The 69,979-nt window shown below is 49.0% G+C and overlaps 2 protein-coding genes and 1 long non-coding RNA gene across 4 annotated transcripts; 1 reads left to right on the top strand and 2 right to left on the bottom strand.

Annotated features, from left to right (window-relative positions):
* Positions 1-29,624: 29,624 nt before the first annotated feature.
* Positions 29,625-31,189, bottom strand: LOC129041230 (uncharacterized). The gene is made up of 3 exons (XR_008503822.2): positions 31,044-31,189; positions 30,241-30,538; positions 29,625-29,747 (listed from the first exon to the last, which is right to left on the bottom strand). It is a non-coding gene; the product is annotated as an uncharacterized LOC129041230 (long non-coding RNA).
* A 13,019-nt stretch (positions 31,190-44,208) lies between these two features.
* MFSD2A (MFSD2 lysolipid transporter A, lysophospholipid) lies at positions 44,209-60,373 on the top strand. 2 transcript variants are annotated; one of them, XM_054496630.2, is made up of 14 exons: positions 44,209-45,118; positions 46,812-46,946; positions 48,424-48,548; positions 55,643-55,766; positions 55,903-55,981; positions 56,289-56,446; positions 57,021-57,111; positions 57,231-57,352; positions 57,506-57,589; positions 58,048-58,131; positions 58,225-58,337; positions 58,753-58,896; positions 58,988-59,164; positions 59,924-60,373. In XM_054496630.2, the coding sequence occupies exons 1-14, from the start codon at positions 45,026-45,028 to the stop codon at positions 59,985-59,987; spliced, it is 1,593 nt and encodes a 530-aa protein (XP_054352605.1). In that variant the 5' UTR covers positions 44,209-45,025; the 3' UTR covers positions 59,988-60,373. The 2 variants fall into 2 exon arrangements, with proteins under 2 accessions (XP_054352605.1, XP_054352613.1); XM_054496638.2 differs by having other exon boundaries at positions 44,850-45,112.
* On the bottom strand, positions 50,361-53,011 carry LOC129012857 (small ribosomal subunit protein uS5-like). Its single transcript, XM_054448986.1, has 2 exons — positions 52,223-53,011; positions 50,361-50,435 (listed from the first exon to the last, which is right to left on the bottom strand). Exons 1-2 carry the CDS (start codon positions 53,009-53,011, stop codon positions 50,361-50,363), a joined length of 864 nt encoding a protein of 287 aa, XP_054304961.1.
* Positions 60,374-69,979: the final 9,606 nt, after the last annotated feature.

Genomic DNA, 69,979 nt, shown 5'->3' with positions numbered 1-69,979 from the left:
AGTTTGGTGTTCTATGGAATTATTGAACCTGAGTGGGTAGTGGGAACCCCCAGATTTGTAGTCATTTGGTCAGAAGTGTGGGTGGCCTGGGAAACCCTGAGCTTCTATTAATAGCTGGTTTCTGAAGTGAGGGAAGTCTTGTGGAGACTGTGCCATTAACTTGTGAAGTTTGGCCTAACTCTGGATAGTGTCAGAATTGCATTGCAGCATCTTTTTGAATTCTTTGCGCTAAGCCTTTTTATTTAATTAATTAATTAATTTATTTATTTATTTTTATTTATTTATTTTTTTTTTTTTGAGATGGAGTCTTGCTCGTCTCCCAGGCTGGAGTGCAGTGGCACAATCTTGGCTCACTGCAAGCTCTGCCACCCGGGTTCACGCCATTCTCCTGCCTCAGCCTCCCGAGTAGCTGGGACTACAGGTGCCCGCCACCACGCCCGGCTAACTTTTTGTATTTTTAGTAGAGATGGGGTTTCACCGTGTTAGCCAGGATGGTCTCGATCTCCTGACCTCGTGATCCGCTCGCCTCAGCCTCCCAAAGTGTTGGGATTACAGGCATGAGCCACTACGCCCTCCTATTTATTTTTTTTTTAATTGAGACGGAGTCCTGCTCTGTCACCCAGGCTGGAGTGCAGTGGCGCAATCTCAGCTCACTGCAACCTCTACGTCTTGGGTTCAAGCAATTCTACCACCTCAGCCTCCCAAGTACCTGGGATTACAGGTGCCCATCATCACGCCTGGCTAATTTTGTTATTTTTAGTAGAGATGGGGTTTCCCCATTTTGGCCAGGCTGGGCTGGAACTCCTGACTTCAAGTGATCTGCCTGGCTTGACCTCCCAAAGTGCTGGGATTACAGGCATGAGCCACCACACCCAGCTGCCCTAAACCTTTTAATCTGGAAACCAATTCACTCTGTAATTATTCCTTTGGGAAATTCTTCCCCTTTATTTTTTCCCTTCTCCCTCTCTGAAACTCCTGTCTTGTCTTGTCTTTTCTCTCATCTCTACCTTTATGTGTTCTGTTCGACTTCCTAGGAGTCAAACTTCTAATCCTTTTTTTTTTTCTAAAATAAAAATAGAGATAGGGTTTCCCTATATTTGCTAGGCTGGTCTCAAACTCCTGAGCTAAGCAATCCACGTGCCTCAGCCTCCCAAAGTGCTGGGATTACAGGTGGATTATAAGTGTGAGCCACCACACCCAGCCAAACGTCCAGTCCTTTTATTCGTGTTCTCAACTTCCAATCCTTTTCTCAACTTAAACATTTTTTGACTGATATTTTTTAATTTTTAAGAGCTCTTTTTCTTGTTGTTCCCTAAATGTTCCCCTTTTGGAGCTTCCTGTTCTTTTTCCATGGACACAATCTTTTTTCCCATTTTCCTCTGAGGCTATTAATAATAGTTTTCATATTTATTATAAATTTTGAAAGTCTTTCCTGCTCCCTGTTTTCTCTGTTTTCTCTGACTTCTCCCTTGCTTACTTTGCTCTGTGTGTTTCATTAGAGGCTTTCTCAAACATCCGATAATCCTTGGTATAGATGTTTATGTATATTACAGAGTAGAGCCAGGCATGGTGGTGTGCATATGTAATCCCTTGGGAGACTGAGGCAGGAGTATTGCTTGAGCCCAGGAGTTCAAGATCAGCTTGGGCAATACAGTGAGACCACATGTTAAAGAAAACAACAAAACAGTGAGGCATTAAAAGCTGATTGAAAGCCCTATATGTGTGTGTGGGGAGGTATTGATTACTGAGCTTCACTAAAGGGTTTTAGGCAGGTACCTAGCAGGAGACTCCTCAACTGTCAGTACCAGTGCATCTTTCTTTTTCTTTTCTTTCTTCTTTTCTTTTCTGGGACAGAGTTTCACTCTTGTCGCCCAGGCTGGAGTGCAATGGTGCAATCTCGGCTCACTGCAACCTCCGCTTCCCAGGTTCAAGCTATTCTCCTGCCTCAGCCTCCCAAGTACCTGGGGATTACAGGCACCTGCCACCATGCCCAGCTAATTTTTTTTTTTTTTTTTGAGATGGAGTCTTGCTCAGTCGCCCAGGCTGGAGTGCAGTGGCACGATCTCGGCTCACTGCAAGCTCTGCCTCCCGGGTTCACGCCATTCTCCTGCCTCAGCCTCCTGAGTAGCTGGGACTACAGGCGCCTGCCACCACGCCCGGCTAATTTTTTTTTTTTTTTTTGTATTTTTAGTAGAGATGGGGTTTCACCATGTTAGCCAGGATGGTCTCGATCTCCTGACCTCGTGATCCACCTGCCTCAGCTTCCCAAAGTGCTTGGATTACAGATGTGAGCCACTGCGCCCAGCTGCAGCTCATTTTTTTTATTTTTAGTAGAGACGGGGTTTCACCATGTTGGCCAGGCTGTTCTCGATCTCCTGACCTCAGGTAATCCACCCACCTCAGCCTCCCAAAGTGCTGGGATTACAGGCATGAGCCACCTTGCCCAGCCTACCTTTCTATTTTCACAACAGAAGCCCTCTAATCTACCAGGGCAAGGTTAGAAACCTGGCTGCCATCCTTCTGGGTACCAAGAGGGGAAAGGAGATGAAGGGATCTATCTTATGGTTCAGCTAATCCCGCCCTGACTTCAGTACAGTCCATCACTCTTGTTCTCAGCTGTGCCTGGTGTTCCCAAATCCACAGCCTCTCAGTTCAACCTGTCTCCCGCCAGGTAGGAAGAGGGCAGTCACCTCATTACAGAAGTTGAGGGAGAAAATTTAGGAGTCTAATTCCTTTTAGTTTCATCCAATCTTCTTCTTTTCAGCCCCATCCTACCATCCTGCCTTTAGAAATATCCAGTGCCTCCAGTTGATGAGCAGTTCTTGGGTTCTGATGCACTCATGGGCTTGCTCCTTGTTGATACTTCTCCTTCTCCCACTCCCACCATAAGCAGTTACAGTTTCTGATTTTTCTGGCCTTTTGCTAAATCAGCCAGCCCTTATCTGTCTGCTTTCAAGCTTCACAAGGTTTGTATATATCTGTCAATTGCTGTTGTCTCCTCCCCCTCATTTTCTTTTTTTAAAAATTGAGGAAAAATTCACATGCCATAAAATTCAACATTTTAACCATTTAAAGTGTGCAATTCAGGCCGGGTGCAGCGGTTCATGCCTGTAATCCCAACACTTTGGGAGGTCAAGGTGGGCAAATTGCTTGAACCCAGGATTTCGAGACTAGCATGGGTAACATGGTGAAACCCTGTTTCTACAAAAAAAGACAAAAATATTAGCTGGCCAGCATGGTGGCTCACACCTATAATAACAGCACTCTGGGTGACCGAGGTGGGCGGATCACCTGAGGTCAGGAGTTTGAGACCAGCCTGGTCAACATGACAAAAACCCATCTCTACTAAAAATACAAAAAATTAGCCAGGCATGGTGGCACGGGCCTGTAATCCCAGCTACTTGGGAGGCTGAGGCATGAGAATCGCTTCAACCTAGAAGGCAGAGGTTGTAGTGAGCCAAGATTGCGCCACTGCCCTCCAGCCTGGGCGACAGATCGAGACTCTGACTCAAAAAAAAAAAAATGTATTAACGGGATGTGGTGTCGTGCGTTGCAGTCCCAGCTGCTCACTCAGGGAGCTGAAGCGGGAGGATTGTTCGAGCCCGGGAGGTTGAGGCTGCAGTAAGCCATGATTGCACCGCTGTACTCCAGCCTGAGCAACAGAGTAAGAACTTGTTGCAAAAAATAAAAAAATAAAAAATAAAGTGTGTGATTCAGTGGTTTCTTTTATTTGCCTAAGATTTGTTATTTTCTTTTTTCTTTTTTTTTTTTTTTTTTGAGATGGAGTCTTGCTCTATTGCCCAGGCTGGAGTTCAGTGGCATGATCTTGGCTCATTGCAACCTCTGCCTCCCGGGTTCAAGCGATTCTTCTGCCTCAGCCTCCAGAGTAGCTGGGATTATAGGTGCACGCCACCACCCCCAGCTAATTTTTTTTTTTTTTTTTTGTATTTTTAGTAGAGATGGGGTTTCACCACGTTGGCCAGGCTGGTCTTGAACTCCTGAGCTCAAGTGGTCTGCCTACCTTGGCCTCCCAAAGTGCTGGGATTACAGGTGTGAGCCACTGAGCCCCGCCTGTTATTCTCGAGCTTATTATTATTATTACTACAGCCATCTTTAATGGGTGTGGAAGTGGTATCTCATTGTGGGTTTTTTTTTTGTTTTTTTTTTTAGACAGGGTCCCACACTATTGTCAAGGCTGGAGTGCAATGACATGATCTCTGCTCACTGCAACCTCTGCCTTCTAGTAGGCTCAAGCAATCCTCCCACCTCCGCCTCCTGAGTAGTTGGGATTATAGGCATGCACCACCAAGGCTGGGTAATTCTGTATTTTACCGATTTATTTTATGTTATTATTATTATTATTATTTGAGATGGAGTTTCGCTCTTGTTGCCCAAGCTGGAGTGCAATGGCGTGATCTTGGCTCACTGCAACCTCTGCCTCCTGGGTTCAAGCAATTCTCTTGCCTCAGCCTCCAGAGTAGCTGGGACTACAGGCGTGTGCCACCACGCCCGGCTAATTTTTGTATTTTTAGTAGAGACGGGGTTTCGCCATGTTAGCTAGGCTTGTCTTGAACTCCTGACCTCAGGTGATCTGCCCACCTTGGTCTCCCAAAATGCTGGGATTATAGGCGTGAGCCACCACACCCAGCCTATTATTATTTTTTGATACGGAATCTCGCTCTGTTGCCCAGGTTGGAGTGCAGTGGCGTGTCTTGGCTCACTGCAACCTCTGCTTCCCAGGTTCAAGCAATTCTCCTGCCTCAGCCTCCTGAGTAGCTGGGATTATGGACACATGCCACCACATCCAGCTAATTTTTGTATTTTTTAGTAGAGACTGGGTTTTGCCATGTTGGCCAGGCTGGCCTAGAACTCATGAACTCAGGTGATCTGCCTGCCTCGGCCTCACAAACTGCTCTGATTACAGGCATGAGCCACTGTGCCCGGTCCTAATTTGTGTATTTTAGTAGAGACAGGGTTTCACCATGTTAGCCAGGCCGGTCTGGAATTCCTGACCTCAAATGATCCGTCCACCTTGGCCTCCCAAAGTGCTAGGATTACAGGAATGAGCTACTGTGCCGGGCCTTCTTGTGGTTTTGAGTTGCATTTCTCTAACAACTAATAATGTTGAGTATCTTTTCATGTGCTTATTGGCTGTTAATATATCTTGTTTGGATAAATATCTATTCAAATCCTTTGTCACCCCCCACTTTTTTTTTTTTTTTTTTTTTTGAGACAGGGTCATATTCTGTCACCTAGGCTGGAGTGCAGTAGCACCATCACAGCTTACTGCAGCCTTGACCTCCTGGGCTCAAGCAATCCTCCCCGTTCAGTTTCCCGAGTAGCGTAGCTGAGACCACAGGCATGTGCCACCATACCTGGCTTGCTTATTTATTTATTTGAGACATTGTCTCGTTCTGTGGCCCACGCTGGACTGCAGTGGCATGATCATGGCTCACTGCAGCCTCTACCTCCTGGGCTTAAGTGATCCTTCTACCTCAGCTTCCTGAGTAGCTGGGACTACAGAGGCCAGCCACCACACCCAGTTAATCTTTTTTTTTTTTTTCGACACACAGTCTCATTCGGTTGCCCAGGCTGGAGTGCACTGGCTCTATCTTGGTTCACTGCAACCTCTGCCTCCTGGGTTCAAGTGATTCTCCTACCTCAGCTTCTTGAGCAGCTGGGATTATAGGTGCATGTCACCATGCCCGGCTAATTTTTGTATTTTTAGTAGATACCTAGATCTTACCATGTTGGCCAAACTGGTCCCCAACTCCTGACCTCAAATGATCTACCTGCCTCAGCCTCCCAAAGTGCTGGGATTACAAGTGTTAGTCATGGCACCTGGCCCCAGCTAATCTTTTGATCTTTTGTAGAAAGGAGGTCTCTCTATGTTGCCCAGGCTGGTCTTGAACTCCTGGCCTCAAAGGATCCTCCTGCCTGGGCCTCCCAAAGTGCTGGTATTATAGGTGTGAGCTACCACACCCAGCCACTTGGCCCATTTTTAACTGAGTTGTCTTTCTGTTGTCGTGTTGTAAGAATTTATTATATAGTCTGGATACTAGACTCTTTATAAAATTTTTAAATTTTATATATTTTTAAGAGCCACTCAGAGCTGTCAGTGGGGATAAAACTGGATACCAGACTTTTTTTTTTTTTTTTTGAGATGGTGTCTTGCTCTGTCACCCAGACTGGAGTGCAATGACGTGATCTCCGCCTCCCAGGTACAAGCGATTCTCCTGCCTCAGCCTCCGGAGTAGCTGGGATTACAGGCACCCACCACCATGCCCGGCTAATTTTTTTTTTGTATTTTTAGTACAGATGGGGTTTCACCGTGTTGGTCAGGCTGGTCTCGAACTCCTGACCTCAGGTGATCCACCCAGCTCAGCCTCCCAAAGTGCTAGGACTACAGGCGTGAGCCACCGCGCCTGGCGTTCCTTTTTGTGTGTGTGTGCTTGTAAATTAAAACAAATTTCTTCTAATCCAGTTGCTATCATTTTAGTGGAATTTCAGGAGTGGAGATAAACACATGTGAACAATCTTCATATTTAGCTAGAAATTTGTTCTTCCATTTATTGATTGATTGATTGAGATAGGGTCTCACTCTGTCACCCAGGCTGGAATGCAGTGGCGCAATCTCGGCTCACTGCAACCTTCACCTCCTGGGCTCAATGGTCCTCCCACCTCAACCTCCGGAGTAGGTGGGACTACAGGCATGCAGAACTACACCCGACTAATTTTGTATTTTTAGTAGAGACAGGGTTTCACCATGTTGGCCAGGCTGATCTTGAATTCCTGGACTCAAGCGATCCGCTTGCCCAGGCTCCCAAAATGCTGGGATTACAGGCGTGAGCCACTGCATCTGGGCTGTTCTTCCTTTTAAACTGCAACAATTCTTTTTTTTTTTTTCTTTCTTTCTTTCTTTCTTTTCTTTCTTTCTTTCTTTCTTTCTTTCTTTCTTTCTTTCTTTCTTTCTTTCTTCCTTTCTTTCTTTCTTCCTTTCTTTCTTTCTTTCCTTTCTTCCTTTCTTCCTCTCTCTCTCTTTCTTTCTTTTCTTTCCTTTGACGGAGTCTTGCTGTCTTGCCAGGCTACAGTTCAGTGGCACGATCTTGGCTCACTGCAATCTCCACCTCCCAGGTTCAAGCGATTCTCCTGCTTCAGCCTCCCAAGTAGCTGGGATCACAGGCACGCGCCGCCACGCCCAGCTAATTTTTGTAGTTTTAGTAATGATGGGATTTCACCTTGTTGGCCAGAATGGTCTCAATCTCCTGACCTTGTGATCCGCCCACCTTGGCTTCCCAAAGTGCTGGGATTACAGGTGTGAACCACTGTGCCCGACCAACAATTCTTATTTTCATTAGGCAGATTCCTGATCCAGGTTGTCTGAGAGGGCTTTCTAGAGGAGGGAAATTTGATCTGATCCATAAGATGTCTAGGATTTTAGTGGAAGTAAGGAGGTGAAGAGGGGAGAGGAGGAGAAAAAAGATTTAGGGAGGGGAGAGGTAGGAAGAGGAAGGGCTCTGGAGCTGGCCCCAGAAGAATTTAACCAGATTTAAAATCTGGTTTCTTATCCCATATCTGTGGCTCTGTTACCTTGGCTTGGGTTTCACTGCAAAACTGTGCTTTCCTTAGAACCCTAAGGAATGTGGTCTTGCTTTAAGTTCAGTGAAAAAGGAGTTCAGGAGACCTTGTGTCTCCCTCTGCAGCCAACCTGGGGAAGGGACCAGGCTTAGAGAGAAAACAGCAGCTTTCAAGAACAGGCCGGGAGCGGTGGCTCACGCCTGTAATCCCAGCACTTTGGGAAGCTGAGACGGGCAGATTACCTGAGGTCAGGAATTCAAGACCAGCCTGGCCAACATGATGAAACCTGTCTCTACTAAAAATACAAAAATTAGCCAGGTGTGGTGGCGGGCGCCTGTAGTCCCAGCTACTCGGGAGGCTGAGGCAGGAGAATTGCTTGAATCTGGGAGGCGGAGGTTGCAGTGAGCCGAGATCATGCCATTGCACTCCAGCCTGGGTGACAAGAACAAAACTCCATCTCAAAAAAATAAAAATAAAAAATAAAGAGAAGTGGGATGAAGGAAAAACTACTCTGAAGCAGTGTCACACTGAGCAGGCTTGTACTGACCCTTAGTTTTCTCATCTGTAGAGAGGTTTTTCCTATCTAAAAGCATGATTGGAGAATTAAATTAAACTGTTTGCAAAGTTTTAGCACAGTGCCTGGCACAGAGGAGAATTCCAAAAATGCCAGTTTTCTTCTCTTCTTCTTTTTGTTTTCTAAATTTTGAGACAGAGTCTCGCTCTGTTGCCAGGCTGGAATGCAGTGGTGCGATCTTGGCTCACTGCAACCTCCGCCTCCCGGGTTCAAGGGATTCTCCTGCCTCAGCCTCCCAAGTACCTGGGACTACAGGCGCACGCAACCACACCCAGCTACTTTTCGTATTTTTAGTAGAGACGGGGTTTCACCATGTTGACCAGGATGGTCTCGATCTCCTGACCTCATGATCTGCCTGCCTCGGCCTCCCAAAGTGCTGGAATTACAGTTGTGAGCCACCGCACCCGGCCTGGACATTTAAGGTAAACAATCTGGGTAAGGTCCCAATCAAGGCCCTGAAAGCCTGGCTAAGGAACTTGTACTAAAGCTGAAAGCATTGGAGAATCATAGGCGGCTTGTGAACGGAAGAGTGACAGATATATCTGTGCTTTGGAAAGATCACTTCTGGGAGAAAAGAGTCCTGGCGTAATGCAGGATGCAGCATCCTGAGCCCCAGATCTGCATCTAACAGACTCCATGATTTCATCTGTGCCCAATACATGAATGGCCTCCATCAGTGTTTCCCCAGTGGGCTATGAATTGTGTGAGAGCTTGATTCCTAACACAAACTGAATCTTCCAGTTTACCTTCTCAGAGATAGAGCTAATTGCAGGGGTCAGGGTGGGGCAGGGTATTCGCCAAAACTGAAGGGCTGATATAGCCAGCCTGAGCTGCCACACAGACGATGAGATGGGATTTCTGGGCAGCTCTGGAGATTGTGATAATGACTAAAGCCCAAGGAGTCTCTCCTGGCACTGCCCCTCACAGGGACATAATACTAACTGACTTGTGCTTGAGGGCAATTGTGAGACTGTTATGTACCCTTTTTAAGGTACTTCTTTTTTTTTTTGAAGTGAAAGCAAATTTATCAAGAAGGCAAAGAAATAAAAGAATGGCTACTCCATAGGCAGAGCAGCCCCCTAAGGCCTTAAGGAGGAGTGATGACAAACTTCCTCAGCACCCTTCTTAAGGTACTGAGCTCTGGGCACAGGTGGAGCAAGATAATCACCTGGAAATAACTATTTTGTCCACTAGAGGGAAACCCAGGCTAGAGAGATGGGGAGGGAAACCCAGGCTAGATGCGTGGGAGCCCTGAGGCTGGAGGAAAAGGAAGGAGCTGATGGCCCCAGGACCCAGTGGACCCAGTGATCTAGATTCAGTGCTGTGCTGGAACTGGCTTGTATCAGCTTGGTGAGAATTGACTGTTGCATTTTCAGGAATCTTGAGAGCTGGTTGGTAAACTTGGTCATTAAATATTAAATTATAGCTGGGCACAGTGGCTCACACCTGTAATCCCAGCAATTTGGGACACCGAGGTGGGAGAATCACTTGAGCCCAGTGCGAGACCATCCTAAGCAACATAGGGAGACCCTTGTCTCTACAAAAAAATCAAAAAATTAGCCAGGCATGGTGGTGTGCACCTCTAGTCCCAGCTACTCAGAAGGCTGAGATGGGAGCATCACTTGATCCTGGAAGGTCCACGCTGCAGTGAGCTATGACTGCACCACTGCACTCCAGCCTGGGAGACAGAGCAAGACCATGTCTCAAATTTAAAAAAGAGAGAAAAAAAAAAAAAAAAAAAAGGCCGGGCACAGTGGCTCACGCCTGTAATCCCAGCACTTTGGGAGGCCAAGGCGGGCGGATCACGAGGTCGGGAGATCAAGACCATCCTGGCTAACACGGTGAAACCCCATCTCTACTAAAAATACAAAAAGTTAGCCGAGTGTGGTAGCAGGCGCCTGTAGTCCCAGCTACTCAGGAGGCTGAGGCAGGAGAATGTTGTGAACCTGGGAGGCGGAGGTTGCAGTGAGCCGAGATCATGCCGCTGCACTCCAGCCTGGGCAACAGAGCGAGACTCTGTCTCAAAAAAATAATAATAATAAAAAATAAAATAAAAATTAAAAAAATAAAAATTATAATGTGTCATGGGATTAGGGCACAAAATTAATAAAGTAAAAATTAAACTATATAAATTTACATTTAAATAAACTATATTGGCTGGGCATGGTGGCTCACACATATAATCTCAGCACTTTGGGAGGTCAAGGTGGGCAGATGACTTGAGCCCAGGAGTTTGAGACCCACCTGGGCAACAGGGTGAAACCCCATCTCTACAAAAAATACAAAAATCAGCTGGGCATAGTGGTGAACGCCTGTAGTCCCAGCTACTCGGGAGGCTGAGGTGGAAGGATCACTTTAGCTTGAGAGATCAAGGCTGCGGTGAGCTGTGATCGTGCCACTGCACTCCAGCCTAATGATGGAATGAGCCCTTGTCTCAAAAATAAATAAATAAAATAAAATAAAAATCAATCCCTAATTATTTTATTATGTTTTACTATTATCTACCTATCGTATCAGTTATGGTGAAAGTACCATGTAGTGGTTTGCTACTGTCCAACTTCAACTTTTATTTTTTGTTTTGTTTTGTTTTGTTTTGAGATGGAGTTTCATTCTTGTTGCCCAGGCTGGAGTGCAATGGCGCGATCTTGGCGCACTGCAACCTGTGCTTCCTGGGTTCAAGCGATTCTCCTGCCTCAGCCTCCCAAGTAGCTGGGATTACAGGTGCCTGCTGCCACACGTGGCTAATTTTGTATTTTTTTAGTAGAGACGAGGTTTCACCATGTTGGCCAGGCTGGTCTCAAACTCCTGAGCTCAAGTGATCCACCCGCCTCGGCCTCCCAAAGTGCTGGGATTATGGGCGTGAGCCACTGTGCCCGGCCCAACTTCAACTTTGGTAGCTTGCAGTTGGTCATGGCAGATTATTTACTTCATGGAAACCCACAAATGCTACAAATCAGGGTTCCCCACCTCCTGCCGCCCACCTTCCAGTTTGTTAAACATTTGCCAGGCCATCGCTGCTTAGGCATCCCCACATCAGGTGTTATGGGGAGGACATGGAATTTTCCAGAGGTCTTCTGACACAGACACACTCAGAGATATCCCTGTGGAGGGAGCACCCCACTTCAGCCTGTAGAAGTTGTTGGGGGCATCATGGGAGCATTGTTTTGTTGTTGCAGGAATGTGGCCTGGAAGTTCCCACCCTGACTCCAGCTTTGAGCAACCATTCCATCCACCTGAAATTGGTCCATACTTAAGTGCTCAGGCATCCCTTTCTGTCTGCCTAGCAACGAAGTAAGTTTTGGGATCATCCAGTGCTAGAACGTGTTCCCCCATCAGAAAGGAAGCTTCATGAAGGGCAGGGAAGCCCCCACCTGGGTTCATATCCTCAGGCCTGGCTCAAGTCCCTGGGCCTAAGTATTGGAGCCGCCACACAGAAAACCCAGGAACAAGCAAGACACTGGAGTTAGGCACATCTAGGCTGCGCCACCCCTAACTGCGTGACCTGAGAAAGGCACCTAAACCAATCTGGTCTTGTCTCCTAACCTGTCAAATAGGGAGATTCTTGCTTATCATGCCTGACCGTGGTGAAGATTAAATAGGATCATCCATGCAAAACTCTCAGCTGGGCGTTTCCGTCACCTAGAAGGTGTTCCATGATGTCAAAGCTACTATTGTTTTCATACTTAGGATGGGGGGGTGCCGAATTCAAACCGGTTCTGAGTGCGGGTCTACTCTGACACCCTGTGTGTCAAGGAAGAAGGATGGGCAGGACTAGGAGGCAACAAATCCATTACAGCACAGTTGGCAGATGTGCCCCCTCACACAGCCGGGAAGTGGACCAGGGACTGCGCAGCAGCCCTCCGCCCAGGACTCGGCCAGATGTTCCAAGCCTAGCAAGGGGCGCTTCTACCCCCACCCATCCTCCCCGACAACCCAGGCCTGTGGCTTGGAGGAGGCAGAAGTGGGGGTCGGCAGCCGGACGTCGCAGGCCCCAGGCTGCGCGCAGGAAGCTGCTCCAAGGTTGTCCTAGAGCCTCAAAGCGGCGGAAGGGAGGGAGCAGCCGGCACCTGCATTGTGCGAGCCCCGCTCCCTGCTGAGCCTCTGTGACCTCTGGCTCGCGCTCTTGGCATCCGCTGCTGGGGCAGGGCCCGCGGCTTTCAGGCGGGTATTAACCGGGCAGAGGATACTAGATCTGCGCTGGCCTTCATTCATTCACGCGTCCACTCATTCGTGCATCCATGAGTTATCGAGCTGTGGCAGGAGTTAGTGCACAAAAACATAGTCCATGATCGCAGGGACCATACTCCTGCTAAATCATGGAGGTTTGGGGAGTTCCTTCAGACTCTCAGTAAACTTATTCGTGGAGGTCTGATTTTTTTTTTCTTTTTTTTTTTTCTTTTTTTGAGACTGAGTCTTACTCTGTCGCCCAGGCTGGAGTGCAGTGCCGTGATCTCGTTTCACTGCAACCTCTACCGCCCAGGTTCAAGCGATTCTTGTGCCTCAGCCTTCGGAGTAGCCTAGCTAATTTTTGTATTTTTAGTAGAGGTGGGGTTTCGCCATGTTGGCCAGGCTGGTCTCGAACTCCTGACCTCATATGATCTGCCCGCCTCAGCCTCCCAAAGTGCTGGAGTTGGTTACAGGCATGAGCCACTGCGCCCGGACTGATTGTCAACATTTAAAAGTTGTGAAATTTTATCTAAAGCTCAGATTTTGGCTTCTTTTGAAGGGATTGAAGATCTGAGATGCTTGTGTTATGTAAGTTGCTGTTGAGTGTCATGCTAGAGAGGGCTGGGTGCGGTGGTTCACGCCTGTAATCCCAGCACTTTGAGAGGCCAAGGTGGGCAGATCACCTGAGGTCAGGAGTTCGAGACCAGCCTGACCAACATGGTGAAACCCCGTCTCTACTAAAAATACAAAAATTAGCTAGGAGTGGTGGTGCGCACCTGTAATCCCAGCTACTCGGGAGGCTGAGGCAGGAGAATTGCTTGAACTCGGGAGGCAGATGTTGCAGTGAGCTGAGATCACCCCACTGCACTCCAGCCTGGACAACAAAGTGAGACTCCGCCTCAAAAAAAAAAAAAAGAGTGTTATCCTGGGGGCAAGTGGCTTTTTAAAATAATGTAATACATTATTTTAAATATTATTTGTAGCCTCTTGCAAAGTGGTGTTAGTTGTACAATAAAAAACTCTTAGACAATTTCCCTGTTACAAGGGTCTGAAAAGCAAGTTTATTTTGAAAGGCAGATATTTTATTTAGTTGTGATTTTTTTTAATTTAATTTTATTTTTGAGACAGGGTCTCATTCTGTCACCTAGGCTGGAGTGCAGTGGTGTGATCTCAGCTCACTGAAACATCCGCTTCCCGGGCTCAGGCAATCCTCCCATCTCAGCCTCCTGAGTAGTTGGGACCACAAGCACACACCACTATGCCTGGCTAATTTTTTGTATTTTGGTAGAGACAGGGTTTCACCATGTTGCCCAGGCAGGTCTTAAACTCCTGAGCTCAAGTGATCTGCCCTCCTTGGCCTCTCAAAGTGTTGGGATTACATGTGTGAGCCACCCAGGCCAGCCTTATTTAGTTATGATTCTTGATTGCCTGATTTTTAAAATGTTGCTTTCTGGAAATAATCTCCTTCTCCTTCTTCAACAAGGTCTTGCTCTGTTGCCCAGGCTGGAGTACAGCTGTGCCATCATAGCTCACTGCAGCCTCAAACTCCCTGGCTAACTGATCATCCCACCTCAACCTCCCGAACAGCTGGAACTACAGGGGTCTACTACGTTACCCAGGCTGGTCTTGAACTTCTGGGCTCAAGCAATCTTCCCGCCTCAGCCTCTCAAATTACTGGGATTACAGGCGTGAGCCACCACACCTGGCTCTGAGACATCTAATGAAAGATTTCTCAAACATGTCAGAATGAGCTGGTTATGCCATTTGAGTCCCCTGAACCAAGGAAAAGATTTGTAGGCCTTTGGGTTTGCATAACTGGAGGTTAGAGGGCAGAAGTTAGTGACTGGGGGAAGAAGTGTTTGTCTCACCTGCAAGTAGAGTGGAGATGGAGAGAAGGGGCAGACAGGGGACAGGTATTTAGAAGGAAGAATTGATAGGATGTGGGGTCTGGAGGAGAGAGAGGAGACAAGGTTGACTCTTGGGTTTCTGGCCTGGGAGAATGGGTGGGAGGGGGAGCCATTCACTGAACTGAGGATCCAGAGGAGGAGAATGGGCTTGCTTTTAGCTATGTGGGGTCTGCAAGTCTGGGTCAGCAATGAGGAGATCAGTGGAATATTGGGGCTCTGGTGCTCAGGAGAGGAAGCTGGGCTTAAGATTCACCATTGGTAAGACAGAGGCTCTGGGGAGTGGTAAAATCACCCTCACTGAGCTGTCTGCAAAGAGCCAGAGGCCTAGGATGCACAGTGAGGATCCATTTGTATTTAAGGGATTAAAGATGTGTGGCCAGGTGCGGTGGCTCACGGCTATAATCTCAGCACTTTGGGAGGCTGAGGTGGGTGGATCACCTGCAGTCAGGAGTTCAACACCAGCCTGGCCAACATGGTGAAACTCCAGCCTAGGCAACGAGAGCGAAACGCTGTCTCAAAAAAAAAAAAAAGAGGTTACAGGGTCTCGGCACAGTGGCTCACGCCTGTAATTGCAACACTTTGGGAGCCAAGGTGGGTGGATGGCTTGAGTCCAGGAGTTCAAGACCAGCCTGGGCAACATGGTGAAACTCTGTCTCTACAAAAAATACAAAATAAATTAGCTGGGCATGCTGGCACACGCCTGTAGTCCCAGCTACTCAGGAGGCTGAGGTGGGAAGATCACCTGAGTCCAGGCGGATCACCTGAGCTGAGGCTGCAGTGAGCTGTGATGGTACCACTGCACTCCAGCTTGGGTCACAGTGAGGCCCTGTCTCCATTAAAAAAAAAAAAAAAAAAGTTTTTAAGGAATTGGAAGAAAGTTAAAGGAGGAGGAGAGGAGCCCAAAAGACTGCAGGTCCAGCTGCCTCACAGGTGGCCTTAGCCTCCATCCTGCTGGGCTGGACCTATTCCCAAAACCTTACTACCGAGGCAGACTGAGGAACAGTTGGGAAGCTGGCAGACTGAGCAGCTCCCTCCTGCTCTCCAGGGCCACTTAGTGGGCCTCTGGTTCACTGCTGAGAAGGGGAGCTGAGAAGAAGGCCCCAACTGGGCCCCACTGGTTAGAGAGTGAGCAAACAGGACACCCAGGACATTCTTCTCAGCTGTGGGGAAGTTGGGAGGCCAGAGGTGCCCAGGGCTGCCATACTAGCTCCTCAGACTGCCCCCAGTGAGACATCAGGCTGGCTGCAGGCCAGGGTAGGGAGCTCCACTCCTTGTGGCCATGAGGCATGGAGATCATCATTGACAGAAGCCAGCATCTTGCTTGGGAGCTGGAGATCTGGGCTGAGTAGGGCTGAACATGCAGCATGCATTGACTTTCACTATATGCCAGACACTCTCATACATGTCTTGTCTAATCCTCATGAAAACCCTAGGAAGCAAATACAATTTCCCCCATTCGCAGAAGAGAAAACTGAGGCTCAGAGAGCACAAGTCCCAAGCCAAGGATTCACAGCTGGTGACAGGCAGAGTTGGGAGGACAAGCCTGGAGTTCAGGCTCTGTGTCTCTGGTTTTACCTGGGGTGGCCCCACTTCTGCAATGGCCTCTTGCCTCACTGACACCTGGATGTCTTTCTAGCCTTCACCCTCTCTCACACTCATCCTCCAAATCATCACCAAGTCCTGTCAGCCCTCCCCTTCTACAGATCTTGCGTCTGTCCCCTTCCCTCTACCCCGGCTCACTCTCCCAGCTTGCGCTTCATGGTCTCCTGCCCTGGCTATGACGCCAGCTTCCTCCTTGGTCTCCCTGACTGCCAGTTCTCCCACCTCCACCCCGCCCCATCTCTCCTCCACATCAGCAGCCAGAGGGCCCTTCCAAAACACAAGTCTGACCTTCTTAGTGCCTGCTAATGATATCCCATTGTTCTCTGGCTAAAGTTCAACTTCCCGCACAGGTCACCAGGTTCTGTGGGCTCTTGTCACCGACCTCAGCAGCCTCATGCTGACTGCTCTGCTGGCCTGCTCTGCACTCTCACCAAACAGAATGCTGACTCTCCCTCCTGGAAACAGGCCCTGGGCTGGGCCTTCTTGCCTCTGGGCCTTCGTTCCCATCACCGACCCTGCCCACCACAATCTCTCTCACCCATCTCTCATGACTGAAGTTCTGGCCACCCTTCAAAGCCCAGCTTCATGGAGTGCCTTTTGGCCAGAGCTCGGTGTGCCTTGGATTAAAGTTCTTTGCGTTCCTCTCTCTCTCCCCTACTGAGCAGTTTGAGCTCCTGTGTGTCCCTTCTTCTGTGCCCGGCGTGGTACCTGATATGCTGAGGAGTTCTGAGAGTGTGTGGAGGGGGCACCTGAGCCTCTGTCTCCTGTCCCCTTCATCTCTGGCTCCTTGAGCTGATCTGGATCTGTTCCAGCAGCAGCAGCAGTTCCAGGTTTAGCTCCTGGCTCAGCATCAACTTTGATTCTAGCTCTGACCTGCCTCAAGCTGTAGTTCCAGCTCCTAGCCTGGTACCAGCTTTGGCTCAATATCCAGGACTAATGTGGGCTTAGCCTATGGCACTGGGGCCAAACTTATAACCCATCTGTTTGCCTCTCTCCTGAGCCCAGTGCCTGGGCTCAAGTTTTCTGCCTCAGTGCTCCCCACTTAGGGGGAGGCAAGGAGGCAGAGGCCCAGGACAGAGCCCCATGCAGCCAGGGATCCTTACACCCCTGCCCTGGGGTCGCCTGGCTGCAGCATCCCAGCCCAACTGTAGGGTGCTGGCCAGTGCTGTAGGAACAGGTAGTCCCTGGTCCAAAATAAGACTGTACCATTTACGGTCTGTGAGGCTTTGAGCACTTCCTTGGACTCCAGTTCTCTTGTTTATAAAATGGAATAATATTTGGTATGAGAATGACAGGAGACAATGCTGTGGAGCTCTGGGTACAGTGCCTGGCACAGAGTAGATGTCAATAACCGTGAGGGCCTTTCCTTTTTACTCTTTTCCTGGCCTGTTGGGTCAGCTCCTGTGGGTTCCCTGTACATTCCCCAGTGCCTGTTGCATAAGGGCTTTTCCTGCCACTGTGACATTGGTAGGCCTGGCCCAGCCTTGCTTCCAGGCTGCTGGCTGTGACTGTTGTCCCTAGGGCATCTTGGGCAGGGCCGAGGCATCACACTGGATCTCCTGCCCAGAACTCCATGTCCTCAATGTCAGGGGCAAACATAGGTCCATGGGGTAGTGGGGGAAAGGTTGGTCTCCCTTCTTTGCTGTGGGCTGAGGATATGTGTTTGAGTTGGGGAGGTAGGGGTGCTTCCTTCTCCCTTCTAACTGCATGGCTGAGTCTCTGCCCCATCAAAGCTCTGAAGACAAGAGTTCCTATGAATACGAGAACTTGGGGATCCTTGCCCCCCAAACATAGGAACCAATATCGATGGGGGTCTGGGTGTAATGTTAGGTGAGTGTTTGGGTATGGATGTATGTGTGGGATGTGTACATACTGTATGGTGTGTCGTGAGCGGAAGCATGTTAGACTATCGTGTGGGATGTGTACATACGGTATGGTGTGTCATGAGCGGAAGCATGTTAGACTATCGTGTGTAGTGTGTAGATGTCTGTATGTAATGTGGGTGTCAGGGTGGGTGTCTCTATATGTGATGTGGGTAGTGGGATGGCTGTATCTACATGTAGCATATGTGTAGTGTGTGTGACTTTTGTGTGTGAATAACTGTATAATTGTATATCTGGAGATCGATGAGGACCTGGGTATGTGGTATAAGCCAGGGGTCCTCAACCCCCGGCCTGCAGACTGGTACCGGTCTGTGGTCTGTTAGGAACCAGGCTGCACAGCAGAAGGTGGCAGGCGGGTGAGCGAGCATTACCACCCAAGCTCTGTCTCCTGTCAGATCAGTGGCTGCGTTAGATTCTCATAGGACCGCGACCCCTATTGTGAACTGCACATGCGAGGGATCTAGGTTGCACGGTCCTTATGAGAATCGAACTAATGCTTGATGATCTGAGGTGGAACAGTTACGTCTTGAAACCATCCTCCCGCATCCCAGTCTGTGGAAAAATTGTTTTCCATGACACCAGTCCCTGGTGCCAATAAGGCTGGGGACCACTTGTGTCAACAATATGTTTGGTGTGTCTGCATGTGATGTGCATCTTTGGGAGAGGGGACAGGAGCCACTGGGAGCTAGAGGGCTCTGCTAGGTGGTGGACAGGTGCTAGAACATTTGAGATTCCCTGCTGAACTCTCTGAGGTGACGTGGGCCAGGGTCATTGTCCACTTGCTGCGGGAGCAGAGAAGGGCAGTGGAAGCAGAGCCACGGGGGTTGAGTTTATTCCTCCAGAATGCCAGGAACCCTTCGCCCAGCCAGCTGCCCTGCCCTGATGTCTGCAAACACATCAGGGAAATAAACACAACCTTTGGAAGTCCTGGTGATGTGTCTGGGGCGGAGGCTCCAGCTGGCAGTCCATATGGGCTCTGTTCCCTTCCCCACTGCCCTGTCATTGACCAGTGGCTGAGGCTGGTGGGGCCAATGGCCTTAATGCCACTAGCCAGTCCTAGACTCTTATCTCAGCACTTTAGCTAAGCTCCAGAGCTTCCAGGACCTCCTTGCTAAGGGGAGTTGTCCTAATTGTAAATCAGCGTTTCTTGGACCTCTAGGCCTGTGAGAGAGGAGAGTTTAGGGACTTGTAGGGCCAAGCCATACCCAAGCTGCCTCCTGTACTAAAGAATCTAATTTTTAGCCCAGGCTGGCCCCCCAGTGCTCCACCTCTAGGTGTGCCTCTTTCTTCAGAATAGGCCATGCTTCCCCTCTCAGAATGAGCGCTTAAATGAGGTGATCTTGTTGGTGTGTCGTACTATACTCCAATATGTACTTCATGCTGCAGACACCCGGACTTGCATTTCCAAAAACGCACTCTGTAGCCTACTGCCAAAAACATTCTACTCTGCCTGGCTAACTTTGATTCATCTCTCAAAATTCAGGTTCAGCGTCAGCTCGTCAGAATGCTTTCTGAAGCTAAAACTACTAGTTTTCCCCTAATATCCATATCGTCTTGCTTGTCCTTAGTCATAAAAGGCTGATTTTTAGCTACACACATGATTGGCCTGCAGTAAAAACCATGTTTTCTGGAATTCCTGGCGGCTAGGTGTAACTAAGTGCTAGCCAACAGATTGTATGCAAAGTGTTTTGTGCAACTTCCAGGAACTGTTTTTAATTAATTAATTTATCTTTTCTTTTCTTATTCTTTCTTTCGTCTTCTTTTTTTTCGAGATGGGGGTCTTGCCATGTTGCCTAGGCTGGTCTTGAACTCCTGGGCTCAGGCAATCCTCCCACTCCAGCCTCCCAAAGTGCTGGGATTACAGGCGTGAGCCACCGCAACCAGGCTTTTCTTTGTTTTAGAGTCAGGGTCTTACTATTTTGCCCAGGCTGGACTTGAACTCCTGGGCACAAGTGATCCTCCCACCTCAGCCTTCCAAGTAACTGGGACTACTGTCACATGCTACTGCACACCAGAAGCTGTTTTGTTGTTTTTCTTTCTTCTTTTTTTTTTTTTTCCGAGGCAGTTTCTCACTCTGTTGCCCAGGCTGTAGTGCAGTGATGCAATCATGGTTCACTGCAGCTTCGACCTCCTGGGCTCAGGTGACCCTCCTGTCTCAGCCTCCCAAATAGCTGGGACTGTAGGTGTGTGCCACTATGCCCAGCTAATTATTTGAATTTTTGTAGAGATGGGGTTTCACCATGTTGCCCAGGCTGGTCTCAAATTCCTGGGCTCAAGAGTCCTCCCACCTTGGCCTCCCAAAATGCTGGGATTACAGGCGTGAACCACCACAATTATGGCTGTTTAAATAGTTCCTGGACCGAGGCTGGGTGCAGTGGCTCATGCCTGTTATCCCAGCACTCTGGGAGGCTGAGGCGGGAGGATCACCTGAGGTCAGGAGTTCGAGACCAGCCTGGCCAACATAGTGAAGCCCCTGTCTCTACTAAAAATACACAAAAAAATTAGCCGGGCGTGGTGGTGGGCACCTGTAATCCCAGCTACTCAGGAGGCTGTGGCAGGAGAATCGTTTGAACTTAGGAAGTGGGGTTGCAGTGAGCCAAAATCATGCCATTGCACTCGAGTCTGGGTGACAAGAGTGAAACTCCGTCTCAAAAAAAAAAAAAAAAGTTCCAGGACTGGGCCATTTTTCACCCCTTCCTCCTTTGGGCTGGCTGGAATGCAGATGTGATTACTAGAGCTTGAGCAACCATATTGGACAATGAGGTAGAAACATCGTGTTGAGGATGGCAGAGAATGGTAGAGCAAAACAACATAAAATATGGGGCTCTAATGATCATGGATTCACCATACTAGCACTGTACTAGTTATTTCCAGACTTCTAATTGGTGGTAATGACTGTGATTAGGGGTTTTCTGTCACCCACAGCTAGGCGCAAGCCTGATACATTTTCTTTGGACCAGCTGTCTCTTCTCTTGTCCCATCAGCTCTCTCTGCCAACACACTCTATTCTAATTTCTTTATTTTTTTCTGTTTTTTTTTTTTTTTTTTTTCTTGACATGGAGTCTTGCTCTGTTGCCCAGGCTGCAGTGCAGTGGTGCAATCTCAGCTCACTGCAAACTCTGCCTCCTGGGTTCAAGTGATTCTTCTGCCTCAGCCTCCTGAGTAGATGGGACTACAGGTGCCCGCCACCATGCCTGGCTAATTTTTGTATTTTTAGTAGAGACAAGGTTTCACCATGTTGGCCAGGCTGGTCTCAAATTCTTGACCTTAGGTGATCCACTTGTCTTGGACTCCCAAAGTGCTGAGATTACAGGTGTGAGCCACTGCGCCCGGTCTATGTTTTTTTTTTTTTTTTTTTTTTTTTTTTTTTGAGACAGTGTCTCACTCTATTGCCCAGATTGGAGTGCAATTGTATGATCTTGGCTCTCTGCAACCTCTGCCTCCCAGGTTCAAGTGATCCTCCTATCTCAGCCTTCCAAGTAGCTGGGACTACAGGGTGCAACTACTTCCCTTAACTATTTTTTGTATTTTTTTTAAAGACAGAGTTTCACCATGTTGCCCAGGCTGGTCTCGAACTTGTGGGCTCGAGTGATCTGCCTGCCTCGGCCTCCCAAAGTGCTGTGATTACAGTGTGAGCCACTGTGCCCAGCCTCATTCTAATTTCTTGGTTATATCTGCTCACTGGATTGGGAGCTCACAAGGGCAGTGTCCATGTCAGTGTCTAACAAACCAAAAAAACGTCAGTTGTATGAACAAATGTGTGAAATACACATTCAGGTATCCAGATTTGGGCAGAGTTATAGATTTGGGAGTTATAGGTATAAATATGGTCACTGAGGTGGTGGGAGAGGATGCGGTAAAGAGAAAAGAGAACTAAAGGAAGAGGTCCTCAGAGCTTTGTGATTTAAGGTCATGTTGAGGAGATAAAGCCCTAGGATATGTCTGAGAAAGAGATAGAGAGCTGACAAGGACCAGGCAAAGGGCTGCAGAGCAGGTGAGCTCAGAGATCACATGCCTTCCTCCAGCAGCTCACAGTAGACTGGGAGAGGAATCACTTGGGCCTAACCCAGGATGGGGGCAAGGGAAGGTATAGCAAGAGAAATGCCAGCCCTGTGGGAGGAAAAACAAAGTACAACTAGGACAGGCTTCTAGGTGGGGAGAAGATGGAAGGGTGGCAGGATGGATGGTCCTGATGGTGTTAAAAAACAGGTGGCTGGGTTGGGCGTGGTGGCTCACCCCTGTAATCCCAGCACTTTGGGAGGCCGAGGCGGGTGGATTGCCCATGGTGAGGAGTTCAAGACCATCCAGACTGATCAATATGGTGAAACCCCATCTCTACTAAAAACACAGAAATTAGCCAGGCGTGGTGGTGCATGCTTGTAATCCCAGCTACTTGGGAGGCTGAGGCAGAAGAATCGCTTGAACCTGGGAGGCGAAGGTTGCAGTGAGCTGGGATAGTGCCATTGCACTCCAGCCTGGGCAACAAGTGTGAAACTCCATCTCAAAAACAAAACAAAACAAAACAAAAAACAAAACAAAACAGAAACAGATGGCCGGGTGCAGTGGCTCACACCTGTAATTTTGGCACTTTGGGAAGCCAAGGCAGGCAGATAAGCTGAGGTCAGGAGTTTGAGACCAGCCTGGCCAACATAGTGAAACCTCATCTCTACTAAAAATACAAAAATTCGCTGGGTGTGGTGGTGTGTGCCAGTAATCCCAGTTACTTGGGAGGTTGAGGCAGGAGAATCGTTTGAACCTGGGAGGCAGAGGTTGCAGTGAGCTGAGATCGTGCCACTGCACTCCAGCCTGGGCGACAAAGCGAGACTCCATCTCAAAAAAAAAGAACAAAAACCAAAAAACAGGTGACAGGCCAGGCGTGATACCTCATGCCTCTAATCCCAACACTTTGGGAGGCGAAGGTGGTTAGATGACTTGAGCCCAAGAGTTTGAGACCAGACTGGGCAACATGGCAGGAGCTCGTCTTTACCAAAAATAGTATCCAAAAATTAGCTGGGCATGGTGGTGGGTACCTGTAGTCCTAGCTACTCAGGAGGCTGAGGTGGGAGAATTGCTTGAGCCCAGGAGGCGAAGGTTGCATTAAGCTGTGATTGCAGCACAGCACTCCAGCCTGGGCAACAGAGCAAGACGCTGTCTCAATAAAAAACAAAAACAACTACAACAACAACAGCAAAAAAAACAGGTGACATGAGAAGGAATGCAGGTGTGAGTGAACAGAAGAGAATTTGACATTTTTCAGGGTGTGACCAGGCTACATCATGCCCAGGATAAAAAACAATTTCAGGCCAGGCATGGTGGCTCATGCCTGTAATCCCAGCACTTTGGAAGGCCGAGGCGGGTGGATCACTTGAAGTCAGGAGTTCAAGATCAGCCTGACCAACATGGTGAAACCCCATCTCTACTAAAAATACAAAAATTAGCTGGGCATGGTGGCACGTGCCTGTAGTCCTAGCTACTTGGGATGCTGAGGCAGGAGAATCGTTTGAACCCGGGAGGCGGAGGTTGCAGTGAGCTGAGATCATGCCACTGCACTCCAGCCTGGGGGATGGAGCAAGACTCCGTCTCAAAAACAAAAAACAAAAAACACCCAATTTCACCAAATAGTGTTTTTCTGGCTCTGCAGGACCCTGCCTCCCTCAAATTCCTCCTGGAGAGCTCTGGGAATCCCAGAGGCTTTTCATATATGCAGAGAGAATTAGCTCATGAGGCCCCCTCCCCATTTTCCCCTTTTACTGCTCCAGGTCTCAGTGGAGTTGACCCTGGTCAATGCCAATACCCACAGAGAGCCCTGCTGCTGGAGAAGCTTAAAGGGGGCCTGATGTGCCTTCTGGTCTCTTCCTCGGTCTGCACTGAAGCCATGACTGCCCAAAGTCAAGGACACTAGTGTTGAGGGAAGTAGTGGTCAAGGGCTCAGTGTTCTAGAATCAGGAGATCCAGGTTTCTAACCTGGCTCTACAGTTCACTAGTTCTGTGACCTTAAGCAAGTTGATTAATTTCTGTGAGCCTCTGCTTCCTTATCTGCAGAGAGGAGGGTAATAAAGAACCTACTTCATGGGGTTGTTGTGAAATTAGAATGAACAAATGCATGTAAACCACTTAGCACAGTGCCTGGCATAGACAGAGTGGTTAACAAATGTTGGTGATTATGATTTTTATTATTATAGTCATTAATTCATTTAACAAGCAAGCTCTAGGCATTCTCCCACATGTACCCAGTACGTCAGCCAAAATGTATTTCCTGATATTTCCCAACATTTAACATGTTTCCTCATCCCGCTGTGGCTTTGCACATGTGGTTTGTTCTGCCTGGATTGCCCTTCACTCCCCATCTGCCTGGCAAACTTGCCCTTTGAGCCTCAGCTAACGCCTGGTCTCCTTGAGGCACTTGCCTGGACCTCCCACACTGGATGAGACACCTCCTCTGGTCTTGCACATGACCAGGGCTCATTGCACAACCCCAGAGGAGACCAGTCATACGGACCCCCAGAGTTGTGCAATGTGGCAACTTTGCCCATATCTTTCCTCTATTTCCTTCTATCATGATTTTTATCACACTCTTACTGCAATGATTTATTTACCTGTTGGATTCTCCCTCAGACTCTGAACTCCTCGAGGACTCTGTTTGACACAGAGTCAGAGCTCAGTAAGTGCCCGCCCGAATGAAGGGATCCTGGCCCAGTTCCTGCACCCAGAAGCTGCAGCCTGGTCAGGGAGACAGAATGAATCAACACGAGACATGTCAAGAACTGAGCACGACCAGAGGTTCACACCCCTGAGGCTTTTCTAGGAGAGACCAACAGAGCTGTAAGGGAGGATGTGGTGGTCAGAGTGGGAGACTGGAGTGGAGATGGAAAGAATGAGGAGGTACTTAGAAAACCCAATAGCGATCGGGCATGATGGCTCATGCCTGTAATCCCAGCACTTTGGGAGGCCGAGGCAGGCAGATCACCTGAGGTCAGGAGTTCGAGACCAGCCTGGCTAACATGGTGAAACCTCGTCTCTACTAAAAATACAAAAAATTAGACGAGCATGATGGTGCGCACTTGTAATCCCAGCTACTCGGGAGGCTGAGGCAGGATAATCACTTGAACCCAGGAGGTGGAGGTTGCAGTGAGCCGAGATTGCGCCATTGCATTCCAGCTTGGGCAACAAGAATGAAACTCTGTCTCAAAAAAAAAAAAAAAAAAAAAAAAAAGAGAAAAACCAATAGCTAACACTTCTGGATTGTTCTGCTTAGGGGTGGAAGAATTTCAGCCTCTTCCCCCATGATTTTCATCAGGTCTAATGTAAAGAAGTAATCATTTTCAAGCTCTTTACAAGGACATTATGTATCCAAGGAGGGCCATTGTGGATTGATGCTCTTTACCAGGCCCATTTTTTGCACACGATAGGTGGAGGCACATCCTGGAAGCAGGACAATGCACCCAGAGCATCTGACATTACCCTAAAAAATAATTTGAGTGTTAGCCCCACTGCAGGCAGAGATCAGACTATAGGGCTCTTAGGAAAACGTTTCTCTTCCTCAAGATGGATTTAGACTGCATCTTTGCTGAGAATAAACACTTGTCTTTTGTAAGGGTGTGTGTGTCTATACATTTGATCTGCATTTAAGCACCCTACGGTCATCCTCACTTGCTCTAAAAGGCCAAGTCTGAACAATGAGGAGGAGGCATAGCTCATCACTTCTCATTGGTAGAAAGACATTAAAGGAACAGGACCACGAGGATCCAAATTGCCAACCCTACACTGTTTGACGGAAACCTATTTTCTGCACCCTTCCATCCTCCTTCTTTGATAGTATTCTAGACTCTTGGGAAGAAGAAACACTCCTACTAAGTGTTTCTTATCCTGTTGATCCTATTGCATGTGGCTTACTAGGTGAGGTTTCCTGCACAGAGTCTGGTGGATATTTTGCCCAGTGGAGAACTGAAAAGGTAGTCTTTTTGTGGGTGTGGAGAGGGAGGATCTGAGATGAGAGAATAAAGTCAGGAACCAAGTGTACCCATGAGGGATGCTGTGAAAAAATATAACAGGTTTTGGTTGTTTTTTCCTTGGGCGGTTATGTGATATGTGCGATTTTAAATTATTTCTTCTAGTTGTATTTTCCTACAGGAATTCCTGCCTCTTCGGGAAGTCTTGCATGCACATGGGCCTTGAGTTTGTGGCGCTAGAGGGGCAAGTCAGGGGGTGGGCAAATAAAGGGGGTGTAGCCTACTCCTGGCCGTCTCCTGTGGAAGTCTATGTTAAGGAAACTTCCTTGACAGGTGAGCGTGACCAGCAGTACAGCTGCGGATGAATCCTGCTGGGTGGGAGGCTGAGGAAGGGGACCCTGACAGGGAACAAAAGGGGTGTAGTTCTCTGTAAAGGACAAGGCGATCAGGATAAGAGGCAGGGCTCCAGCAGAGGCTTAGGAGAGCCCTGGAGAGACTCTTCTGGGGACTGAGAGCTTCAAGTCTAATTCCTGGCTGGAATGGAGGGTGGGGCAAAGTCTCTGAGAATGAGGTAGGACAGTGACGGGGAGAGCTCCTCAGACTCAGTCCCAGGCCCTGGTTGCTGCCTACCCACCCTGCCTTCCCTCGCGGAGCCAGGCTGTGGGCCTGCGCCTAGGCTTCCTTACTGCTCTCTGCTCTGCAGAAACATCCTTGATAAGCAGGATGGCTTCTGGCCACCTCAGGATACACTCTTGTGCCACCTGCCCTCTGCTTTACCTACCGCTTTTTCCTGGTGGCCAGGGGAGTCCTTAGGCAGCTTGAGGAAGTCTACTACCATTTTCACTTTGACCATCTCTCCTAGAGGGAGGGGGCAAGGCTGAAAGTCTCGAGGAAGAGGAGTGGAGAGAAGGGACAGGCTCAGGAAGTTACCACTCTCCCTTCTGTGACCCTCTCCCCCAACCCCCACTTCCACACATCATAAGCTTAGAGCCTGGAGTTTAGAGGACAGAGACCATAGCTTACTGCTTAAGGTCTAGAACCCAGCCCAGCCCAGCCCAGAGCCTAGATCCAGAGCCCTGAGCTCAAAACCCATTATAATGCTCATACCAAAACCTAGAGCCTAGAACCCAAAGCCCAAGCCAGGCTGGTCCTAGTCTAAGGTCCAGCTCAGAACCCAGAACTAAAGCCCAGAGCCCAGAACCCAGACCACAGAACTACAAGCACAACACAGTCCAGGCACAAAGTCCAGCCAGGTCCAAAGACCAGAGCTCAGAACTTGGAGCCAAGCCCAGGATCTACAGCCTAGCCCACAGACCCAGAGCTCAGAATTCAGACTAAAGCTAAGCCCAGTGTGGGGACCAGAGGAGCCCAGAGTCCAGCTCAGAACTCACTCCAAAGAACACAGGATAGACCCCATCTTAGATCCAGAGCTGAGTCCAGCCTAATAGTCACTGTGGCCTAGAATCGTAACCCCAGCCTAGCAGTTCCTTGATGCTCCTCCTAGAGGCAGCCCCAAAGAAAGAAGCCAAGCCTGCACATTCAGGAAGGGAGATTCCAGACCCCAACCCTACTACTGGCAGGAGAAGACAAGGGAATGGTGTTTGTGTGTGTTAGAAGGGGAATGTTCTGTGGTCCTCCTGATAGTGGTCTGGAGGGTATATTCTGGGGATTCAGAGACCAGGCAAAACATGGCCTGGGGTTTTCTCTGCAAGGGCTCCCCCTCAGAACCCCAAGGGGATAGAATGCAGAGGCCTGGCACTGCTAAAGTGCAGTGTGACCTTGGACAAGGCCCTTACCTTCTCTGGGCTTACTTTTCCCAGAAAGGAAATCAAGAGGAAATCAGAAGATGCTTTTTTAGACCCACAGACCCAGAAACATGGAGGAAGAGGCTATTACAGATAGCCCTTTTAATCATGTCTTTTCTTTTTAGTGACAGGTCTTGCTATGTTGCTTAGGCTGGTGTTGAACTCCTGGGCTCAAGAAATCCTCCTGCCTCAGCCTCTGGGGTAGCTGCGACTATAGACATGCACTACCATGCCCAGCTAATTCATTTATTCTTTTATTCATCAAACAGTTATTGAGCACATATAATAAGTAGATTTATATTATTTAATTTTTTAAATTTGTTTTAGAGGCAGAGTCTTGCTCTATTGACTAGGATGGAGTGCAGTGGTGCCATCATAGCTCACTGCAGCCTCGAACTCCTGGGCCAAAGTGATCCTCCCGCCTCAGCTTCCTGAGTAGCTAGCCCTACAGGTTCACGTCACCATGCCCAGGTAATTATTTTATTTTTGTAGATACAGGATCTCAGTGTGTTGTCTGGGTTGGTCTTGAACCCCTGGGCTCATGCGATCCTCCCACCTCAGCCTCTCAAAGTGCTGGGATTACAGGTGCCGGCCCAATAAGTAGATTTTATTTTTTATTTATTTTTTTTTGTTGTTGAGACTGAGTTTCACTCTTGTTGCCCAGGCTGGAGTGCAATGGCGCAATCTCGGCTCACTGCAACCTCCGCCTTCCAGGTTCAAGCGATTCTCCTGCCTCAGTCTCCCTAGTAGCTGGGATTACAGGCATGTGCCACCACACCCGGCTAATTTTTTTGTATTTTCAGTAGAGACGGGGTTTCTCCATGTTGGTCAGGCTGGTCTCAAACTCCCGACATCAGGTGATCTGCCCGCCTTGGCCTCCCAAAGTGCTGGGATTACAGGTGTAAGCCACCACGCCCAGCGACAGTAAGTAGATTTTAAACAGGGGCATAAAATGATCTGATTTTATTTTAAAAATTGGTCTGTTTTTGGAGATTGGATCAGAGGGGAACACTTAGGCATTGCTGCAACAGTCCAGAAGAGATGGGATGAAGGTCTGAAGATAGCAAGTGGCGGTGCCATCTTTGTAAAGCACAGATGTGGTCATTTGACTCTTCTGTTAAGAATCCTTTCCGTGGCTCCCCACAGTCTTCAGGATGAGAATGCAAGGCCTCCTTCTATCTTCTTGGCCTCAGGGACCACCAATTTCCCATACAGCAAATGCCCAACCAGCCCAAGCTGCTCACTGATTCTGCTCCCCACAGCCTCCATCATGCCTCCATGTCTGTGGTGTTCCCTTTGCCGGGCATGCCCTTACCCATCACGGGAACTCCTTCTCAACCTTCCACGCTCAGCTCCATTATCGCCTCCTCTGTTAAGCCTTGCCAGACCACCACGCCCAGACGGAATCTGGTGTTCTCAGTTTTGTACGTGCAGGCAGACCTTGATTAGGCCTTTGCCAAATCATTTTGTTAGTTAGTTTGTTTTTTCACAGAGTCTCGCTCTCTGTTGCCCAGACTGGAGTGCAGTGGCGCAATCATGTCTCACCGTAACCTTCACCTCCTGAGCAATCCTCCCACCTCAGCCTCCTGCATGGTTAGGACTACAGGGGTGCACCACCACACCCAGCTCATTTTTTATTTTTTATTTTTCATAGAGACAGGATCTCCCTATGTTGCCCAGGCCCCTGTCATCCTAGCTACTCAGGAAGCTGAGGTGGCGGGATTGCTTGAGCCCAGGAGGTGGAGGTTGCATTGAGCCATGATCCTGCCACTGCACTCCAGCCTGGGTGATAGAGTGACACTCTGTGAAAAAAACAATTAAATAATAAAAATCTCCCTATGTTGCCCAGGAGTTCAAGACCAGGACAACATAAGGAGATTTTTGTTCTTTTATTTTTGAGATCCCCCCTAGAATCTCCCTATGTTGCCCTAGCCTCGAACTCCCGAGCTCAAGAGATGCTCCTGCCTTGGCCTCCCAAAGTGTTGGGATTGTAGGTGTGAGCCACTGCGCCTGGGCCAAAATAATTTAGTAACAGTCTGCTGTGTTTATCTCCACAACTAGATGTGACTTCTTCAAAGGACAAGATCATCCATACCTTATTCATATATATTGCTGGGTGGGCCAAGAGTACATTTAATAAATGTATTGACAAGGCCACCTTTATATCTCCAAGTATCCTTTTATGTATTTTTTTCCTTAAGGTTCCCAGGTTTTACATTTTTAATCTCGGAACATGGTAAGGAACTTGTTTTGCCATTTTCTATTAATCGAAGACATATATCCTGCCAATCAGAGGGAAAGGATAAAGGAACAAAATGAACATTTGTTGAGAGCAAACTGTAAGGCTTGTTTTGCACACATATTGTCTCACTGGATCCTGAGGATAACACTATGAGGTATTATTACAGATCATATAAATGAGACTCAGAGAAGTTGTGACCTTCCTAAAGTCACACGGCTAGCTAGTGACAGAAATGGATTCAAACCCTGATGGGGCTGACTCCAGGCCCACATAGCCCCACCTATGCTGTTATCTCTTGCTCTTAATCAGCATGAGATCACAGCATCGCTACGCTGATTCTGAAGCCAGCCACCCAGAGCTGGAGATCTTGGCTTGTCACAGTGAAGGAAGTAGCCATCGCAAAGCTCTGGGTTGCCCAACATGCTTTTCGTGCAGATGGGCAAAAGGAGGACCAAAGAGGGGGAATGACTCCAGGGGTGCCCAAGGCAGATGCTACTTCTGCCACCCTGGTCTGAGTCCAGCAAGTCACTTACTCTAAAAGATCCTTCCAACTCTGAGAGGGTCCAGGCTAGCAGACCAAGGCAATGTCTCCTTGCAGGAATGTGGTGTGAGCATGAGGGCAGGGCTCTGGGCAGCCAGGAAGAAAGAGGTATTCCTCAGGCTTCAGCCCCCTTGCCGTCCTCTGAGGCCACCTGGTAGCTTGGTCCAACCACTGGGGCTCCCTTAGAGGTACACTTTGGCCTCGGATGGTGTAGCTCTCTGTGCCAAGGCTGACGTTACGCAGCTTCTCACACTCTGTCATTCTTAACGTCTTCTTGGCAGTCAGTCTCTCTGAAAAAGTAGAGCTGACTTTGTCTTCTGGGAAGGATCCTGACCTTGGGAAAGTCTAGGATGAGAAGATGCTGGGACACAGGTTGGTGGTGGGAAGGGCACCAGCTGTCCTAAAGAATCTCTGGGTGCTCTCCATGCCCCTCAGCCCCCCAAGAACTGAGGCTCAGTAGCCAGCCCAGTCCCAAGGCCCACAGAGGGCCTCCCTGTGGCATGGTCCATAGCCTCATGAGATCAGATGGATCAGCCATGAGGCTGTCCGTATGCCACTATTGCCCAGCCAACATCCAGGCAGGAACTGGCAGCCTCAAGTGACTTCAAGGGCCCTCAAATACTTCCTGCCAAAAGAGCCTCTCTTGGGACCCTCAAGAGTCTCTCCTTCCTATTTTCTGTCCTACCTGCTTCCCCACAGGGCAAATAAAGGGGCAAGATAAGGAACAGCCTGAGGCATCCCCATCACAGCAGATGTTCCAGGAAGCCCTTGCTGCAGAGCATGCCCAAATTTTACCTGACCATTCCTGTAGAGCACCTCCCAAGATATCAATTTCCTAGTGACCGTAGAGCCAAGTGTGTTTCAAGGCATGGGCATGGCTCCTTTTCTCCAGAAGTCAGGTGGTAGATCTGCCAGTTAGGGACTGAAGAGATTTTAGCACTGGATAATAGACTGCAAGCTACCCCACCTGGCAACACCAGAATCCAGCAGCACTTTCACTCAGCAACAGTCTCCTAGCACCAACACCCCAACAGCTCCACCTGGTAATCCTGCCCTGACAGCATCCCACTATGTTGGAAATACTACCTCGAGCCACCAGAGCACATGTGAGAGTGCCAAGCGGGTGACGAGAGATTCAAGGGAACGTTTTGACCTATGAGTTGGAGTCTTATATGTTGGCATGTTTCTGAGGTTGAATTACTTCTCCCCTGATTCTTCCTTTGGCCTGCCAGTACTTGAGAGGGACTGGCCAGAACTTGAGAGGGGCTGCAGGCGCAGTGTGTTTACTGAAGTTGTGCGCACGCTCACTTGAGGCATTTTTCCCTTTACCAGTCAAGCATTCCTAAAGGAAGTTCATATACCAGTTAAACTCCACCATTTTGCCTCTTAGTGTGCATGCTTGAGCCTATTTACCCAACTCCTGAGATATTATCGGGAAGCTGCTGATGACCAGTTTCAGATTTTTCCATCTATTGGGAGACTGTCTTTCCCTGTTGCTGGCTGCGACCAATTAATACTTTAGAGAGACAGTTTGACAACCACCTGACTATCACCTGATGGTTGCCTGACATTCTTGGGAATGTCGGGAGCGCCTCTCCTACCTTGCTCATGTCTGACTACCTACTGTAACGCTGCCACAGAGTGTGAAGCTGTCTGCCCCTCAGGAAAAAGTTCTCGTTCTTGCTCCTGCTGTTCTAGATGGAAAGAATATTGCTATGAAGAGGGGGCCCAGGTCTCTGCTCCAGTCTCCTGGTGAGATTGCCCTCTGCCCACTATGGACTGGAGCCTTAGCAAAGCCCCATGGGCTTATGCCCATAATGCCAGCACTTTGGGAGGATCGCTTGAGGCTGGAGTTCCAGACCAGCCCGGGCAACATAATGAGACCCCATTTCTATTACAAAAATAAAAACAAAACACTTAGCACAGTACTTGCTCAGCACACAGTGCATGCTCAATAATTGGGAGATGCTGTATTGGCAGTGTCCTGATTCAGTTAATGGTGAATGAGTGCCGGAGAGCTCAAGTGTTTAGGAAAAAGCCTCAAACTGTGTTTTTCCTCTACTCTCACACTACCACCACAATGATCATCAACACAGAAGACATCTGTGACCAAAGGTGTGGGAACTTTTCCCCATACACCAAATGCATAGTGTTGGTGATAGTGTCAGATACGTGGAGATAATGTCAGATTTCACAGGTTGGGGGCTCAGCCCATAAGACTGCTCCCCAACCCTAACCCTAGACACCAGTCACAAGCCCAGGCCTCTGGAACTTCTGACCTACTGGCTTCAAGTGGGGTTCCCATGACCCTCTTTTTGAGTTCTATTAATTTACTGGAACAGCTCACAAAACTTGGGTGAACACATTTACAAGTTTATTATAAAGCATATTACAAAGGAAACAGATGAAAATATGTATAGGGCAAGGTATGGGGGAAGGAGCATGGAGCTTCCATGCCCTCCCTGGGACCCCACCCTACAGGAACCTCCATGTGTTCAGCTAGCCAGAAGCTCTCCAAACCCAGTCCTCGGACCTCGGCAGGTAAAGGGAGGGCAGGAGAAAGTCAGAGAGATTCTGTTTCCTGAGCCCTGTCTCTGAGTCCTAACATCAACATTATAACAAAAGACTAACGAAGGCTATGGGAGTTATGAGCCTGGAACTGTAGACGAAAACCAATACATACATTTAACACCACAGGCCACTCCCTGGTTTTCAAACACAGATCTCTTACATCAAAAGAATATACATTTAGTCAGAGCTGAGAGATTAGAAAAAAGAATATACATTTCAAAAGATACTGCCACTTCATTAGAATCCCATTCAGTCATTAATAATTAGTCCAGTCCATCATATTGTATGAACATCTCCCACACTGAGGCCACTAAGGTTTGCAGGTTTCTTTTTCTTTTTTATTATTTTAATTTTTTTTTTTAATAGAAATGTAGTCTTGCTTATTGGCCACGTGGACTCAAACTCCTGGCCTCAAGCGATCTTCCTGCCTTGGCTTCCCAAATGCTGGGATTACAGGTGCGAGTCACTGCACCTGGCCCAGGTTTCCTTTTAATCTTGTTAAGTTCCAAAAGCAGGAGTGGTCTTGGCAAACATAGAGCTTCACTCTTTCAGTCATTGTGTAATTGAGCTAAGAGACAATGTCATCTCTGGCTCTGAGCCTATTTCAAGGTGTTAATGTAACCCATCTATTCATTTCTTTACTCTCAGCTATTATTTCTCCTTTTCTCAATTTGTCATATTCTTACCCAAACTTTTCCACCTCCAGAAAGGACATGAGGTTCACCCAGTGCGCTGGTCCAGATCACTGGTAACAATGCTAGTCTAGTAAGCGCCTCTCCCTCAGTCCATTCCCATTCATAGAGGGTAGGGTTACATCGGCTCTGAAGGAGTGAGCCATTTTACCACCAGGCAATATAGGTGTATTCATTCTGTTTTTCTTTTTTTTCTTTTTTTTTTTTTTTTTTGACAGAGTTTCACTCTTGTCGCCCCAGGCTGGAGTGCAGTTGTGCGATCTCGGCTCACTGCAACCTCCACCTCTCGGCTTCAAGCGATTCTCCTGCCTCAGCCTCCTGAGTAGCTGGGATTACAGGCACCCGCCACCATGCCCGGCTAATTTTTTGCATTTTTAGTAGAGACGGGATTTCGCCATGTTGGGCAGGCTGGTCTCGAACTCCTGACCTCAGGTGATCCGCCCGCCTTGGCCTCCCAAAGTGCTGGGATTACAGGCATGAGCCATCACGCCCGACCAGGCATATTCATTCTTAACCCCAACTTTGCTAGATGGGTGAAGGCTACTCCCATCAGGCCGTTAGGAATTCTGACATAAGATTTAAAAACACAGTTAGTTTCTTGCTTAGAAATCATCCCCGCTTCCAGCACTTCAATTGTAGCCATGGTCCTAGGACCACTGCTCATGTAGGAGAGAAAAAAAAAAATTTTTTTTAGGTGATTCAGGGAAGAAAAAAGTGTACTCTTCCCTCGGCAAGAATTGCATAGTCATACCAGCATCCTCCCACCTCCTCCTCCCCACATCAACGAGAAAAACAAAAATGTAATGAGGACACTCCTCGCTTTTATCTCCCCCTGTTTTACATAACCATATGTTTCAATTGCCTGTTCTATTTCTCTCTCAAACTATTACTCTAAGGAGGATATCTCCCTCTGTCCATTGTTGGACATTATGGGCAGTACAGTGTGTTCCTTGGTCTGATAAAATGACAGTTGGGCATCCAAATCCGTGCAATATCTTCTGTTCTGGTTTCATTTTAAAATTTTATTTATTTAGCTTTTTAAGACTAGTCAAGTGCAGTAGTAAGAAGCAGGGAAAGAGTAGAACAAGGAGTTCCATCTGTAACTGACTGTGCACAATTGAGATAACTCAGTACCTTCAGACCAGCCTGTGTGTGTGTTTTTTTTAATGGCGCTCTGAGCATTTTTATCTTTCACTGTGTAAGCAAAGCCCACCTCAGAGTCAGTGTTTATTTCTGTCAAGACTCTTTTTTTTTTTTTGAGACGGAGTCTTAGTCGCCCAGGCTGGAGTGCAGTGGTGCGATCTCGGCTCACTGCAACCTCTGCCTGGTGGGTTTAGGCAGTTCTGCTGCCTCAGGCTCCTGAGTAGCTGGAACTACAGGCACATGCCACCATGCCCAGCTAATTTTTGTATTTTTGTAGAGACAGGGTTTCGCCATGTTTGCCAGGCTGGTCTCAAACTCTTGACCTCAAGTGATCCACCCGCCTTGGCCTCCCAAAGTGCTGGGATTACGGGTGTGAGCCACTCTGCCTAGCATGTCAAGACCTCCCCTTTTTTTTGAGATGGAGTCTCGATCTGTCACCCAGGCTGGAGTGCAATGGTGCAATCTCGGCTCACTGCAAACCCTGCCTCCAGGGTTCAAGCGATTCTCCTGCCTCAGCCTCCTGAGTAGCTGGGATTACAGGTGTATGCCACCACGCCTGGCTAATTTTTCTATTTTCAGTAGAAACGGGGTTTCACCATGTTAGTCAGGCTGGTCTCGAACTCCTGACCTCGTGATCTGCCTGCCTCGGTCTCCCAAAGTGCTGGGATTACAGGCGTAAGCCACCACACCTGGCATGACCCATTTTCAATCCCCACACTTTCGGAGGCGGGAGGATAGCTTGAGGTCAGGAGTTTAAGACCAGCCTAGCAACATAGCAAGACCTTATATCTGTTTAAACAAAAATTTTTAAAGACCCATTTTTAGCCCTTCCCAGGTTTCCAACATCAGTCTCACTTACCAGTTGTGTTTAGGGCCTTCCCATCAGGAAATCTGTTCCATAGCCATTGGCAGTCTCTGTCTCTCTTACTGACCAATAGAGCAGTTTTTACTGGCATTATGTGCCTGAGAGGAAGCAAAAGGAACATGTCTAGATTCAGCCCATCTCTATACTGCTGCAATACCCCCATATCCACTCATTTCATGGACACAGGTGGCCACCTCTAGGGAGTACACAGAGATATCTGCTTGTCAACTCTAGTCACCTTCCAAACGCGAAAGGGAGTTCTGACAGGCGTTAACTTGTTCTACTGTAATACACCCCTCAAATTTCCATAGAGCCATGCTCCATATGGGCATCCCTTTAATAAGCCAGGTTTCCATTGCCCTTTTACCTGAGTGTATGGCCAAGCCATTGGTCACTGCCCGTAAGTCAGTAGAAACCCAAACACAAGGGCTCCCATCACTGTTCAATTCTTCCATTACTGTTAGAAAAACAGCATGCAGCTCAGCCCACCAAGTTGATCTATTTTTACTGTCCAAACAGGATGTTGTTCATTCACTTCGGAACTGCAGTCTGTAAACCAAGCACCTTGGGCTGGCCACTGTGGCTCACACCTGTAATCTCAGTGTTTTGGGAGGCTAAGGCAAGCCGATCACCTGAGCCGAGAAGTTCAAGGGCAGCCTGGGCAACATAGCAAGACCTTGTCTTAAAAAACAGAAACAAAAATAAGCCAGGCATGGTGGCTTGTACCTGTAGTCCCAGTTACTTGGGATGCTGAAGTGGATGGATCGCTTGAACCCAGGAGGTCAAGGCTGCAGTGAGCCATGATTGAGCCACTGCAGTACAGCCTGAGTGACAAGACAAGACTCCATCCCAAACCACTCCCTACCCAGCCCAGGCACAGTGCCTCACACCTGTAATCCTAGCACTTTGAGAGGTTGAGGCAGGAGGATTGCCTGAGCTCAGGAGTTTGAGACCAGCCTGGGCAACAAGTGACAACCCGTCTCTACTAAAACACAAAAAATTAGCCAGGCGTGGCGGCGTGTGCTTGTAGTCCCAGCTACTTGGGAGGCTGAGGCAGGAGAATTGCTTGAACCCAGGAAGTGGAGGTTGCAGTGAGCCAATATCACGCCACTAGACCCCAGCCTGAGCGATAGAGCGAGACTCTGTCTCCAAACAAAACAAAATAAAATAAAAGATAAAAATAAAAATACCCACCCCACCCCCTCAAAAAAAAGCACCTCACAACAAAACCAAGCAGCTCCTTGTTGGTCAATTGAGAGCTGTTCATACTGGACTGTTCAAGTGTCGATGGAATCCAGTAGCTCCTCACACAGTTTCAGTGTCTGTCCTAGGGATAAAGAGGCTCTCTGCTTGTGAGTGTCTCCTCCTTGCACTCTTCAGGTAGCACGATCCTGTATAAACCATTTTGATTTTATTATGAAACACTTCTGGGCACTGCCATCCCCATTAGAGTATTTCTCTGACATCACTGAAAACATCATGGGTATTTCAGGTTTCAAGATTATTTTATGTCCTTCGGTCATAGGGACAGCTTTAGTTTATGTTCCATAACAAGGTAGTAAATACCCCTCAAGTGGAAATTCTCTAGTCCAAAGTCCCAAGAGTCGTTGCTGGGAAGCGCTCACAGCCTTTTGCCAAAAGGCCAGGAAATGTTCAACATAGGGCTATCGAATGGAGAATTTGAACCTACTGGTATTCTATATTTAACTCTATACCATGTGGGCTTGGCAAACTTATAGGTTACCATTTAGCATGTTCAATTAATAATGCTTGAAGGGCAGATTTACATGCCTTCTATTTTACAAAACCAGGTAGGGGAAATATTCTCCAATAAGATACGGTGTTCATTCCCATGCTACGATCAAGTAAAAGAGATGCAACCACTTCACATGAGATGTAGTCAAATATACCAACTTTCAAAATCCTATCAACCCTTACATTTTTATGTCCTAGTTTCAGGAACTTCTCCATCCCCAGACTATTTTACCCACTTTTGTGCAAAAAGCTTTGGGTTCCCAGCCAGGGGTTGAGCCAAAGGACCCTGGCCCTTTTGCTTTTGGCTATCTTTATCTTTTTTTTTTTTTTTTTAGACAGGGTCTCGTCCTGTCACCCAGGCTGGAGTGCAGTGGTACAACCATGGCCCACTGCAGCCTCAAACTCCTGGGCTCAAGTGTACCTCCTATCTCAGCCTCCTGAGTAGCTGGGACTATGGGCACGTGACACCATGTCCAGCTAATTTTTTGAATTTTTTTTTTTAAATATGGGGTCTCCTTACGTTGCCCAGGCTGATCTTGAACTCCTGGCCTCAAGTGATCCTCCTGCCTCGGTCTCCCAAAGGGCTGAGATTACAGACATGGGCCACCACACAGGGCCTCAATTTACATCTTTTTTTTTTTTTTTTTTTTGAGATGGAGTCTTGCTCTGTTGTCCAGGCTGGAGTGCAGTGGTGCAATCTCGGCTCACTGCAACCTCTGCCTCCTGGGTTCAAGTCATTCTCCTGCCTCAGCCTCCCTAGTAGCTGGGATACATTTTTGTATTTTTTAGTAGAGGCAGTGTTTCACCATGCTGGCCGGGCTGGTCTTGAACTCCTGACTTCAAGTGATCTGCCCACCTCGGCCTCCCAAAGTGCTGGGATTACAGGCGTGAACCACCACACCATGCCTCGATCTACATCTTGATTAATCTCTTTGACTATTTCCCTGGGCAATTTCAGATCAGATTTCTAATTGTAATCTCTGCCTTCCAGATTTTTCAATTTCTCCCAACTGGGGGAAATATAGGAAACTGGTTTGGGGCCCTTTAACACTGGGGACCAGTAAGGGTTCCCTTTGGTCCACCCAGGCTTCAAAAGTGTTGTATTAAGATCTTTGTTTTAAAGCCATCAATTTCATTTTATTCATTCAGTTTTGAAAATAACCATTTAAAGATTTTCACCCCGCGGGGATGAGTCCCATAACTCTCTCTTTCTTTTTTTTTTTTTGAGACGGAGTCTCTGTTGCCCAGGCTGGAGTGCAGTGGCGCGATCTTCGCTCACTGTAAGCTCTGCCTCCGGGGTTCACGCCATTCTCCTGCCTCAGCCTCCTGAGTAGCTGGGACTACAGGCGCCCGCCAGCACGCCCGGCTAATTTTTTTTTGTATTTTTAGTAGAGACGGGGTTTCACTGTGTTAGCCAGGATGGTCTCGATCTCCTGACCTCGTGATCCGCCCACCTCGGCCTCCCAAAGTGCTGGGATTACAGGCGTGAGCCACCATGCGCGGCCAACTCTCCCTTTCTTTTTCCTCTTAATTTCACCCCATCAACTCTATCAATGTTTTCTTTCTTTCTTTCTTTTTTTTTTTTTTTTGAGATAGGGTCTCACTCTGTCACCCAGGCTACAGTGCAGTTGTGTGATCACAGCTCATTGTAACCTTGACTTCTGAGGCTCAGGTGATTCTCCTACCTCAGCCTCCTGAGTAGCTGGGACTACAGGCATGTGCCACCATGCACGGCTAATTTTTTATATTTTTTTGGAGAGACAGGTTTTGCCATGTTGCCCAGGCTGGCCTCAAACTCCTGGGCTCAAGCGATCTGCTTGCCTTGGCCTCCCAAAGTGCTGGGATGACAGGCCTGAACCACCACATCTGGCTAAATGTTTTCTTTATTCATCTTATTTCCTAATAACCGTTTAAAAATTTCGACTTTCTTGGGATGAGTCTTTTGACTCTACCTTTTGCCTTTTCTCATTCTCTTGTTGACTAACCTAATGCTTTTATTAGCATCTCTAAGACCCCTGAAGGGAAGCTGAGACAGCAAATTTGAACTGCTGTTTGATTCTGCAGGAGTAAGCTTACATGGGGTGCCAATGTAGAAGAGGCCCCTTTAACCACAGCACTTAGCATGACTTGGGTAATGGGCATCTTCAGTGGGTGAATGTCCCTGCCTTCATAAAGCCAGTCCCATATGGCTTGCATACGAAGCATATGGGCTGCTTCATCTGGGGTGGTCTCCTTGGCATTTATAGGTGGAGTTGGACAGTCCCCGCTTCTCAGGGTAAATAGATATTATAGTGGTTTTTATCCAGTCCACTGGATAAAACCAGTCCAAGGCTGGTCATTCCCTCAGAAATACATCTTTTGTGTGTCTGAATCACATATACCCATCTGCCATTGTTCAGTAGTGAGCTGTGGGTCCTGCATCAACCCAAACAGGCTCTTCCACTCTGCAACAATTAAAACCAAAGATCCTGCTCCTAAACTAGTTACTCTCAGAATTCATTTTCGTAAAAGTTCCTCAGGAAGCTGATGATAAGGATCTACAAAATGGAATAATTCCTTCACACTATGCCCTCTGGTTTCAATAGTTACTTGGTTTTGCCCTTCTCCCACAGTGATTACTTTCTTGGTAAACACAAGTCTTAGAAGTACTTTCTGTTGTCTCTGCATAATTCTGCCCTGTGGGGGCAGCTTTGAGGCTGGTGGCCTAAATTCAGACTGATTGAGGTCTAAGCTGGTCTAGCACCAAGGTCTCACCCAGCATTCTCTTTTAATTTCAAGTTAGCTATTACAGATAATAACCAAGGAATTGAATATTTAGCTTTTTTTTCTTATTAATTTGCATTTCCTTATGCATCTAATGAATCAACTCCCTGGGAGTTGGAGCCATCTCTAAATTTCCCTGGTAACTTTGACTTGTAGTACCTAATCTAGGTACATACTATGTGTGTCCCTGTGGCTTCATAGTATGGGTGAGCACATGGCCACCCAGCAATCAAAGGTTCCTCATCTTTCATCTTTTTGTCCTTTCTTTTCCCAAACCACATATTTCCTTGAGCCTGGATCAGCCCGGAATATCCCACTCCTGACACCAGTCGTTTAGGAAAAACCTCTCAAACTGTGTTTTTCCTCTACTGTCACACCACCATCACCACAATCACCAACATAGAAGAATGATCTGACCATGGGTATGGGTTTTCTTTTTTCCCCCCACACACTAAACAGTGGGCACCAGCTGGGTGTCCTCTAATTCAATTCCAACACTACCTACCTGGAGATAGTATCAGATCTCACAGGTGGAGGGCTCAGTTCCCAAGACTGTCTCCCGAACCCTAGACACCAGTCACAACGCCAGGCCTCTGGAACTTCTGACCAACTGGCTTCAAATTGAAGTTCCCATGATCCCCTCTTTGGGTTGGATTAATTTGCTGGAGTCATTTACAGAACTCAAGGAAACACTCACGTTGACTGGTGTGGGATACTACAAAGGATAAAGATGAAGAGATACATAAGGTGAGATATGGAGGAAGGCTTGTGGAGCTTCCATGCCTTGGCTGGGACATTACCCTCTAGGAAGCTCCATGTGTTCACGCTAGCCAGAAGCTCTCTGAATCCAATCTTCTCAGAAGTTTTTTTGGCCCATCTCAGCTCACTGCAACCTCTGCCTCCTGGGTTCTCCTGCCTCAGGCTCCTGACTAGCTGGGACTATAGGCACACACCACCATACCCAGCTAATTTTTGTATTTTTAGTAGAGATGGGGTTTCATCATGTTGGTCATGGCTGGTCTCGATCTCCTGACCTTGTGATCCGCCTGCCTCGTCCTCCCAAAGTGCCGGGATTACAGGCGTGAGCCACTGCGCCCAGCCAATTTTTTTAAAACTTAAAAATTAGCCAGGCATGGTGGCACATGCCTGTAGTCCCAGCTACTCAGGAAGCTAAGGCAGGAAGACTGCTTAATATATTAGTCTGTTTTCATACTGCTATAAATAACTGCCTGAGACTGGGTAATTTATAAAGGAAAGAGGTTTAATTGACTCTCAATTCAGCATGGCTGGGGAGGCCTTAAGAAACTCCAATCATGGCAGAAGACAAAAGGAATGCAAGGCATCTTCTTCTTCTTTTTTTTTTTTATTTGAGACAGTCTTGCTCTGTTGCCCAGGCCGGAGTGCGGTGGTGTGATCTCGGCTCACTGCAACCTCCGCCTCCTGGGTTCAAGTGATTCTCCTGCCTCACCCTCCCAAGTAGCTGGGACTGCAAGCACGCACCACCACACCCAGCTAATTTTTGTATTTTTAGTAGAGACAGGTTTCACCATGTTGACCAGGCTGGTCTCAAACTCCTGACCTCAAGTGATCCACCTGTCTCGGCCTCCTAAAGTGTTGGGATTATAGGCGTGAGCCACTGCACACAGCTGGCATCTTTTTCACAAAGCAGCAGGAAGGAGAAATGCTGAGCAAAGGGGGAAGAGCCCCTTATATAACCATCAGATATTGTGACAACTCATTCACAGTCATGAGAACAACATGGAGGAAACCACTCTCACGAGCAGTCACCTGCACCTGGTCTCTCCGTTGACATGTGGGGATTGTGGGAGTATGGGGATTATCAGGATACAATTCAAGATGAGATCTCGGTAAGCTTAATCATATCACTTGATATGTGATAAGCTTATGTGATAATCATATCACTTGATAAGTGATAAGCTTAATCATATCACTTGAGCTGAGGAATTCAAGGCTGCGGTGAGCTATGATCGTGTGTGCCACTGCACTCCAGCCTGGGTGAGAGAGCAAGACCCTATCTCTAAGAAAATAAAATGAAAATAAATAAAATGAGGGTAACAAAAACAACTCTTCCCAGTGGTGTTGTTGGGACTAAATGAGATATAAAGAAAAAAAAAAACAGAAGTAAATGAGATAGTATATTTAAAGCACTTATGGGGCACGCTGCCCAGCATACCAGTGGCTGCTTGGTATTTGGGAGCTGTTGTATTGGCGGTGCTGTGATTCAGTTAGTGGTGACAGTGAGTGTCTCTAGTGCTGTGTTATGGGGCTCTGTCCTGACCAACAACATGGCTGGTGGAGTTGAAGTTGCAAGGGACGGCCAGATCTAAATTTAGAGTGAGAGAAAACAGTGAACCATAGAACCAGCATCCACAAAAATTTCAACAGGCTGGAATAAGCAAGATGACATTGTTCTGTTGTGAGCTTCAAGACATTACAGAAAGCAGAGGATCGGGGAGAGACCTGACTTGACCCCAGCTCCGGTGAAAAGGATCTGAATGATTTAGTTGACCACAACCTGATGGGAACTAATCATGGGAGAGAAAGGCTCTGAAGCCCAGCAGTCTTAGGCTGCATTAACAATGTGTCGCGTCCAGACTGGAAAAAATAATAGGCCTATTGTGCTGGCTTGGTCAGGCCATATCTGGAATCTTGCATTGCTACACTGACAGACTGGAATCAGGCCAGGAGGGGGACCAGCCCAGCTTCGGCTCCCAGGCACTTGTGCTAAATGCTTCCTGTGCATTTTCTTGTTTCATCCCCAAAACAAATCTATTAGGTAGCTACTATTAATTTTTTTTTTTTTTGAGACAGTGTCTTTCTCTATCTGTCACCCAGGCTGGAGTGCAGTGGCACGATGTCGGCTCACTGCAACCTCCGCCTCCTGGGTTCAAGCGATTCTTCTGCCTCAGCCTCCTGAGTACCTGGGACTACAGGTGTGCCCCACCACGCCCGGCTAATTTTTGTATTTTTAGTTGAGACAGGGTTTCACCATATTGGCCAGGCTGGTCCCGAACTCCTGACTTCGTGATCCACCCACCTCAGCCTCCCAAAGTGCTGGGATTACAGGCGTGAGCCAGGGCGCCTGGCCAGTAGCTACTATTAATATCACCATTTTACACAGGGAGGTTAACTGAGTTGTTCAGCGTCAGCCACACGCTAGTAAATGGAGATGCTTAGGGCTTTTCCTAATGGGCTTCTGTGTGCTTGTACCTTAGCAGGGGAAGACTGAACATTCATTCACTGAACACAATAATTCAGGCCCTAAGCTAGTTAGTGGGGACACAGAAGTGAAAAAGATGTGGTTCCTACCTGAGGAGCTCATTGTCAACCGGGGGATACAGATCACTTGTGGTATGGTGTGATTCTGTGGGAGAGAAGATTTGGGGGCTGCAAGGGAGCTTAGCTAACCAAGCCTGGAGAGGGGAAAAGAGACAGAACAGTGTCACACAGCTTGGAGTCATGGGGCCAGCCATTCCCTTTCCACAGTATTCAGTGCCTCACTTCGGCTCTCTTCTTCTCAGCAATGGCCAAGAGCTGTGTGCCCAGATGGGATCTGCTGGCGTATGAGGGAGCATGGTGTGACCATCCTGGGGCAGATAGACCTTATCTCTCCTCCCTGCAATCAGAGATTTAAAGAAAGGGAGAAGGAGGCTGACATTAAGGAGCACAGGAACCGGGTGGGTGGCCTTTGAGAGTTCCAGCAGCCCCTTCACTAATCAGAGAACTGGAAAGACTGGGGTGACATTGACATAAGGGACTCAGAGGTGGAACTAAAGATTGTTCTTTTCTGGCATCCGTGCCTGCCTTCTGTTCCAAACTAATGCCCTCCCATCTTCTTTTGAGGACCACATTTCTGGGCATTCTCTTTTTCAAAACTTTCCCTGTTTCAACCCTCAGTGCCTCTGGAGCCTTGTATCTCCCAGGGCCTCTTGTTGGGGAGACACATACACCCCATTCAGACTTCTGTAATTTATGCTAAGAGGGATAGAGCAGGGCTGTTGAGAGCAACTGCTTTGGAATCGGACAAAACCCTTCAGGCCTGGCTCTGCCACATAACAGTTGCTTCACTTCTCCAAGTTTCCCCTTCCTGTGATGTAAGATGGGGATAATAATAGCACCACCCTCACTTGGTGGTTTTTGAGGGCCGAAAGAGATCACATTAAGCATGGAGGAAGCTATCCATAAAAGGCTACTGTTGTCATAGTGTACTAGTGGGCGTAGCCCCGGCTTCTCTCCACGACTTGAGAGCTCCCTTCTGGCAGGAGCAGCCACTGGATTGCCTCATCTTTCTCCCCATTGCCCGGATGCCAAGGGCAGAACGGGGGAATGGTGTGTCTTCGGGGATGAGAGAGAGGCATCAGGAGGGAAAGTGTCAGCGTATGTTCTCTAGGCTTGAAGAAGGAGACAGGCCCTGACTCCAGATTTTAAAGTGGGCTTCAGAGCCCCTACCTTTCCTAGGCCTGGGGGTCAGAAGTCATGGGTGGTAGGCCCAACTCGGGGAGAGTCGGACCTTGGGGACCTCGGGGACCTCGGGCAGATCGGGGACTTCGGGCAGATCACTTTCAGCCTGGGGCCTCGGTTTCCTCGCGCGTGTCTGGGAGGTCTCGCGGCCTGCTTCTCGGATTGCTAGGAGCCAACGCAGGCAGATGCCGGTTCCGGGGCTTGGAGAACGTGGCTCGGTGGCACAGAGCCGCCGGGCGAGGCGGGGGCAGGGAGGCGGGCGACGGGATTGGCTGGAGGCGGGGCAGCGGGGCTCGGGGATTGGCCGCAACCGAGAGGGCTGGGCAGAACTATAAGAGGCGCGGAGGGGGCGTGCAGCAGAGTGCGTGCCTCGCCTGCCAGCCGGCTTGGCTAGCGCGCGGCGGCCGTGGCTAAGGCTGCTACGACGCGAGCTTGGGAGGAGCAGCGGCCTGCGGGGCAGAGGAGCATCCCGTCGACCCGGTCCCAGGCGGCGTGGCCCGCCGGTCATGGCCAAAGGAGAAGGCGCCGAGAGCGGCTCCGCGGCGGGGCTGCTGCCCACCAGCATCCTCCAAACCACTGAACGCCCGGCCCAGGTGAAGGTGAGGGCCCGGCACCCCGCGTGGAGGGCGAGGGGAGGGAGGAGGCGGAAATGGGGGATCGGGGGCGTCCCGGGGTCGGCCTGGTCAGGGGACCATTGGCATAGCCAGGGACAGGAAGCCTACGAGCCAGAGAGGACCTGGGGGTACCCTGGGACAGGGGGTGACGGAGAAAAGCTGTGGGCGCCGTCGCCCCCCTTTGCTCACCCGCACTCCACGCTCTGCGGAGAGGCTCTGCCGGCAGCCCCATGTGATTCCCCGCTCTGCCTAGCCGGTTTCCATTCTTCCGTGTTGAGCGGCTGGGGCTTGCCGCCCCAAACGCCAGAGGTGACCCCAGAAATCTGGGAAACTCCCCTTGGTTCCCCATCTCTCATCCCCTACCTCCCACTCCACCCACCTACTCTTGCGCCTCATCTCTGCTGTTAGGGCCGCTCAAGTTCATTCATAAGAACAAGAGCTCTGCTCTTAAAGGAGCCGCGTCCCTCAGGCATTTGTCTGAATGTGGATGTTCGCGCGGGAACGGTGCTTTGCGCATCGAGACCATCGACCCCATCCCCAGTCCTGGGGACTTATTGAAGGACCAAATAAAATGAGGCGGTCCCCTAGGAAAGGATCTCAGGCAATAGATACCTTCGTGGGAGGTGACTGTCTTTTCCTTTTAATTTTATTAACTGATCCTTGGAAGGAGCTGGGTGAGCAATTATGCTGTTACTATGTATGAGTAATATCTACTTTCCCTGGGCAACCCAACCTCCCTAGTGCCCCACCCGGAGAGGGATCAGGCCTGAACCTGGAGGCATTTCCTCCCGTCTCCAAGGTCCTCTAGGAGCTCGGGGGTGGAGGGCGATGGGTCGGGAAGCTGGAGGGTAGGACAGTTCCTGGGTCTGCCTGAAGCTCTGGCTGCCTATAGTGGTCAGGGATGCTCTGGGATAGGTGGAACAGCTGCGCCTGCAGCCAGCTGGGCCGGGCCCCCATAGCTCTCTAGAGCCCTCACCAGGAGTAGGCAGGTGGATCCTGTCTCTGAGGCAGGGTGGGAGCCTGGGCTGGGCTCAGGCAGCTCTTGGCAGCAAGCGGATTTTCAGGTTGTGGCAGCTGGTGCCGGGTGGGGACAGGTCCGCTGCTGGAGCATGCTCCCCCTGAAACTTGGAAAGGAGCAGTGGCTGAGGTCTTGGGAGGAGTTCTTTAGGGATGGTGGACTGATAAGTTTCCTTAGAATCTCCAGGAGGGAGGTGGCTTAGGGGCAACTTTCACACAAGTATGGATTCCCCTTTTCCATGTTCCTAAGAATGGAGAACACCTTTCTTTTGTAGAAAGTGGGATCTCGGAGATCGAGACCACGCTGGCTAACATGGTGAAACCCCGTCTCTACTTAAAATACAAAAAATTAGCCGGGTGTGGTAGCGGGCACCTGTAGTCCCAGCTACTCGGGAGGCTGAGGCAGGAGAATGGCGTGAACCCAGGAGGCGGAGCTTGCAGTGAGCCGAGATCGTGCCACTGCACTCCAGCCTGGGCGACAGAGCAAGACTCCGTCTCAAAAAAAAAAAAAAAAAAAAAAGGTGGGATCTCCTGGATAGGAACAGGTCAAAGCAGAGTTGTTTGTTCTGGTAGAGTTGGCCAGAGGGATGGTCCTTCCTGTGGAACCTTCTTGGATGGAGGCCAGAACCTTGGGCCTTTCATCTTTTCCTCCTCTTCCCAGAAAGAACCGAAAAAGAAGAAACAACAGTTGTCTGTTTGCAACAAGCTTTGCTATGCACTTGGGGGAGCCCCCTACCAGGTGACGGGCTGTGCCCTGGGTTTCTTCCTTCAGATCTACCTATTGGATGTGGCTCAGGTGAGTGGTCTAAGCCTTGGAGGGCTCATTCAGCGTCCTGAGGTGGGGAAGACTATGCACCCCTGGGTCAGTTCGCTCAGTTTTCCCCATCTGTGAAATGGGACCCCAAATCACTACTTTGCTGCCTCTGAGTCAGTGGGCAAGAAATGAGAAGACCCTGGAAAGTATCCAGGAAGGGAGTGTCTCCACCCCAGGAGTCTTTGCTGGAAAGATCTGGCAACTCCTCCTTGCCTGGCATGAGCAACAGAGCCTGAAGCGGTAGGCGGTAGAATGAGGGAGAATGGGGCCTGCTGGGGATGCTGTTCTTAGAAGAGACTGGCATACTGTGTCCCTGGCTGGGAGATAGTCAGCTGGCTTGACTCAGGGGTTGGTGGCTGTTGCCAGGCTTGTGGATGAGATGCATCCCACCTTTACCTGAGGAGCAGAAGGGTACTTAGGTGCCAGGCTAAGTTAGAATGCCCCAGTACACAGGGTCTTTGACTGGGAGGGGTACTTAGGGTGAAACAGGACTATTCTGTGCATTGAGAAGCCTTGGCCAGAAGCCTGGCATCCTGAGAATTCGCCCTGTCTGGATGGGAGAGTGGGAGGCAGAATAGCCATGACTACCGGGGCTCCTGAACCAGCTGTCTTCTCTGTGTAGCATCTAACTTGGCAAGCATCGCATCTTAGTTGTATCCATTTACAGAGGGGGAACACTGAGCTTCAGAAGGAACAAAAAACTTCAGCAGCTAATTTTTGAGTAACTCTCATGGGCTGGGCCTTGGGTGGGGTATAAATATGAGGAACCTGCAGTCAAAGTGTAAACCTGTTGCAGTGGGTGTTAGAGCTGGGGTTGGGGGGTTAGACTAGGGAGACTATGGTATAGGGAAGAATACCCACTCCCCGGAGAAATAGCAATAGCAGGGCTTTGATGGATGAGGAGGAGTCGGGAGAGTCTGTATTTAGGGCCTGGGGGATTTTGGGGAAGGGAGGGGGATAGCTTGAGTGGGTAGTGACAAGTCCCTTTTTAAAAAGCATCTATAGGCTCCTTTTTCCACATCCGAGATAGAGCTTGAACCTATAAGGTAGAACTCATAACTCCCATTATACAGATGCGGACACTGAAGCACACTGTTCACCCTGCGAATGATCATTCTGATATCAGGTGGTCAGGGGCTCAGGGCTGAGAGAGGGAGGGAAGGAAATGTTTATGAATTCATTTGAATTGATGGGAATGTTTTCAAGGGCAGTGGAGGGAAGCAATTAAGGAAACAGAGCTGGGAAAGCTTCTAAGAAGCCACCCAGTGCTACTCTTATTGGAGAAATGCTATTGTCATTATTAACAAGGCAAGTGAAGATGTGTAAGGTCTATGTGGGAGCAGCTCAGGGTCACAAGATCCTGGCTGAGATAGGGAGGGAGCCTCCGCTTCTGCCTACCAATGAGAGTTGAGGCGAGTAGAAGGATGAAGAAGTTGTCTTTTGCTTCTCCCCATTCCAGGTGGGCCCTTTCTCTGCCTCCATCATCCTGTTTGTGGGCCGAGCCTGGGATGCCATCACAGACCCCCTGGTGGGCCTCTGCATCAGCAAATCCCCCTGGACCTGCCTGGGTCGCCTTATGCCCTGGTGAGTAGAAGATGCCCCTTTGAGGTGGCACAAGGCAGGGCTTCCAGCATATCTGCTCCTTGGTCCTTCTCTCTGTCTTGTCACAGGCAGGAGGGTGAGGAGAAGGAAGGAGTTAAAAGCCCAAGGGTGTCGAAACCCCATCCAAGGCATCAGCTACCCTGAGCACGGGCACTGGCATGCTCAGCCAGTTCATTTCCAGGACAGCCAAAGTGCTAGGCTGGGCAGCTCAGGCCTCATTCCTCCCCAGGGTCCACTCATTTTCCTTGGTGAAGCTGGAATTCTGAATTCTCCCACTCTATCACTTCCTGCAGTGGCCGAGGTAGTACTTAAGAGTGGTTAAGCAGTTGTACTCTGGAGCCAGCCTGCCTGGGCTTATTTTATTATTTTTATTTTTCTTTCTTCCTTTTTTTTTTTTTTTAGAGACAGGGTCTCGCTCTGTCACCCAGGCTGGAGTACAGTGGTGTGATCATAACTCACTGCTGCCTGGAACTCCTGGGCTCAAGTGATCCTCCCACCTCAGCCCCTCGAGTAGCTGGGACTACAGGCACATGAACCACACCTGGCTAATCTTTTAAAATTATGATTTGTAGAGACGGGTCTCACTATGTTGCCTAGGCTGGCCTTGAACTCCTGGGTTCAAGGTGTCCTCCCGCCTCAGCCTCCCAAAGTGTTAGGATTACAGGTGTGAGCCACCATGCCCGGCCCCTGCCTGGGTTTAAATCCCAATTTCCCTACTTACAGCTGAGTCACTTCACATCTCTGAGTCTCAAGTTTCTTCATCTGTAAAATGGGGATAATAATTACGCCTATCTCACAGAGTTGTGGTGGATTAATTTTTTTTTTTTTTTTTGACGTTCTTAGAACAGTGCCTGACTTAATTCTACTTCATAAGGTTGATGTAATTTTGAGACTTAAATAAGTTGATACTAAAATACCAAGCAGTGTTTGGGACACTAAGTGCTATGATGACCACTTCAGGGAAGCTCAGCAGGAGAGCTGGCATGTGGTCCCTAGTACAGGCCACACCAGGGGAACTGCGGAATCCTGGGCTGGGAATTAGACGTCAGGCCCAGCCTGCTGCATCTCTGCTTCCCTGTGGGACCCTCCAACAGCACATTGATATATAATTTGGCACCCCTTCAGGGTGGCTCCTGGCAGAGCAGGGGATAGGGTAATACCCAGGATGGGGTAGCAAACCCATAACCTTTGGCACCTTGGATGACGTAAATTACCTTTTCCCTTGGTACAAAGCCTGTGCTACTCAGCTTCAGGGCCAAAGTAGGCAGAGGTGGTGCCACAGATCGGATCAGACGGCAGGGGAGACGCACAGGATAGGCTGTCAGGCGGGGGCTCTGGTTCCCTCCAGGACATCCTGCTTCAGGGTGTGGGGGGGCATACCCCTTTCATCTCCAGCCCATCCCGGCTTAAGTGGGCGCCTTCCTGCCCCAGGGGCGCCCATACCTGGCCTCCGGCCTTCAAAGCTCTTCCCGCAACCCCTTCCCCCACTACAGCTTCCTTTCCCACGAGGCCCCCCACCCACCCCAACCCTGCCAGCCCCTGGCTAAGGCCCAGGTTGGAGCCTTTGATCCAGTCTTCAGGGCCGGGGGCAGGACAGCCTGCCTTACCTGTGCAGGCTGCTCAGGGCTCCTGCGGCGCCAGCCCGTGAGAATTGGCCCTGTGCCCGCCTCCCTGGCAGCCAGTAGAAGGGGAGGCTCTGCTGCCACATCGCCTCATGAGGCCCAGCCAATGGGAGGCAGCCGCTCCCAGGGATGGTGGCTGCAGGCTGGGATACTCCCAGTTACACTGGGTTCCTCAGCAGCAGCTGCTCAGCTGCTTATGAGCAGAGGTTGGAGTGTTTGACAAAGGCTGATGAGGAGCTCTTGTTCCCTGAGGAGACAGAGTCAAGAGAGGTGGAGGTGGGCAGGCCTTCCCTGTGGCGTGTAGGAACTGAGCAACTTCCTGGGCAGGTGTGGCAGCCAGCTTGGGGAAGTTGCTGGGGGCCCTTCAGGCTGGTTTCTGATCTAGCAGGTGCCTGTGTGCGTATGCTTCTGTGGCTGGTGGTGCCTGTGTATGCGCGCACGTGGAATGGCTCGTGGGCTGAAGGCTGGTGTGCATATGACCTCCCTGTCCAAACTTTTTTTCCTTTTTGTGGTGAATGGGGTCTGGCTATGTTGCTCAGGCTGGTCTCAAACTCCTGGGCTCAAGCTATTCTCCTGTCTCAGCCTCCCTAAGTGCTGGGATTAAAGGCATGAGCCACCATGCCTGGCCAGACCTCTCCACCCATACCACCAGACCCCTCCTCAGGCCAGGCCTGGAGACCTGGAACCCCCTTTCCTTTCAGTGTAGGAAGAAACTGGGTCTGTCAGGGTTTGTGAGCCCTGTAGCTCTCTCTCTTCCTGGACCTCAGGGCAACCCCTGCTCTGAGCCTACATTTAAATCCTCTTCTTGAAACCAGGAAGACTTTTCTTCCTCCTCCACCTTTTGTTTGTTTGTTTGTTTGAGACGTAGTCTCACTCTGTCGCCCAGGCTGGAGTGCAGTGGCGTGATCTCAGTTCACAGCAAGCTCCGCCTCCTGGGTTCACGTCATTCTCCTGCCTCAGCCTCCTGAGTAGTTGGGACTACAGGCGCCCACCACCATTCCCGGCTAATTTTTGTATTTTTAGTAGAGACGAGGTTTCACCGTGTTAGCCAAGATGGTCTCGATCTCCTGACCTTGTGATCTGCCCGCCTCGGCCTCCCAAAGTGCTGGGATTACAGGTGTGAGCCACTGCACCTGGCCCTTTTCCATTTTTTTAATTAAAAAAAAAAAAAAAAAACACATATATAGAGATGGGGTCTTGTTATGTTGCCCAGGCTGGTCTTAAACTCCCAGCCTCAAGCAATACTCCTGCCTCAGCCTCCTGAAGTGCTGGGATTACAGGTGTGAGCCACCATTCCTGGCCAAACCAGAAAGACTTTGACAGTCACTTTGCCTGGAGTTCTCAAGGCTACTGTGTGAGAGACCAGATGTCAAGCAAGGTCCCATGGGGAGGCTGCAACAGCTGGGCCTGAGGTCTCCTTCCCAGCCCAGGGCTTTCTGCAGCTCCCCTGGTGTGGCCTGCATTAGTTACGCATGCCAACTCTCCTGCTGAGCTTCCCTGATGTGATCATTACAGCACTTAGTGTCCCAAACAGTGTTTGACATTTTAGTATCAACCAAGTCTCAAAGTTACTTCAATCCTGTGAACTAGAGCCAAGGCACCTCCAATGGCCTTTCAGGAGTTCCATTTCCACTCCCGCCTCATCTCCTGATTCTATCTCCCCGTTCTCTTCACTCCAGCCCTCCTGGCCTTGCCCTTCCTTAGACCTGCCTGATACGCACCTATCTGAAGACCTTTGCACTGACTATTCCCTTTGCCCGGTCGACTCTTGCCTCAGATGTCTAAAAGGCCAACTCCCTCCTCTCATTCAGGCCTTTGGCATGGATGCCACCTTCTCCTTGATTATTACATCCTTAATGTGGAATGTTAAAACTGCACTGCCCAAAAAAGAAATATTAGAGAACCGACAGATTTGTATCCCTGCTGTACCAAAAACAAAAACAAAAAAGCCAAAGTGAATGTACTTAATGCCACTGAACTGTACACTTAAAAATGGCTGTAATGGCAGTGGCACATGCCTGTTGTCCCAGCTACTTGGGAAACTGAGGTCGGAAGGTCGGGGGTCAGGTAGCTGTAGGTCTTAGAGATGGCATCAAAGGTGGCCTTGGCGAAGTTGCCCAGGGTGGCAGTGCAGCCCCGGGCCGAGGTGTAGCAGTCATCGATACCAGCCATCATGAGCAGCTTCTTGGGCACAGGTGCGGAGACGATGCCAGTGCCCCTGGGTACAGGGATGAGGCGCACCAGCACAGAGCCGCAGCGGCCTGTCACCTTGCAAGGGACGGTGTGGGGCTTGCCAGTCTTGTTCCCCGAGTAGCCTCTGCGCACGGAGACAATGGAGAGCTTGGCCAGAATGATGGCCCCACGGATGACGGTGGCCACCTCCTTGGAGCACTTAACACCCAGACCGACATGGCCATTGTAGTCTCCGATAGCAACAAACACCTTGAACCTGGTGCGCTGGCCGGCACGGGTCTGCTTCTGTACCGGCATAGTCTTCAAAACATCATCCTTGAGAGAGGCCCCCAGGAAAAAGTCAATGATCTCAGATTCCTTAATGGGCAGGGAGAAGAGATAGATCTCCTCCAGGGACTTGATCTTCATGTCCTTGACCAAGCGGCCCAGCTTGGTGACAGGCATCCACTCCTTATCCTCGGCCTTGCCTCCGCGAGCTCCGCGGCCTCGGCCCCGGCCCCGGCCCCTTCCACGGCCGCGACCCCGGCCCCGGATGCCACTGCCGAAACCTCGACGGAAGCCACCGCGGTTCCCCATCCCAGGGCCACCAGGGCCTCCGGGTCCCCCCGCTGCACCGGCGTCATCTGCCATTTGGTGTTTTCTCGGAGAAGAAGCTCGTAAACATTTTTTTAAGGTTATGGTAAATTTTATGTTACATATACTTTACCATAGTTTTACAAAAAGGTTATATAACATGTTGGGAGATGAGTGCTGTGAAGAAAAGAAATAAAGCTGGCTCCAGGAGATTAGAATAAGGGTGCAATTCACAAATGGGTGGACAAGGTAGGCCTTGTCCACCTTCCGACCTCTGGAAGGAGACTGTATTTACCAAGTCTCCCTATCAGGAGTTCACTGAGCACCTCGTCAAGACCCACACCGGAGTCTCCATGCAGCAGACCCAGGCTCCAGCTGTGGCTACAACATAGGGTTTTTATACAAGAAAAGTAAAGTGAATTAAGCCTGTTAAAAAAAAAAATGTTTACAAGACAGAGTCTTGCTATGTTGCACAGGCTGGACTCAAACTTCTGGGGAAAAGCAATCCTCTTGCCTCAGTTTCCCAAGTAGCTGGGACAACAGGCATGTGCCACTGCCATTACAACCATTTTTAAGTGTACAGTTCAGTGGCATTAAGTACATTCACTGTGGTTTTTTTGTTTTTGTTTTTGGTACAGCAGGGATACAAACCTGTCGGTTCTCTAATATTTCTTTTTTGGGCAGTGCAGTTTTAACATTCCACATTAAGGATGTAATAATCAAGGAGTTTGTTTGTTTGAGACAGGGCCTCACTCCGTCAACAGGCTGGAGTGCAGTGGTGCAATCTCGGCTCACTGCAACCTCTGCCTCCCAGGTTCAAGTGATTCTCCTGCTTCAGCCTCCCGAGGAGCTGGGACTACAGGTGTGCGCCACCATGCCTGGCTAATTTTTGTATTTTTAGTAGAGACGGAGGTTTCACCATGTTGGGCAGGCTGGTCTTGAACTCCTGACCTCAGGTGATCCACTTGCCTCGGTCTCCCAAAGTGCTGGGATTACAGGCATGAGCCACCGCGCCTAGCCTAAGTACATTCACTTTGTCGCCACCATCACCACCATCCATCCATTACATCCTTCCAAAGTGAAGCTCTCTACCTATTAGACACTAACTCCCCATTCCCCTCTCCCCACACCCGCTAGCAACCACTATTCAACTTTCTTCATGAATTTGACCACTGTAGGTACCTCATGAGTGAAATTACAATATTTATCTTTTTGTGTCTGGCTGATTTTCCTTGGCTTAATGTCTACAAGGTGTCATCTATGTTGTAGCATGTGTCAGAATTTTATTCCTTATGAAGGTTGAATGGTATATATAACTTTTAAATTATGTCAATTTTTCTGTTTGCCAACTAGTATGTAAGTTCCACCAGGGCAATGATTTTTTATCTGTTCTCTGGTTATCCTAAGTAATTAGAATAGCACCCAGCCCATAGCTGGAACTTATGAGGAAATGAGGAAATGAGGAAACGAGCTTCAGATAATTTAAATAACTTCCCGAGACTAAGTTTCATAGTTAGTTGGTGGAGCTAGAATGGAATCCCTGAAGAGTGGCTCAAAGGCCTTTCTCTTTACCACGGCCTGTGCTGCCTTGCTATAGTGATGTCATGAAGTTAGTCCATCCTGAGGTCTAACCCCTTTTGATGGTGTGGAACTCACATGGGGAAGGCGGACATTTGCCCACCTGGGCCTTCAACTCTCCTTCACTTGGAGCTGGCCTCTCCCCATCATGCCAGCTTCCCTGTGTCTGAATGGGTGTGTATGTGTGTGTGAATGAGGTATGTGTGTGTGTGAATGGGGTGTGTGAATGAGATGTGTATGTGAATGGGGGTGTGTGTGAATGATGTGTGTGTGAATGGGGTGTGTGTGTGTGTGAGAATGGGGTGTGTGTGAGAATGGGGTGTGTGTGTGTGTGAGATGGAGTGTGTGTGTGTGAATGATGTGTGTGAATGGGGTGTGTGTGTGTGAGAATGGGGTGTGTGTGTGTGTGAATGGGGTGTGTGTGTTTGAATGGGGTGTGTGTGTGTGAATGATGTGTGTGTGAATGGGGTGTGTGTGGGAGAATGGGGTGTGTGTGTGAATGGGGTGTGTGTGTGTGAATGGGGTATGTGTTAGAATGGGGTGCGTGTGTGAATGGGTGTGTGTATGAATGGAGTATGTGTGTGTGAATGGGGTGTGTGTGTGAATGGGGTGCGTGTATGTGAATGGGGTGCGTGTGTGAATGGGGTGCGTGTGTGTGAATGAGGTGTGTGTGTGAATGGGGTTTGTGTGTGAATGGGGTGTGTGTGTGAACCGGGTGTGTGTGTGTGGTTGATGAGTATCCGTGTGAGAACACGGGAGTTGGGGCTGCTCATTCTCTTTGCCTCCTTGCCCAGCCACCTGAGGTCTTGGACTCCTGTCCTAGCTCTCAGCCCATTAGAGGCTGCTGCCTCTGGAGTAGACTCAGGGTCTGACCTCGCACTCCATGCCTAGGATTTCAGTCTGGGGGCCCAGTTCCCATCTGCCATTCCGGGCTTGGCCATCAGCCTCTTCCCAGAGGCCCAGGATGGGTGGATTCAGCAGGAGTATGGGGAAGGAAGGAAGAGCTTAGCTTCCTTCCCTGTGGGGACCCTGTGAGGCATAGCAGACTGGGCTGGGCCTGGCTCCTGGGCTCCAGCCTCCAGCCTCCACTCACACCCTCCTCTTCCTCAGGATCATCTTCTCCACACCCCTGGCCGTCATTGCCTACTTCCTTATCTGGTTCGTGCCTGACTTCCCAGATGGCCAGACCTATTGGTACCTGCTTTTCTATTGCCTCTTTGAGACGATGGTCACGGTGAGTGTGGGTACCTCCCTTGGGTGTCTCTAGGGGCCGAGAGGAGGGCGGTCCTTGGGGCCCCCAGGGTTGGTACCGGAAGCTACATCCGTGTGTCCACCCGCCTGACCGGCCAATGACCTGTCTTCCATGCCAGTGTTTCCATGTTCCCTACTCGGCTCTCACCATGTTCATCAGCACCGAGCAGACTGAGCGGGATTCTGCCACCGCCTATCGTGAGTCTCCCCAGCCCACCTGACCCCACCCTCCAGGGACCCTCCAGCCACACTTCTTCGCTTGCGGGTCCAGCTCTTTGCTCTGCTCTAGGGTGTGGGTGTGAAACCATCTTAAAAATAACTCAATCCCCTTATTGGTCAGATGAGACCTGGAGAGGTGCATATGCGTTCAAACCAAGGTGTCACCTATCCCACTACCTCTACCCACCCTGCCTGGAGCTACCGCTGGGCTCCCACCCATCTGACCTTCCTCCCTGGGCCCACAACCCATGAGGCCCCTCCAAAACACCTCCTTTTCTCCTGCCAGGGATGACTGTGGAAGTGCTGGGCACAGTGCTGGGTACGGCGATCCAGGGGCAAATCGTGGGCCAAGCAGACACGCCTTGTTTCCAGGACCTCAATAGCTCTACAGTAGCTTCACAAAGTGCCAACCATACACATGGCACCACCTCACACAGGGAAACGGTGAGGCCCTGGGCAGGGCAGGGATTTGGGGAGATAAGGAACAATGAGGTGGTTTGTATAGTAACAGCTAGTGTTTATTAAATAAATGTTGGGCATTTGATATACATAACAATTAATACACCCAATATACCTACTTTGCAGAAAAAGAAACTGAAGCTTAGAGAGGCTGAATAAGTTGCCCAGAGTCATAAAGTTAGTGAATTGCAGAGATTTGGGAAGATTTGAATTCTGGGCTGTCAGACTCTGCAGCCTGGTTTCTATTTTTTTCCTTTTATTATTATTTGTAGAGACGGGGTCTTGCCAAGTTGCCCAGGCTGGTCTCAAACTCCTGGGATTACAGGTGTGAGGGCTGTACTCAACCAGCCTGGTTTCTGAGCATGTTGTGTATCTTAACTGTCCAGCCTTGGGAAGCAACAGCAGGCCCGGGATGATCCTCCCATTTCACCCATGGAGACAGTACGCTCCCAGAGGAGAGGGGACTGGCTCAAGATCATTGAGAGGGGCTGCTGGAACTGGGGTGCTGAGATGAGCTCAAACTGACCATCCTTGTATGTCACCTTCACTTCCCTTATAGCAAAAGGCATACCTGCTGGCAGCGGGGGTCATTGTCTGTATCTATATAATCTGTGCTGTCATCCTGATCCTGGGCGTGCGGGAGCAGAGAGGTAAGGGGGTGCCTGGGAAGGGATGCAGGCCTCAGCATGGACAGCTGTGTCTTTATGCCTGGCCCTCAGGCTTTGGGAGGGGTCTCTGCTCCTTCTTCACTGTCTGCTCTGGCCCCCAGAACCCTACGAAGCCCAGCAGGCTGAGCCGATCGCCTACTTCCGGGGCCTACGGCTGGTCATGAGCCACGGCCCATACATCAAGCTTATTACCGGCTTCCTCTTCACCTCCTTGGCTTTCATGGTGAGTGGGTTGTGACGTGCTCAGCCTGAGAAGGGAGTGTAATGGAAGCGGGGTGAGCAGAGGTCGCTGGGGCTTGGGGGATGTCTTGGGGATGCTCAGCCCCAACATCACCTCCTTCCTTGCATTTCCTTCCCTACATTGCCCCATGCCCAGCTGGTGGAGGGGAACTTTGTCTTGTTTTGCACCTACACCTTGGGCTTCCGCAATGAATTCCAGAATCTACTCCTGGCCATCATGGTGAGTGGGGCCTGAGCAGGGGCGGGCAGCCTGGGCTGAGGTGGCATAGGCTGTGGAATGGTTCTTGGAATAGGCAGAGGATGTTTCTCAGGCTGGCCCAAGGTCGTGAAAGGATGAGGGAGGCTTCTCAGGATATTTGGTTGGACCTTGCAAAGGTAGGACTGTGAAAGAAAGAGTTTGAGGTTAGATGTTTGAGTAGTGAGCACAGCAAAAGCAAGGGCAAGGACACCGGGAACTTGGCTCAGAGGTTTGAGAGGGCAGCAGACAAGGTGGGCCTGGACCAGCTCTGAGCTCTCCTGGGGAGCCGTCGAAGGTGCCTGTCATCTTCGTTGCTGCCCACATGATGTCATCTGGCTGCTCTTGGGCAGGGCTGGGAGCCGCTTTGGGGTTCTGGGAAGGGCAGGAGGGGCTCTGTGGCTCTAAACCATCTCCCTTTAACCCCCTTTGTCCGTCCACAGCTCTCGGCCACTTTCACCATTCCCATCTGGCAGTGGTTCTTGACCCGGTTTGGCAAGAAGACAGCTGTATATGTTGGGATCTCAGTGAGTGGGGTTGAAGAGCAGAGCCTGGGTTGAGTTGGGGATGTCTGGAGGGAACCTCTCAGCTGACTCATCTTCCTGCACCCCCTTCCCTAGTCAGCAGTGCCATTTCTCATCTTGGTGGCCCTCATGGAGAGTAACCTCATCATTACATATGTGGTAGCTGTGGCAGCTGGCATCAGTGTGGCAGCTGCCTTCTTACTACCCTGGTAGGTATATACAGGCCCCTCCTCGGGTATCTCCAGTCCCTAGTCCCCAGTTTTGAAGCTCCTCGGGGAGAGTTCTATGCGGTGTTCTCCCACAGGCCATTCTGTGGGTCCAGGTTAGGAGTGGGGGAGGTCTGTCCTGTACAGTTGTACAGGTAGTGAGCTTTGCAAGAACACCTAGTCAGAGTGAAAAATGGGGGCTATAATCTGACCTGGGCTCCACTTGCCACGCTGAGCACCTCCAGGCAGGGTTACTTCCTCTTAGAGCAAGAGGCCTTTTCTTATTCATGTGAAGGTCCCATATCCTCACTGAGCTGTGTACCCATGGTACTGCAAGCTTCCAGAGGGCCACCTCTTCTCATTAACACAGAGGCCCGTTAGGTGGGTCGGTCCTCATGGCTGTCACTACTCTGCGCAGGTCCATGTTGCCTGATGTCATTGACGACTTCCATCTGAAGCAGCCCCACTTCCATGGAACCGAGCCCATCTTCTTCTCCTTCTATGTCTTCTTCACCAAGTTTGCCTCTGGAGTGTCACTGGGCATTTCCACCCTCAGTCTGGAGTGAGTGGGGTGGGGACCTGGGGCAGGACTGGGCAGGGCCAGGCCCCAGGTGCCCCATCTTCACCGTTCTCCTGCCCCCTGGGTCCCATAGCTTTGCAGGGTACCAGACCCGCGGCTGCTCGCAGCCGGAACGTGTCAAGTTTACACTGAACATGCTCGTGACCATGGCTCCCATAGTTCTCATCCTGCTGGGCCTACTGCTCTTCAAAATGTACCCCATTGATGAGGAGAGGCGGCGGCAGAATAAGAAGGCCCTGCAGGCACTGAGGTGAGTTGGGAGGGGACAGGATGCTGGAGGAGGGGACATCACCGTGTCTAAACCCTCAATTTGTGTCTCCTGTGGCCAAGTCCAGACTCACCCCCCGCACATCTTCTCTGGACAGCTGTAACACTTAAGTACGCACCAGGCACTGTGTTAAATGGTCTTACCTTTATTCAACAAATACATACTGGCTGCCTACTATGTGCTAGGCAATTGATTGCTCTAGTGAACAAGACAAAAATCTCTGTCCTTAAGGAGCCTGTTATAGGACGTGTGCATCCATCACCTCCCATACCCCTCCAACAACCCTAAGTATCAGGTTCTTAGGGTTCCCCCTCTGCAGGTGAAGAAGTTGAGGTTTCAGCAGGAAGAGTACCTGGCCCAGCTGAGAGGGGCGGAGCTGAGGTTTGAGCCTCAGCATTCTGGCTCCAGAGACTGCACTCTTCCTCACCCTCCTGGCACATAGGACCTGAGTATGGCCTGAACCCTGCATCTGGGGAAACCAGTGGGCAGGCTGGAGTGAGTCATGCCAGCCCGTCAGCCAGCCCAGGCGAGAGTGTAGATCTAGGGTTTGCAGTACCCTGTGTGCAGCAAGGACAGTAAACAGACCAACCAACAGTTGAAAGTGGGAGTGAGCAAACTCTGTGTCCCGTGGTTCACTTGAGTCCGACAGCAGGGCCAAGATCATGTCAGGAAGGAGGCAGGTGGGCTGGAGAGGGGTAAGGATGGATGCTTCCTTCAACCCATCTCCTCTGGCTCTTGCAGGGATGAGGCCAGCAGCTCTGGCTGCTCAGAAACAGACTCCACAGAGCTGGCTAGCATCCTCTAGGGCCCGCCACGTTGCCCGAAGCCACCACGCAGAAGGCCGCGGGAGGGATCAGGACCTGTCTGCCGGCTTGCTGATCAGCTGGACTGCAGGTGCTAGGAAGGGAACTGAAGACTCAAGGAGGTGGCCCAGGACACTTGCTGTGCTCACTGTGGGGCCGGCTGCTCTGTGGCCTCCTGCCTCCCCTCTGCCTGCCTGTGGGGCCAAGCCCTGGGGCTGCCACTGTGAATATGCCAAGGACTGATCGGGCCTAGCCCGGAACACTAATGTAGAAACCTTTTTTTACAGAGCCTAATTAATAACTTAATGACTGTGTACATAGCAATGTGTGTGTATGTATATGTCTGTGAGCTATTAATGTTATTAATTTTCATAAAAGCTGGAAAACAGCTGCCTGTTTGTGTCTGTGTCTTCAGCCACTCACTGAGCCCTTCTGCCTTAAGACTCCGTTAGAGAACACACTGAGCCCCAGGTGCTACTGGGTGGGGGCGAACATGTCTGGAGTTGTGGCTGGAGTGCAGTGGCGCAATCTCGGCTCAGGCAATCCTTCCTTCTGCTTCACCCTCCCGAGTAGCTGGGACTACAGGCATGCACCACCACGCCTGGCTGATTTTTAAATTTTTTTGTAGAGATGGAGGTCTCACTATGTTGCCCAGGCCAATCCTTCCCGCTGGACTCAAGCAATCCTCCTGCATTAGCCTCCCAAAGTAGTGGGATTACAGGTGTGAGCCACTGCACCTGGCCTCTTGCTAAGTCAGGAGTGTTCTTATTTGAAAGATAAGAACACCCTAGTGTAGAGAGGGATTTAGCTAAAGTCACGCAGCCTTTAGTGACCTAACTGGAATTTTATCCCAACTCTGTAAGACTCCAATACCGTAATCCCCACTGTCTACTTCCCTGTGTCTGAGAATGACCAGGGGACCGGCAGACAGATGCTTGCTCTGGGTGTGCCTGTACACTGTGCTTCCTGCCTGGTGCATGCCTGAGCCTGCAGGGCTGGCGGGGCTGGAGGCCTGTGGGGTCCCTGGAGACTGGTGGTTCTTTCTCCACAACTGTTACTGATGGTATTGAAAGGTGAAAATGTACCTGCTGGATGTGTGTATCAGATGAGGGAGGATTTTACCACAGACGCACTGGTGACAAAAAAAAACCAAACACCTCCGGTAGGGAACGGGGTGGTGGGGAAGGCCTAGTTGGGAGCACTTGGCTAACTTCCATGGTATGAATAACTCCCACCATAGCCAATTTCAAGTTATCCATGGTTGTTCTACTTTGAACATTTCCTAAACATTTAGTAGTTGGCTTTTACAAGCTGGTAGGAGCTTGCCTAACACACCACTGGGTCTCACACTTAGGCCAAGCCCCCAAAATCACAAGAAGGCAAAGCTGGCAGGACCAGGAGCTACTAGTCAAACCTCCTGATTTTACAAATAGATAAATGAGGCCCAGACAAGAGAAAGCTCTTAGGCTATTCTGGTTTGGTTCTTACCTTGAGTGTGGGGCTCCGTTTTGGGTGGGAGGGGGGTCTACCATTTTTACTGATGAAGTTCTGCCAGGTTACTTTGATAAATTACATTAAGCATTACTAACAGGCATGGTTACATGTGCGTAATAAGTATGAATTCAGTTAGTCTTCAGATAGTTGTCAGAACTTCCCTATGAGGAAGGTATTATTGTCATCCTCACGTTAGAGATAAGGAAACTGACGCAGGGAAAAGTTAAGTAACCTGCTCAAGGTCATTGGACAGTCACTGGAAGAGCTGATACTTGAATCGAGGTTGGCTATAGTGCCTGGGCTCTTAACCACTACTTAAGGCTGTTAGGTGAACCAATGGTTTTGTCAACACCAAGGCAAGTCACACACTGTCTTTGTATCAGCCATCTCATGTCAGGCTGTCTGGGCAAGGCAGGAGCCTAGAGTCTGGTCTGGCCTCTGGAGCTAGCCTGCTCAGAGACTCTGAGATAATGTTTATAGAAGCCCACTTATACCTCCTCTCTCCCACCACTCTAACTAGTAACCACCAAGTCCTGTCTTTAAAAAAAAAAAATTAAAGTTTTCAGCTGGGCGCAGTGGCTCACGCCTGTAATCCCAGCACTTTGGGAGGCTGAGGCGGCAGATCACCTGAGGTCAGGAGCTCGAGACCAGCCTGGCCAACATGGTGAAACCCCGTCTCTACTAAAAATACAAAAATTAGCCAGGTGTGGTGGCACATGCCTGTAATCCCAGCTACTCGGGAGGCAGAGGCAGGAGAATCACTTGAACCCAGGAGGCAGCAGTTGCAGTGAGCTGAGATCACGCCACTGCATTCCAGTCTGGGGGACAGAGAGAACCAGTCTCAGAAACAAACCAAAAACAAACAAACAAAAACAAAACTAGCCAGGGGTGGTGGCACATGCCTGTAATCCCTGCTACTTGGGATGCTGAGGGCAGGAGAATGGCTTGAACCTGGGAGGTGGAGGTTGCAAAGAGCCAAGACCATGCCATTGCACTCCAGCCTGGGTAACACAGCAAGACTCTGCCTAAAAAAAAAAAAAAAAAAAAAAAAAAATTAAAGTTTTCCAAACCACTCAAGCTTGTTTCTTTCCTGTCCCTACAATTACTTCTCAGGCATTATGCTCTCTTACCTGGGTGAATAGACCAGCATCCTGTCTGGTCTCCTTGACTTTAATTTGATCTCCTCACCTTCTTTCTGCAAACTATCCAAGATAACTCAGTAGCTCTCCTGTTTAGAAACATTTCCGTAACCTGGGTGTAGTGGCTCTGCCTGTAATCCCAGCTACTAGGGAGGCTGAGGTGTGAGGATTACAAGGCCAGGAGTTCAAGACCAGCCTGGGCAACATAGACCCCAATTCTATAAAATAAAAAACAATTAGCCAGGTGTGGTGGCTTGCACCTTGTAGTTCCAGCTACCCAGGCAGCTGAAGCAGGAGGGTCTCTTGAGCCCAGGAATCTGAGGCTGCAGTGACCTACGATTGCGCCACTGCACTCCAGCCTGGGGAAAAGAGGGACACCCTGTCTCAAACAAAACAAAAAGTTTCCTAGAAATCCTTCTGTGAGTTTCTGCCTGAGACCCCTACTGACCTCCCCAGGCCCAGATCTAGATGCAGCTCTTTTTGCAGGCCACCTGCTGGACCCTGGTCTTGCAGCTCCTGCTGCAGTTCCACCTGGCAGACACCCATCCAATATGTCTTGACTCCAGCAAGCCCCTCTGAAGCAGTCCCTACCCCTCTGCCTTTGGGACTCTCTGAGGGATCGTCTCTTTCATCGTGGTCTCCCACACTGAGCCGAGGGCCAGGCATGGTGGGGTGGGGCAGGCACGTGAAGCTGAGTGAATGGGAGCTGTGACCAGAGCAGGCTTTGGCTGGGTGTCAGACCCGGCTCCCACTGACCCACTGTTACACATCTCTCCAGGTCACAATTTCCCCCAAACTTCCTATGGGGATTTAGACTTTTCATTTTTTCTTTTTCTTTTTTCTTTTTTTTTTTTTTGAGACAGAGTCTTGCTCTGTGGCCCAGGCTGGAGTGCAGTGGCGCCATCTCGGCTCACTGCAAGCTCCGCCTCCCGGGTTCATGCCATTCTCCTGCCTCAGCCTCCTGAGTAGCTGGGACTACAGGCGCCCGCCACCACGCTCGGCTAATTTTTTTGTATTTTTAGTAGAGACAGGGTTTCACCATGTTAGCCAGGATGGTCTCGATCTCCTGACCTCGTGATCCACCCAAAGTGCTGGGATTACAGGCCTCCCAAAGTGCTGGGATTACAGGCGTGAGCCACCGCGCCCAGCCAGGGGATTTAGACTTGAACGCCCTTGCTTCTCTCCAGTTTCACACTCACAGAAAATTGCTCTCCTCTTCCAAGATCCCCTGTTGAATTCTTGGGGACTTCTTTCAGGGTGGGACGGGTGAAGAGGGGAAGCAATGTCTGTTGGGTCATTGGCTACTCTAGGTCCCTTCTGGACAGATCATACCTACTTATTCTTTGGGAGAAGAGCCATATTGACTTCCTCTATGCTTGAATCCAGCATTACTACAACAAACCCTGTCTCTCCCTCTTCACTCGGCCCTGCTGCCCTGTTTTGCCAACCTCACAGCCCACCCACACCTCTGCTAAGGACCAGGTGCAGCTTTGGCGCCACCTGCTGGAAGAAAGGAGCAGCACCTCCACATTTCAAAGAAGAAATTCCAGATCTGACATTGGTTTGGAATATCGATTCCATTGATCCGAAGAGATATTTACAATGAGTCTACTATATGCCATACACCAACTAGGCTCTGAGGACAAAGTGGTGAACAAAATAGAGCTTACATTCTCGGTGGAGATCAATGACAAATAAATAATTTCAGATCGTAATAAGCATCATGAAAGAAGCGAGGTGATGTGATGGAGGAAGCTGGTACGGAGCTACTTTAAGTCAAGTGCTCAGGAAAGAATGTCCTGAGAAAGTAACATTTGGCTGGACACAGTGGCTCATGCCTGTAATCCTAGCACTTTGGGAGGCTGAGGTGGAAGGATCGCTTGAGCTCAGAAGTTTGAGAGCAGCCTAGGGAATATACAGAGACCTCATCTCTACTAAAGATAAAAAATTAAAAAATTTAAAAAAAAGAAAGAAAAAGAGAGTGATCTTCATGAAGGATGAGAAATAGCTAAATGTGAAGAGAGCTTAGAGGGAAAGCACTGCAAGTAGACAACGCAGACCCCAAGGCCCCAAAGAGCTTGGAATATCGGAAGGACAGAAAGGAGACCAGTGTGGCCAGTGTAGTGAATGAGGCCAGGCACAGTTGCTCAAGCCTGTAATCCCAGCACTTTGGGAGGCCGAGGCAGGTGGATTACCTGAGGTCAGGAGTTCGAGACCAGCCTGACCAACATAGTGAAACTCCATCTCTACAAAAAATACTAAATTAGCCAGGCGTGGTGGCGCATGCCTGTAATCCCAGCTACTCGGGCAGGAGAATTGCTCGAACCTGGGAGGCAGAGGTTGCGGCGAGCGGAGATCGTGCCATTGCACCCCAGCCTGGGCAACAAGAGTGAAATTCTGTTTCAAAAAAAAAAAAAAGAGAGTATCTCAGGGAGAAGGAACAGCATGTGCTAAAGCCCAGAGGCCAGGGAGATCATGGTGGAGTCAAGGAACAGAAAGGCCAGTGTGCCTGGAGCACAAAGATTGAGGGAATGGGATGCAAGATGAGGCTGAGGATGAAGGCAGAGGCAGATGGTCCACAACATGGCTTTGTGGGTTGTGTTAAGCATTTTGGTCCTTATCCTAAGAGCAGAGGAAGGCCATTGAAGAGTTTTAAGCAGGGAAGCCATATGATAGATGAAGAGTTTGGAAAGACCTATCAGCTGCTCTGAGGAGAAAGAATTGAAGAAGGTGAAAAGGGAAGCTGGAAGACTAATGAAGAGGCTGCTCGTGTAATGTTCCAAGGATGAGTGATATTGATGAGTACAAGACGAGTGGAGGCAGTGGAGATAGAAAAGGACTGATTTGGAAGCTGGTAGGACTGGATATAATTGAGATGGAGAGGGAGAGGCGGAGAGAGTATGAAAGTGATGTCTATATTTCTTTTTCTTTTCTTCTTTTCTTTTCTGAGCCGGAGTCTCACTCTGTCGCCAGGCTGGAGTGCAGTGGCACAATCTCGGCTCACTGCAACCTCCGCCTCCTGGGTTCAAGTGATTCTCCTGCCTCAGCCCCCCAAGTAGCTGGGATTACAAGCGCGTGCCACCACGCTCAGCTAATTTTTGTATTTTTAGTAGAGACGAGGTTTCACCATCTTGGCCAAGATGGTCTTGATCTCTTGACCTTGTAATCCACCCGCCTCGGCCTCCCAAAGTGCTGGGATTACAGGCATGAACCACTGCACCCGGCCTATATTTCTTTTTCATTTGTTTGTTTTTAAGAGAATGTCTCACTGTCGCCCAGACAAGAGTGCAGTGGCACGATCATGGCTCACTGCAGCCTCCACCTCCCAAGCTTCAGCGATCCTCCTGTCTCATTTTTTGATTTTTTGTAGAGACAAGATCTCGCTATGTGGCGAAGGCTGGTCTCGAACTCCTGGGCTCAAGCAATCCTTCCTCCTCAGCCTCCCAAAATGTTGGGATTACAGGTGTGAGCCATGGAGCCCAGCAATGCCTAGATTTCTATCTTGGGAAACAATGAGTGGGACTTCTAAACACAGCAAACATGAGCAAGTTTGGAGGCCAAAAAAATTCATTTGCCACTTGTTTATAACATTTTCGTATAAATAGGGAAGAAATCACACTTAGGAATTCCACTGTCAGGGACAAGCCTACAAACTATCACCACTACTACTATACAACATTTCTTTTTTTTTTTTGAGATGGAGTTTCGCTCTTGTTGCCCAGGCTGGAGGGCAGTGGCAAGCGATCTCAGCTCACTGCAACCTCCACCTCCTGGGTTCAAGTGAGTCTCCTGCCTCAGCCTCCCGAGTAGCTGGGATTACAGGCATGCACCACCATGCCCGGCTAATTTTGTATTTTTAATAGAGATGAGGTTTCTCCATGTTGGTCAGGCTGGTCTCGAACTCCTGGCCTCAGGAGATCTGCCCGCCTTGGCCTCCCAAAGTGCTGGGATTACAGGTATAAGCCACCACGCCCAGCCACTATACATTTCATTGGCCAATATAAACAAGCAACATAAATTGCATTAGATAATGTAATTAGACAAGAAAAAGAAATAAAAATTGGAAAGATATATGTAAAATTTTTAATTTAATTTAATTTATTTTTGTTTTTATGTATTTTTTAAAAACAGGGTTTCACCATGTTGCCCAGGTTGGCCTTGAACTCCTGGACTCAAGGGATCCGCCTGCCTTAGCCTCCCCAAATGGGATTACAAGAGTAAGCCACTGCACCCAGCCTGATACAATTATCTTTATTTGTCAATGACATGTTTGTATTCCAAGAGAACCCAAGTGAATCAACTGAAAAACTACTATAAACAATGAGAAGTCTCAGTAAGGAAAAATGGTATAAAATTATTACACAAAAATCAATCCCCTTTATATATACAAACTGCATTAAGCTAAATTGCATTGTTCAATGTAATAACCACACCACATTGCCTATTTAATTTTAAATTTAAAACGAATTGTTGGGAATAACGTTCAAAATCCTAAGGAAATTGAACACTCAAACAGAGGATTCTTAGCAAAGCAATTTTACTTCTGCGCAGAGGGGTGCTTCTCCTTGGCCAGTTGCCATGAGAGCACACCTGAACAAAGGGGCACGAGAGCCTTTATTCCTGACGTAAGTCCTGCCCCTCTACCCTTTTCCCATTGGCTAGGGTCGGGTCGTACACTCTAAACTAATCCTGGTTGGCTAAACATTTGAACTTTTTTTAGATAAGGTGGGCATGTAAGGGAGAGAGGGGAAAGGGAGAGGGGTATCTGCAATGAGCTAGAGAGCTAGTCTTCTTTCCAAATAAGGAAAGGAATGTGAGCTGGTACTGATAACACCTGGTACTGTGGCATGTCTGGGCATGTAACAAAGGCAGAAAGGAAGAAAAAAAAAAGAAAAAGAAAAAAGGGGTGGGTAGGGGGGTACTATAAATTAAAGAATAAAGGATTGATCAGGCTATTTGAAGAGAAACCTCATCATATCCCACATAATTGAAATCAAATAAATTTAAAAATCAATTCCTCAATCATGCTAATCACATTTTAAGGTCTCATTACCACATGTGACTGTTGGTTACTGTATTATAGAATATGCTGTATCAGAACATTTCAGTCATTGCAGAAAGTTCTATTGTTCAGTGTTGACTTAGAAGATACAGTGAAAGAGGTGACCTCATTTATGAGAACAACAAAATGCTTCTGAATAAGAATGAAATAATTCTTTGTCAAACCACATAACTTAGTTTTTGGTCATGGGCCACCTGCATGGACCTCCCTGTATTTCAGGACATAGCTAAAGTATTATCTCTTTGGGAGTCTTTCTTGATGCTTCCAACCTGAGTCAAAGATTCCTCCAGGATCTCCTAGAGTAAAACACAGTTAACCTTCATTATTCACAGATTCCATATTTATGAATTTGTCTACTTGCTAACATTTATTTGTGACCCCCTTATTTTTTCATTGCTAGTGTATAGAAATACAATTAATTTTTTTATTATGAACTTTTTTCTTTTTTTTTTTGAGATGGAGTCTTGCTCTGTCACCCAGGCTAGAGTGCAGTGGCGCGATCTCAGCTCACTGCAAGCTCCACCTGCCGGGTTCAAGCGATTCTTCTGCCTCAGTCTCCCAAGTAGCTGGGATTACAGGCGACTGTCACCACGCCTGGATAATTTTTGTGTTTTTAGTAGAGACAGGGTTTCGCTATAATGGCCAGGCTGGTCTCGAACTCCTGACCTCAAGTTATCTTCCTGCCTCAGCCTCCCAAAGTGCTGGGACTATAGGCGTGAGCCACCATGACTGGCCTGAACTTTTATTTTATTTTATTTATTTCAATAAGTTTTTGGGGAACAGATGGTGTTTTTGGTTACATGAATAAGTTCTTTGGTGGTGATTTCTGAGATTTTTGTGCACCCATCATCTGAGCAGTGTACATGGTATCCAATGTGTAGCTTTTATCCCTCACTCCTCTCCCACCCTTTCCCATGAGTCCCCAAAGTCCATTGGATTATTCTTATGCCTTTGTGTACTCATAGCTTAACTCCCAACTCCCATATTAATACTCACGGTCATTCGTGGATATGCACAGTGGCAAAAATTTCAAGTTGTCTAATGTGCATGTTCCCAGCTGAGGCTGAACAAAGTGAGGCCCTTCTTTTTTTCACTTGCTATTGTTAACAAGTGTCCTTTTTGTGGTCTATTTAGTGCCATGTGTTTTCATTTTCATACTTTTTCTTGCCTCGAACAGAGTGCTGAAGTGTTGTCTAGTGTTTCTAAGCACAAGAAGGCTGTCACTGTGTTTTGAATGTGTCCCCCAAATTTCACATTGGAAATTTAATCTCCAAATTTGTATGTTGATTGGAGATGGGGCCTTTAGGAGGTAATTGGGATTAGATAAGATAATCAGGATGGGACCTCTATGATGGGACTGGTGGTTTTACAAAGAGGGGAAGAGCGACCTGACCTAACACTTTTGCATCTGTTGTCCTCCACCATGTTATGATGTAGCAAGAAGGCCCTCACTAGATGCTGACACCATGCTCCTGGACTTCGCAGCCTCTAGAACTGTAAGAAAGAAATTTCTTTTCTTGATAAATTATCCAGTCTCAGGTATTCTGTTATAGCAACAGAAAATAGACTAAGACAGCTGTGATGTGCCTTACGGAGAAAATACATATGTTAGACAAGCTTCATTCAGGTATGAGTTATAATGAGTTCAATGTCAATGAATCAACAATACCAATTAAATAAGGTGTCTTTAAATAGAAGCACATGTAAAACATGGTTATGTATTGATCATTTAATAAAAGTGTTGTGATCAGGCCAGGTGCGATGGCTCATGCCTGTAATCCCAGCAATTTGGGAGCCCAAGGCGGGCAGATCAATTGAGGTCACGAGTTTGAGACTAGCCCGGCCAACATGGCGAAACCCCATCTCTACTAAAAATACAAAATTTAAGCCAGGCACGGTGGCACGCACCTGTAATAACAACTACTCAGGAGGCTGAGGCAGGAGTATTGCTTGAACCTGGGAGGTGGAGGTTGCAGTGAGCCAAGATCGTGTCACTGTGGTAGGAGTTATTAAGAAGTTATTTTAGGCAGATAGAGTGGAAAAGGAGTCCTGGGAGAGTTTTCATTTTTAAAGCAGCTCCAAAAACATTTCTTGTCTAGCATGAAAGCCCTGGCTCTTAGACCCGGGCGTCAACCTTTGATACGCAAACGCAGGCCATTAGAAGCTGGGTCCACCCAAACATGGGGATTCCTGCCCTCTTCTTCTTGCCCTTGCCCCATATATGCCTGGCAAAATAGCCACCCCCACATATCTCCGCATGTGTAGAACATCATGGTGCCCTGTATTTGCATATTAAAAG

Source organism: Pongo pygmaeus, chromosome 1 (assembly GCF_028885625.2).
Source record: "Pongo pygmaeus isolate AG05252 chromosome 1, NHGRI_mPonPyg2-v2.0_pri, whole genome shotgun sequence".
NCBI lineage: Eukaryota > Metazoa > Chordata > Mammalia > Primates > Hominidae > Pongo > Pongo pygmaeus.
The sequence above is the reverse complement of the archived record's forward strand: the minus strand, read 5'-3'. Positions and strand labels throughout refer to the sequence as shown.

Bases quoted from the DNA above. Each gene is read 5' to 3' on its own strand.
- MFSD2A (XM_054496630.2), top strand. From the start codon at position 45,026: ATGGCCAAAGGAGAAGGCGCCGAGAGCGGCTCCGCGGCGGGGCTGCTG. The intron at 48,549-55,642 runs GTGAGTAGAAGA...CCTCTTCCTCAG, and splicing joins CTGGGTCGCCTTATGCCCTG to GATCATCTTCTCCACACCCC. The intron at 55,982-56,288 runs GTGAGTCTCCCC...TTCTCCTGCCAG, and splicing joins GGATTCTGCCACCGCCTATC to GGATGACTGTGGAAGTGCTG.
- LOC129012857 (XM_054448986.1), bottom strand. From the start codon at position 53,011: ATGGCAGATGACGCCGGTGCAGCGGGGGGACCCGGAGGCCCTGGTGGC. The intron at 50,436-52,222 runs GTAGCTGGGACA...CTGTCTCCTCAG, and splicing joins TTCCGACCTCAGTTTCCCAA to GGAACAAGAGCTCCTCATCA.